This window comes from Spinacia oleracea, chromosome 5 (assembly GCF_020520425.1).
Source record: "Spinacia oleracea cultivar Varoflay chromosome 5, BTI_SOV_V1, whole genome shotgun sequence".
Lineage (NCBI taxonomy): Eukaryota > Viridiplantae > Streptophyta > Magnoliopsida > Caryophyllales > Amaranthaceae > Spinacia > Spinacia oleracea.
The window spans coordinates 33,903,408-33,975,496 of NC_079491.1; the positions used below are offsets into that span (position 1 = coordinate 33,903,408).

A 72,089-nucleotide genomic window follows, 5' to 3' on the forward strand; every position below is an offset into this window, starting at 1 on the left:
TGTATATTTTGGCATGGCACCTTTTAACTCAATTTTTAAGTTTGGAACTTAAGGCTCTTACTATGTTGGTTAGATTTTAAGTGAACTAAAATCCTTAATCATGCAACATAATCAAGCTTTTGATCTCATGCATTTTAAGACATATTTAAAACAATAAATAACTTAAAACATGCATAAGATATTTGTGATCTAGTATGGCCCGACTTCATCTTGAAGCTTTGACTTCAAAGTCCGTCTTGAAAATCTCCGTGGGAGGCACCATTTTCTTCAAATAGGATAAGCTATAACTAATTACAACTATTTGATGGTTCGCAGACCATATTTGAATTGAAAAATAACTTTGGTACTTTAGACCAATTACATTCAAATTAATGGTACGCAGACCATATTTTCTATCCTATTTGGGCCATACTAGTCACTTCATAACCTGCAAAACAGTACATATACAATATATACCATTCACCCATTCATTATCATGAATGGCCCACATAGCTGGTTAGTAAAACACATTATGCATCACGTAAACATTTGCAGCAATTAATCAAGGGCACCAATAATCTACCAATTATTCAGTCCTTATTAATTCTAATCAAGTTGTTTTAACCTTAAGGATTTGTAGACCTAATCAAGAGTTTATGACTAAAAAGCGCTCCCACTTAAACCAATAAATTCATATGCTTTACCAATTTTAAACATAAAAATGTATTTCTAGTCTAACCGGAAACATACAAATTTAATTAAAATTTAAAGCTCATATAAATTTATAATTGAATCCAAAAAGTTTAATTTAATTTCAGTCGCATTTAAATTAATTCATGATTTTAATTTTAGTAAAATAATTAGAATAAATAACATTTATTATAATTATAATATTCAAAATTAAAATCCAAGAAAATAATTTAAATTATTAATTTTAAAATTAATTAAAATTACGTGAACTGAAATTTTCAAATTAAACATTCAAAACGATCTAATCGTAACGCAAACACCCTACGCGTAGCACGCCCATGGGCCGCACGCACACAGCCATTGCTGGCCATGTGCGCGCAGCCCATGCGCTCGTCGCATAGCTGCTGCATCCCTATCGCAAGCCTCCGCACGCATTGGTGCTCGCTGCGCGCGCCAGCGCTCATCGCACGCGGGCTATCGCTCGCAGTGCGCGCGCGACATCGCTCGCTGGGCGCGCGACATCGCTCGCTGGGCGCGCGAGCCACCGCTCGCTGGGCGCGCGACATCGCTCGCTGGGCGGGCGACATCGCTCGCTGTGCGCGCGAGCAATGCTAGGCGCAGCGCTCGTGGCACGCGAGCTTGCGCTCGCTGCGCGCGAGGCTGCGCGCTCTTGTGCGAGGCAGCGCGCGTTGTGGCGCAGCTCGCTTGCTGCCCACACGCGACTGCCTTGGCTCGCCCTACGCCCATGCCCATTCGTCCATTGGTCGTGGCACACGACACAAGGCAGGGCTGCTGCCTTGTGCTCGTGCACTACGCCCTTGCTCATTGCATTCGTGCCGCATGGGCGACGAGCTCCCTTGCTCGTCGTCGCATGCCCGCATTATACAACACCCCTTAAGGGTAACACGAAGCGTCCATTGCTTCGTGCGTGCAAGTTATATGAACGAATCGCATAAAAATTTAAAATTTATATTTAAAATTAATGACAAATTAATAAATAATATTAATTTCATAATTTTAGGGCGAAAAAATCGAAAATTTATTATCCAATTGATTTCCGATTGTTATGGATTCAAGTCTAGGTCATAAAAATTTAAAATTTATCGTAAATTTACAATTTTTATGGTGGTTTTTAATCATAGGTTTCTAATTAAATTACAATTAATTATGAAAATCAAATTAATTCTAAATTATTCTAATTTTCAACAAATTAATCATAATTACAAATTAGATTGCATAATTAACAAGACTAGGCATTCAAACTTGTTAAACATATGCAGTAGGTCAATCAAAAATTCAAGATTTATCAACAAGAATCGCAAATATTTAATTTAACATCTTAAATTTACGAAATTTTGCATTCGAAAAACTAAAACCTTCGAAAAGTCATAGTTAGGCTTCGATTTTGAGAATTCTGGGTTCGGCAGAAAAATTTTAGAATGCGTTTTACATGCGGAATTGACACAAAAATCACTCAATTCGGATGAGTAACGAAGAAACTGCCGAAAAACTGCGTACGTATAATTAAATAAACGCAATTTGCAATTAATTAACAATTACGAAAATTAATCACCCCTTTTAATTCTTGCAAATTTGTAATATTTAACCATGTTCATGCAATTTAGATTATGAAAATAATAAGGGGCTCGTGATACCACTGTTAGGTTATGATACATATGACAATTCAAAAATCATGCGGAAAAACCATAAACCCAGGAAAACATATTATTTACACATAATCATTTAGCATAGATTAGATGCATACTCTTTGTTGCGTGCCTTCCCTAGCTGCGCCCGAACCGAACAAGAACAAGTCTTTAGGACTCCAAGTGTCGTCCCTCCGTAGATAGTCCACAGCACGTCCGGATCCGCCTTAAGATTGACCAACTAGAATCGCCCTTAAGGTACTATTATTTTCGGCACTTTATAGGCAAATGTGTGACTGAATTTTTCTCTCAAAAACTCACTTTGAATACTTTGAAACTTGTGTTATAAATTGTGAGCCCTAGCCTCATATTTATAGCGGTATGGAAAGGGAATCGAAATCCTATTCAGATACAAATTAATTAAACCTAGAATCCTATAAGAACTCTAATTTAATTAATTTATCAAATAGAATTAGGAATTTAATCATTAACCGAACTCTGCATGTTTTAGGAAACGTGCACGAACACAAACACTTGCACACACACGCACGGCAGCCACGATGGGCCCCATGCGTGCGCGCGAGCAGCAGCCCACTCAGCACCCGCGCGCGCTGCGCGCTGTGCGCGCTGCGCGCTGCGCGCAGCCTGCTGGGCCTGGCCTTGCGCTGGGCCTGGCGTGGCTGTTTGTGCGGCGCGCTTGGCTTGCTGGGCGATAGCCTGGCTTCGTGCTGGGCCTCGTCCGGCAGGCCTCGTCCGATGCTTATTCGTACGATGCGCTTCCGATTAAATTTTCCGATTCCGGAATTCATTTCCGATACGAACAATATTTAATATTTCCGATTCCGGAATTAATTTCCGTTTCGAACAAATATTTAATATTTTCGTTTCCGGAATTATTTTTCGATTCCGGTAATATTTCCGATTCTGACAATATTTCCGTTTCCGGCAATATTTCCGATTCTGGCAATATTTCCATTTCCGATAATATTTTCCGACACGTACCATGTTTCCGTTTCCGGCAACATCTACGACTTGGATAATATTTATATTTCCGATACGATCCATATTTCCGTTTCCGGCAATATCATCGTTTCCGGAGTATTCATTCCTTGCCTGTGACGATCTTAGCTCCCACTGAAACCAAGATCCGTCGGTTCCGAATATTCATAGATGGAGTATTTAATGCTATTAAATACTTGATCCGTTTACGTACTATTTGTGTGACCCTACGGGTTCAGTCAAGAGTAAGTTGTGGATTAATATCATTAATTCCACTTGAACTAAAGCGGCCTCTAGCTAGGCATTCAGCTCACTTGATCTCACTGAATTATTAACTTGTTAATTAATACTGAACCGCATTTATTAGACTTAACATAGAATGCATACTTGGACCAAGGGCATTATTTCCTTCACTTGTCGTTGTCTCAAGGGCATTATTTCCTTCGCTTTGGTGGTGTTTAGGCTCCTTTGCCTGGCGTGGCTGTTTGTGCGGCGCGCTTGGCTTGCTGGGCGATGGCCTGGCTTCGTGCTGGGCCTCGTCCGGCAGGCCTCGTCCGATGCTTATTCGTACGATGCGCTTCCGATTAAATTTTCTGATTCCGGAATTCATTTCCGATACGAACAATATTTAATATTTCCGATTCCGGAATTAATTTCCGTTTCGAACAAATATTTAATATTTCCGTTTCCGGAATTATTTTCCGATTCCGGTAATATTTCCGATTCTGACAATATTTCCGTTTCCGGCAATATTTCCGATTTTGGCAATATTTCCATTTCCGATAATATTTTCCGACACGTACCATGTTTCCGTTTCCGGCAACATCTACGACTTGGATAATATTTATATTTCCGATACGATCCATATTTCCGTTTCCGGCAATATCATCGTTTCCGGAGTATTCATTCCTTGCCTGTGACGATCTTAGCTCCCACTGAAACCAAGATCCGTCGGTTCCGAATATTCATAGATGGAGTATTTAATGCTATTAAATACTTGATCCGTTTACGTACTATTTGTGTGACCCTACGGGTTCAGTCAAGAGTAACCTGTGGATTAATATCATTAATTCCACTTGAACTAAAGCGGCCTCTAGCTAGGCATTCAGCTCACTTGATCTCACTGAATTATTAACTTGTTAATTAATACTGAACCGCATTTATTAGACTTAACATAGAATGCATACTTGGACCAAGGGCATTATTTCCTTCAGTCTCCCACTTGTCCTTAGGGACAAGTGTGCATTTCCTAATTCCTTTGTCGCTCGATGCTTGCTCTTGAACATAAGGTAAGAGTTGTCATCCTTATTATGTCCAGAGGTGTTCCTCGGTTTCAGAGTTCAACTGATCAAATAAACAGATAATCATAGCCTATGATTCATCCGAGCACGGCCATGCATTTCACAGTTTCTAGCTCTCCGAGTGGCCTTGTACAACTTTTAAGCATCTCATCCCGATTTATGGGAGGACAATCCCAATCTTGCGATCTTGAGATTAGACTTCGTTTGATAGGTGATTACCTGAGCGTTGCCTTTATAGCCTCCTTTTACGGTGCGACGGTTGGTCAACGTCAAAGCAACCAGTTCTCAAACAAGTAATCTTCAAATCACTCAGGTATTGAGGATTTAGTGTCTAATAATTTAATGAAATTTACTTATGACAGACTTTCATCTCTTACAGTAAAGTTTCATAGGTCTCGTCCGATACTAGTCTTCCCAAAGTAAGTATCTATGCAAATGATTATGACATTGCCATGTCCACATAGTTCAAGAAACAGAACTACTAGTCATCTTGCATTCTAATCGTCTAACGTTTTCTATGCGTCCAATTTTATAGAAAACTCCGATTAGGGACCATTTTCAACCTTTGACATTCAAGTTCACTTGATAGACATTTCTTAGTCACAGGACTGGTCCTGACAGTCTATCTTGAATATATCGTCAAATTGAAGGGACTCATCATTTAATAAACCACAAATTAAATGGAAAAATGAATTCTTTTCATTTATTGTGAATGATTAACCAATAATGTTTTACAAAGATTTAAACTCTAAAACTTTAAAACATTAAACAGAGATATCAAAGCCATTCTCCAATATGCTTGATTCCCATAGCTGCAGTGTGCGAGTTGTGCTTCGCCTGCGGCAGAGGTTTAGTTAATGGATCTGATATGTTGTCATCAGTTCCAATTTTGCTTATCTCGACTTCTTTTCTTTCAACGAACTCTCGTAGAAGGTGAAATCTACGAAGTACATGCTTGACTCTCTGGTGGTGTCTAGGCTCTTTTGCCTGTGTAATAGCTCCGTTATTATCACAATACAGGGCTATTGGTCCTTTAATGGAGGGGACTACACCAAGTTCTCCTATGAACTTCCTTAGCCATATAGCTTCCTTTGCTGCTTCATGTGCAGCAATGTACTCCGCTTCAGTTGTAGAATCCGCAATGGTGCTTTGCTTAGCACGTTTCCAGCTTACTGCTCCTCCGTTGAGGCAGAAGACAAACCCAGACTGTGATCTGAAATCATCTTTGTCGGTTTGGAAACTTGCGTCCGTATAGCCTTTAACAATTAATTCATCATCTCCACCATAGACCAGGAAGTCATCTTTGCGCCTTTTCAGGTACTTCAGAATATTCTTGGCAGCAGTCCAATGCGCCTCTCCTGGGTCTGACTGGTATCTGCTCGTAGCACTGAGTGCGTACGCAACATCCGGGCGTGTACATATCATAGCATACATTATTGAACCAATCAATGATGCATATGGAATCCCATTCATTCGTCTACGCTCATCAAGTGTTTTTGGGCACTGAGTCTTGCTTAGAGTCATTCCATGAGACATGGGTAGGTAGCCTCGCTTGGAGTCCGCCATCTTGAACCTATCAAGCACCTTATTGATATAAGTGCTTTGACTAAGTCCAATCATCTTTTTAGATCTATCTCTGTAAATCTTGATGCCCAATATGTACTGTGCTTCTCCTAGATCCTTCATCGAAAAACATTTCCCAAGCCAAATCTTGACAGAGTTCAACATAGGAATGTCATTTCCGATAAGCAATATGTCGTCGACATATAATACTAGGAAAGCAATGTTGCTCCCACTGACCTTCTTGTATACACAAGATTCGTCCGCGTTCTTGATGAAACCAAAGTCACTGACTGCTTTATCAAAACGTATATTCCAGCTCCTGGATGCCTGCTTCAATCCGTAGATTGACTTCTTTAGCTTGCATACCTTTTTAGCATTCTTTGGATCCTCAAAACCTTCAGGCTGTGTCATAAACACAGTTTCTGTTAAAACGCCGTTTAAGAAAGCAGTTTTGACATCCATCTGCCATATTTCGTAATCGTAATATGCAGCGATTGCTAACATTATTCGAATAGACTTTAGCATTGCAACTGGTGAAAAGGTTTCATCGTAATCCACACAGTGGACTTGCCTGTAACCTTTTGCAACCAATCTAGCTTTGAAAACTTCAAGTTTCCCATCCTTGTCCTTTTTCAGTTTGAAAACCCATTTGCTTCCAATGGCTTGGTAGCCATCTGGCAAATCGACCAAATCCCATACTTGGTTTTCAGACATGGAGTCTAATTCAGATTGCATGGCTTCTTGCCATTGCTTGGAGCTAGGGCTCGTCATAGCTTGCTTGTAAGTCGCAGGTTCATCACTTTCAAGTAATAGAACGTCATAGCTCTCGTTCGTCAAAATACCTAAGTACCTTTCCGGTTGAGATCTATATCTTTGCGATCTACGCGGGGTAACATTTCTAGATTGACCATGAGTCTCACCAGATTCTTCTAAAGATCTCTGAGTTTCATCCTGAATGTCATCTTGAGCATTCTCTAGAGTTTGTTGTTCGACTCGAATTTCTTCGAGGTCTACTTTTCTCCCACTTGTCATTTTGGAAATGTGATCCTTCTCCAAAAAGACACCATCTCGAGCAACAAACACTTTGTTCTCAGATGTATTGTAGAAGTAATACCCCTTTGTTTCCTTTGGATAGCCCACAAGGATACATTTGTCAGATTTCGGATGAAGTTTGTCTGAAATTAATCGTTTGACGTATACTTCACATCCCCAAATCTTAAGAAAAGACACATTTGGAGGCTTTCCAAACCATAATTCGTATGGAGTCTTTTCGACAGCTTTAGACGGAGCTCTATTTATAGTGAGTGCAGCTGTATTTAGTGCATGTCCCCAAAATTCTAATGGAAGTTCGGCCTGACCCATCATTGACCTGACCATGTCTAGCAAGGTTCTGTTCCTCCGTTCTGACACACCGTTCCATTGTGGTGTTCCAGGAGGAGTCAATTCTGATAGAATTCCACATTCTTTCAGATGGTCATCAAATTCATAGCTCAGATATTCACCGCCTCTATCAGACCGCAGTGCCTTAATCTTCTTGCCTAATTGATTCTCTACTTCACTCTGAAATTCCTTGAATTTGTCAAAGGATTCAGACTTATGCTTCATTAGGTAGACATAACATACCTACTGAAGTCATCAGTGAAAGTGATAAAGTAGCTGAAACCACCTCTAGCATTTGTACTCATTGGTCCACATACATCTGTATGGATTAAACCCAATAGTTCATTTGCTCTTTCTCCAACTTTAGAGAAAGGTTGCTTTGTCATTTTGCCAAGTAAACATGATTCGCATTTACCATAATCCTCTAAGTCAAATGGTTCTAGAATTCCTTCTCTTTGAAGTCTTTCTAAGCGTTTCAAGTTTATATGGCCTAATCGACAATGCCACAGATAGGTGAGATCTGAATCATCCTTTTTGGCCTTTTTGGTATTTATGTTATATACTTGTTTGTCGTGATCTAATAAATAAAGTCCATTGACTAATCTAGCAGATCCATAAAACATCTCTTTAAAATAAAACGAACAACTATTGTCTTTTATTATAAAGGAAAATCCCTTAGCATCTAAGCAAGAAACTGAAATGATGTTTTTAGTAAGACTTGGAACATGGAAACATTCTTCCAGTTCCAAAACTAGCCCGGAGGGCAACGACAAATAGTAAGTTCCTACAGCTAATGCAGCAATCCGTGCTCCATTTCCCACTCGTAGGTCGACTTCACCCTTGCTTAACTTTCTACTTCTTCTTAGTCCCTGTGGATTGGAACATAAGTGTGAGCCACAACCTGTATCTAATACCCAAGAAGTTGAATTAGCAAGTATACAGTCTATAACGAAAATACCTGAAGATGGAACGACTGTTCCGTTCTTCTGATCTTCCTTTAGCTTCAAGCAATCTCTCTTCCAATGCCCCTTCTTCTTGCAGTAGAAGCATTCGGATTCAGAAGTGGGTTGACTGACCTTTCTCTTTGCAGATTTGGCGCCAGTTTGCTTAGCTGGGCTGGCTTTGTTGCCACCTTTCTTAGCATTCCTCTTCTTTCCAGATTTCTTGAACTTGCCCCCACGCACCATAAGCACATCCTGCTTATCACTTTTGAGCGTCTTTTCAGCGGTCTTCAGCATACCGTGAAGCTCAGTGAGCGTTTTGTCCAGACTATTCATACTGTAGTTCAGTTTGAACTGATCATACCCGCTATGAAAAGAATGGAGGATGGTGTCTATAGCCATTTCCTGAGAAAATTGCTGATCCAGCCGACTCATATTCTCAATGAGTCCAATCATTTTGAGAACATGTGGACTTACGGGCTCGCCTTTCTTAAGCTTGGTCTCAAGAATTTGCCTATGAGTCTCGAATCTTTCGACTCGAGCCAGATCTTGGAACATGTTCTTCAACTCACTGATGATTGTGAAAGCATCTGAGTTGATGAACGTTTTCTGCAGATCCGCACTCATGGTGGCGAGCATTAGACATTTCACATCCTTGTTGGCATCAATCCAACGATTGAGGGCTGCCTGAGTGACCCCGTCGCCTGCAGCTTCGGGCATCGCCTCATCTAGGACATACTCCTTTTCTTCCTGCATAAGAACTATTTGCAAGTTCCTTTGCCAGTCAAGGAAGTTTTTCCCGTTCAACTTCTCCTTTTCGAGAATTGATCGAATGTTGAATGAATTGTTGTTTGCCATATTAAAAACTACAATTGAAAAGAATAAACAAATAAATAACCATTCACAGTTTCTCTTAATAAACTTAAATTCTAGCATACATGCATAATTCAATGTTTATTAAGCATTTTATTCAAATTATGTGTTCCGGCAGGTGTGAATAAAATGATTCCAAGATCCTAAAATCATTGAAGAACTAAGCACAGTTTGTCGACTTAATCCTAGAACATCTTAGGTAAGCAAAAGCCTTTTGCTAATAGTCTAGAAACTATTCTTGGTTGATAGGTACGTCTAAGAACTTATTAGGTAAACCTATCGAATTTGCCACGACATAAAAGGACTCCTTACTTATATCGTTGAGTTTCACCAAAACTAACATGTACTCACAATTATTTGTGTACCTTGCCCCTTTAGGACCAATAAGTAACACCTCGCTGAGCGAAAACTATTACTAGATTGATGTAAAGGATATCCAAGCAAGTGTATATTTTGGCATGGCACCTTTTAACTCAATTTTTAAGTTTGGAACTTAAGGCTCTTACTATGTTGGTTAGATTTTAAGTGAACTAAAATCCTTAATCATGCAACATAATCAAGCTTTTGATCTCATGCATTTTAAGACATATTTAAAACAATAAATAACTTAAAACATGCATAAGATATTTGTGATCTAGTATGGCCCGACTTCATCTTGAAGCTTTGACTTCAAAGTCCGTCTTGAAAATCTCCGTGGGAGGCACCATTTTCTTCAAATAGGATAAGCTATAACTAATTACAACTATTTGATGGTTCGCAGACCATATTTGAATTGAAAAATAACTTTGGTACTTTAGACCAATTACATTCAAATTAATGGTACGCAGACCATATTTTCTATCCTATTTGGGCCATACTAGTCACTTCATAACCTGCAAAACAGTACATATACAATATATACCATTCACCCATTCATTATCATGAATGGCCCACATAGCTGGTTAGTAAAACACATTATGCATCACGTAAACATTTGCAGCAATTAATCAAGGGCACCAATAATCTACCAATTATTCAGTCCTTATTAATTCTAATCAAGTTGTTTTAACCTTAAGGATTTGTAGACCTAATCAAGAGTTTATGACTAAAAAGCGCTCCCACTTAAACCAATAAATTCATATGCTTTACCAATTTTAAACATAAAAATGTATTTCTAGTCTAACCGGAAACATACAAATTTAATTAAAATTTAAAGCTCATATAAATTTATAATTGAATCCAAAAAGTTTAATTTAATTTCAGTCGCATTTAAATTAATTCATGATTTTAATTTTAGTAAAATAATTAGAATAAATAACATTTATTATAATTATAATATTCAAAATTAAAATCCAAGAAAATAATTTAAATTATTAATTTTAAAATTAATTAAAATTACGTGAACTGAAATTTTCAAATTAAACATTCAAAACGATCTAATCGTAACGCAAACACCCTACGCGTAGCACGCCCATGGGCCGCACGCACACAGCCATTGCTGGCCATGTGCGCGCAGCCCATGCGCTCGTCGCATAGCTGCTGCATCCCTATCGCAAGCCTCCGCACGCATTGGTGCTCGCTGCGCGCGCCAGCGCTCATCGCACGCGGGCTATCGCTCGCAGTGCGCGCGCGACATCGCTCGCTGGGCGCGCGACATCGCTCGCTGGGCGCGCGACATCGCTCGCTGGGCGCGCGAGCCATCGCTCGCTGGGCGCGCGACATCGCTCGCTGGGCGCGCGACATCGCTCGCTGGGCGCGCGAGCCATCGGTCGCTGGGCGCGCGACATCGCTCGCTAGGGCGGGCGACATCGCTCGCTGTGCGCGCGAGCAATTCTAGGCGCAGCGCTCGTGGCACGCGAGCTTGCGCTCGCTGCGCGCGAGGCTGCGCGCTCTTGTGCGAGGCAGCGCGCGTTGTGGCGCAGCTCGCTTGCTGCCCACACGCGACTGCCTTGGCTCGCCCTACGCCCATGCCCATTCGTCCATTGGTCGTGGCACACGACACAAGGCAGGGCTGCTGCCTTGTGCTCGTGCACTACGCCCTTGCTCATTGCATTCGTGCCGCATGGGCGACGAGCTCCCTTGCTCGTCGTCGCATGCCCGCATTATACAACACCCCTTAATGGTAACACGAAGCGTCCATTGCTTCGTGCGTGCAAGTTATATGAACGAATCGCATAAAAATTTAAAATTTATATTTAAAATTAATGACAAATTAATAAATAATATTAATTTCATAATTTTAGGGCGAAAAAATCGAAAATTTATTATCCAATTGATTTCCGATTGTTATGGATTCAAGTCTAGGTCATAAAAATTTAAAATTTATCGTAAATTTACAATTTTTATGGTGGTTTTTAATCATAGGTTTCTAATTAAATTACAATTAATTATGAAAATCAAATTAATTCTAAATTATTCTAATTTTCAACAAATTAATCATAATTACAAATTAGATTGCATAATTAACAAGACTAGGCATTCAAACTTGTTAAACATATGCAGTAGGTCAATCAAAAATTCAAGATTTATCAACAAGAATCGCAAATATTTAATTTAACATCTTAAATTTACGAAATTTTGCATTCGAAAAACTAAAACCTTCGAAAAGTCATAGTTAGGCTTCGAATTTGAGAATTCTGAGTTCGGCAGAAAAAAACTACTTTTGTCAAAATTTTAGAATGCCTTTTACATGCGGAATTGACACAAAAATCACTCAATTCGGATGAGTAACGAAGAAACTGCCGAAAAACTGCGTACGTATAATTAAATAAACGCAATTTGCAATTAATTAACAATTACGAAAATTAATCACCCCTTTTAATTCTTGCAAATTTGTAATATTTAACCATGTTCATGCAATTTAGATTATGAAAATAATAAGTGGCTCGTGATACCACTGTTAGGTTATGATACATATGACAATTCATAAATCATGCGGAAAAACCATAAAGCCAGGAAAACATATTATTTACACATAATCATTTAGCATAGATTAGATGCATACTCTTTGTTGCGTGCCTTCCCTAGCTGCGCCCGAACCGAACAAGAACAAGTCTTTAGGACTCCAAGTGTCGTCCCTCCGTAGATAGTCCACAGCACGTCCGGATCCGCCTTAAGATTGACCAACTAGAATCGCCCTTAAGGTACTATTATTTTCGGCACTTTATAGGCAAATGTGTGACTGAATTTTTCTCTCAAAAACTCACTTTGAATACTTTGAAACTTGTGTTATAAATTGTGAGCCCTAGCCTCATATTTATAGCGGTATGGAAAGGGAATCGAAATCCTATTCAGATACAAATTAATTAAACCTAGAATCCTACAAGAACTCTAATTTAATTAATTTATCAAATAGAATTAGGAATTTAATCATTAACCGAACTCTGCATGTTTTAGGAAACGTGCACGAACACAAACACTTGCACACACACGCACGGCAGCCACGATGGGCCCCATGCGTGCGCGCGAGCAGCAGCCCACTCAGCGCCCGCGCGCGCTGCGCGCTGCGCGTGCTGTGCGCGCTGTGCGTGCTGTGCGCGCTGTGCGCGCTGTGCGCTGCGCGCAGCCTGCTGGGCCTGGCCTTGCGCTGGGCCTGGCGTGGCTGTTTGTGCGGCGCGCTTGGCTTGCTGGGCGATGGCCTGGCTTCGTGCTGGGCCTCGTCCGGCAGGCCTCGTCCGATGCTTATTCGTACGATGCGCTTCCGATTAAATTTTCCGATTCCGGAATTCATTTCCGATACGAACAATATTTAATATTTCCGATTCCGGAATTAATTTCCGTTTCGAACAAATATTTAATATTTCCGTTTCCGGAATTATTTTCCGATTCCGGTAATATTTCCGATTCTGACAATATTTCCGTTTCCGGCAATATTTCCGATTCTGGCAATATTTCCATTTCCGATAATATTTTCCGACACGTACCATGTTTCCGTTTCCGGCAACATCTACGACTTGGATAATATTTATATTTCCGATACGATCCATATTTCCGTTTCCGGCAATATCATCGTTTCCGGAGTATTCATTCCTTGCCTGTGACGATCTTAGCTCCCACTGAAACCAAGATCCGTCGGTTCCGAATATTCATAGATGGAGTATTTAATGCTATTAAATACTTGATCCGTTTACGTACTATTTGTGTGACCCTACGGGTTCAGTCAAGAGTAAGCTGTGGATTAATATCATTAATTCCACTTGAACTAAAGCGGCCTCTAGCTAGACATTCAGCTCACTTGATCTCACTGAATTATTAACTTGTTAATTAATACTGAACCGCATTTATTAGACTTAACATAGAATGCATACTTGGACCAAGGGCATTATTTCCTTCACTCGGCGTGGGCCGCAAGGCCTGCGCGCGGGCGTGCGGTGCTTGTGCGCCACTTGTGTGTGTTACTCGGAATCCTAAGGCTACCGGGATTCGTAATATGATTAAATCTGATCCTAATAGATAAAGTTTGTTTAATTAGAGTCCTAGTAGGATTATAATTAAATAGATTTGTATTCTAATAGGATTATAATTTCTTTCCATAAACTCTATAAATAGGTGCCTAGGGACACATATTTACATCGAGAATTGAAGTATTCAAAGGTAAGATTTTCAAGCAAAAATCAGCCACAAACACTTGCCTATTAGCCGAAAATCCTAGTACCTTAAGGGCGATTCTAGTTGGTCAAGCTTAAGGCGGATCCAGACGTGATGTGGACTATCTACGGAGGGACGACACTTGGAGTCCTAAAGACTTATTCTTGTTCGGTTCGGGCGCAGCTAGGGAGGGCACGCTACAAAGTGTATGCATCTGAATTATGCTAAATGATTATGTGTAAATAATATGTTTCCTGGCTTTATGGTTTTTCCGCACGATTTATGTTTATTCATATGTATTATAACCTAACAGTGGTATCACGAGCCTCTTATTATTTTCATAATCTAAATTGCATGAACATGGTTAAATTTTACAAATTTGCAAAGAATTAAAGGGGTGATTAATTTTCGTAATTAATTGCAAATTGCGTTTATTTAATTATATGTACGCAGTTTTTCGGCAGTTTCTTCGTTACTCATCCAAATCGAGTGATTTTTGTGTCAATTCCGCATGTAAAAGGTATTCTAAAATTTTGACAAAAATAGGGTTTTTTGGCCGAACCCAGAATTCCCAAATTCGAAGCCTAACTATGACTTTTCGGAGGTTTTAGTTTTTCGAACGCAAAAGTTTGTAAATTTAAGATGTTAAATTAAGTATTTGCGATTATTGTTGATAAATCTTGAGTTTTTTATTGACCTACAATATATGTTTAACAATTATGAATGCCTAGACTTGTTAATTATACAACCTAATTTGTAATTATGATTAATTTGTTGAAATTCGAATAATTTAGAATTGATTTGTTTTTCATAATTAATTAATAATTTAATTAGGTATCCATGATTAAAATCCACCATAAAAATTGTTAATTTATGTTAAATTTTAAATTTTTATGACCTAAATTTGAATCCATGTTAATCGGAAATTAATTGATTAATAAATTTTCGATTTTTTGCCCTAAAATTATGAAATTAATATGATTTATTAATTTTTCATTAATTTTGAATTAAAAATTTTAAATTTTTATATAACACGCCCATAAATCTTGCACGCACAAAGCAATGGACGCTACGTGTTACCCTTAAGGGGTGTTGTATAGTGCGGGCATGCGACGACGAGCAAGGGAGCTCGTCGCCCGTGCGGTACAATGCAACGAGCAAGGGCCATGGTGCAGGAGCACAAGGCAGCACACTGCCTTGTGTCGAGTGCCGTGTGCAGCGTGGGCGAGTAGGCAAGGGCGATGGGCCAAGGCACAAGCCAGCGAGCAGACGCGTGTGGGCAGCAAGCGTGTTGCGCCACAACGCGCGCTGCCGCGCCCAGCGAAGCAAGCAGGCGCGACGAGTGAGCGGGCTGCGCGCAGCGTGGCTTGTGCTTGTTGCGTTGCGTGTGGCCTGCTTGCGTGGTGCTGTACGATCGGTCGAGGGGCGTTAAGCCTCGTGCACTCGACGGGGCTTGGGCGCAAGCCCAAGTGCTCGTCGTGTTACGATTGAGTCGTTTTGAATTTTAATTTGAAATTTTCAGTTCGGAAATAATTTTAATTAATTTTAATAATTTAAATTGTTTTCTCGGATTTTAATTTTGAATACTATAATTATTATAAATTTTATTTATACTAATTATTTTACTAAAATTAAACCTTGAATTAATTTAAATTCATTTATTTCAACTGAAAAATAAATTAAATGAAATGGATTCAATTATAAATTTATATGAGCTTTAAATTTTAATTAAATTTGTATGTTTCCGGTTAGACTAGAAATACATTTTTATGTTTAAAATTAGTAAAGCATATGAATTTATTGGTTTAAGTGGGAGCAATTTTAGTCATAAACTCTTGATTAGGTCTACAAATCCTTTAAGGTTAAACAACTTGATTAGAATTAATAAGGACTGAGTAATTGGTTAGATTATTGGTGCCCTTGATTAATTGCTGCAAATATTTATGTGATGCATACAATGTGTTTTTACTAACCAATTATGTGGGCCATTCATGATAATGAATGGGTGAATGGTATATATTGTATATGTACTGTTTTGCAGGTTATGAAGTGACTAGTATGGCCCAAATAGGATAGAAAATATGGTCTGCGTACCATTAATTTGAATGTAATTGGTCTAAAGCACCAAATTTGTTTTTCAATTCAAATATGGTCTGCGTACCATCAAATAGTTGTAATTAGTTTAATTATAGCTTATCCTATTTGAAGAAAATGGCGCCTCCCACGGTGAAATTCAAGACGAAGTTTCCAAATCCATTTTCAAGACGGACTTTGAAGTTGAAGCTTCAAGATGAAGTCGGGCCATACTAGATCACAGTTATCTTATGTATTCTTTAAGTTATTTATTGCTTTTAAATATGTCTTAAATATGCATGAGATTGTGGCTTGATTATGTTGCATGATTAAGGATTTTAGTTCACTTAAAATCTAACCAACATAGTAAGAGCCTTAAGTTCCAAACTTAAAAATTGAGTTAAAAGGTGCCATGCCAAAATAACACTTACTTGGATATCCTTTACATCGATCTTAGTAATAGTTTTCCGCCATAGCGAGGTGTTACTTATCGATACTAAAGGGGTAAGGTACACAAATAATTGTGAGTACATGTTAGTTTTGGTGAAACTCAACGATATAAGTAAGGAGTCCTTTTATGTCGTGGCAAAATCGATAGGTTTACCTAATAAGTTCTTAGACGTACCTATCAACCAAGAATAGTTTCTAGACTATTAGCAAAAGGCTTTTGCTTACCTAAAAGATTTTAGAATTGAGTCTAAATACATAATGTGCTTAATTCTTCAATGGGTTTTAGGATCTTGGAATCATTTTATTCACACCTGCCGGAACACATAACTTGAAAAAAATTCTTAATGAACATTAAATTTTGCATGTATGCTAGAATTTAAGTTGATTAAGAGAAGCTGTGAATGATTATTTATTTGTTTATTCTTTTTCAATTGTATTTTAACTATGGCAAACAACAATCAAAACATCATCATGGGTTCTGAGCTTATGGTCAAGCTGAACCTAACAAATTTTCTTGAATGGGAAGCTAAGCTAGTTGAAATAGTCAGACTCAATGGACTTGAATGTACTATTACATCCCATGCCAAGCTACTATGCCAGAGACATGACCCCTGAAAGATTTGCCGCCTAGGATGCGGATCTCAAAAAGGTTATGAGTCTCATGCTGAACAATATCCCTGATGAATGGGCTAAAAGGTTTGTAGCTTACGAACCTTTTACGCTCATCAAGAATCTGAGGGATATCTGTCGTGGAAGCACAGAGGACAGGGACCTGAACGTCCATGAGTTGATTGAATCAATGTCTGGTCTAAAGGTTAGTTCTCCCAACAGGTGTTATAGGATGGAAGTCCAAGAAACACATGTTCAGCTCCTTCGCACCAAACAAAGGGTAGGTGTCCCACTAAGGTTCCATGTGGATCTTATGCTTTCATATTTTGATCGCCTAAGTCTGCTAGGAACACCAATAAGCGAAAGGATGGCAGTTTCTATCTTGCTCAATTCACTGCACAGTGGGTTTGGTCGCTTCAAGAAACTATACCTAAGTGAACCAAGAGAAGAAACAGTTGCAGAATTTGTTCACCTTGTCGGAAAGGCTGAGATAATACTGGACTATGAAGCCAAAGATTTACTCAAGGCTAAAGGGAGACCGTTCAAGAAAGGTGGAAAGTCCAAAGGCAATGCTAAATCAAAGCAGGACAAGTCCACACCAAGCTGTCTTTATTGTGATGGAATAGGCCATTACAAAAGAGAATGTCCAAAGCTAAAGGAAGATCAGAAGAACGGAACAATCGTTCCATCTTCAGGTATTTTCGTTATAGACTGTATACTTGCTAATTCAACTTCTTGGGTATTAGATACAGGTTGTGGCTCACACTTATGTTCCAATTCACAGGGATTAAGAAGAAGTAGAAAGTTAAGCAAGGGTGAAGTCGACCTACGAGTGGGAAATGGAGCACGGATTGCTGCATTAGCTGTAGAAACTTATTATTTGTTGTTGCCCTTTGGGCTTTTGGAACTGGAAGAGTGTTTCCATGTTCCAAGTCTTACTAAAAACATCATTTCTGTTTCTTGCTTAGATGCTAAGGGATTTTCCTTTTTAATAAAAGACAATAGTTGTTCGTTTTATTTTAAAGAGATGTTTTATGGATCTGGTAGATTAGTCAATGGAATTTATTTATTAGATCACGACAAACAAATTTAACACATAAATACCAAAAAGGCCAAAAAGGATGATTCAGATCTCACCTATCTGTGGCATTGTCGATTAGGCCATATTAACTTGAAACGCATGGAAAGACTTCAAAAGGAAAGAATTCTAGAATCATTTGACTTAGAGGATTATGGTAAGTGCGAATCATATTTACTTGGCAAAATGACAAGCAACCTTTCTCTAAAGTTGGAGAAAGAGCAACTGAACTATTGGGTTTAATCCATACAGATGTATATGGACCAATGAGTACAAATGCTAGGGGTGGTTTCAGCTACTTTATCACTTTCACTGATGACTTCAGTAGATATGGTTATGTCTACCTAATGAAGCATAAGTCTGAATCCTTTGACAAATTCAAGGAATTTCAGAGTGAAGTAGAGAATCAATTAGGCAAGAAGATTAAGGCACTGCGGTCTGATAGAGGTGGTGAATATCTGAGCTATGAATTTGATGACCATCTGAAAGAATGTGGAATTCTATCAGAATTGACTCCTCCTGGAACACCTCAATGGAATGGTGTGTCGGAACGGAGGAACAGAACCTTGCTAGACATGGTTAGATCAATGATGGGTCAGGCCGAACTTCCAATAGAATTTTGGGGACATGCACTAAATACAGCCGCACTCACTATAAATAGAGCTCCGTCTAAAGCTGTTGAAAAGACTCCATATGAGTTATGGTTTGGAAAGCCTCCAAAAGTGTCTTTTCTTAAGATTTGGGGATGTGAAGTATACGTCAAACAATTAATTTCAGACAAACTTCATCCGAAATCTGACAAATGTATCCTTGTGGGCTATCCAAAGGAAACAAAGGGGTATTACTTCTACAATACATCTGAGAACAAGGTTTTTGTTGCTCGAGATGATATCTTTTTGGAAAAGGATCACATTTCCAAAATGACAAGTGGGAGAAAAGTAGACCTCGAAGAAATTCGAGTCGAACAACAAACTCTAGAGAATGCTCAAGATGACATTCAGGTGGAAACTCGGAGATCTTTAGAAGTTTCTGGTGAGAATCATGGACAATCTAGAGATGTAACCCCGCGTAGATCGCAGAGATATAGATCTTAACCGGAAAGGTACTTAGGTATTTTGACAAACGAGAGCTATGGCGTTCTATTACTTGAAAGTGATGAACCTGCGACCTACAAGCAAGCTATGACGAGCCCTAGCTCCAAGCAATGGCATGAAGCCATGCAATCTGAATTAGACTCCATGTCTGAAAACCAAGTTTGGGATTTGGTCGATTAGCCAGATGGCTACCAAGCCATTGGAAGCAAATGGGTTTTCAAACTGAAAAAGGACAAGGATGGAAAACTTGAAGTTTTCAAAGCTAGATTGGTTGCAAAAGGTTACAGGCAAGTCCACGGTGTGGATTACGATGAAACCTTTTCACCAGTTGCAATGCTAAAGTCTATTCGGATAATGTTAGCAATCGCTGCATATTACGATTACGAAATATGGCAGATGGATGTCAAAACCGCTTTCTTAAACGACATTTTAACAGAAACTGTGTTTATGACACAGCCTGAGGGTTTTGAGGATCCAAAGAATGCTAAAAAGGTATGCAAGCTAAAGAAATCAATCTACGGATTGAAGCAGGCATCCAGGAGATGGAATATACGTTTTGATGAAGCAGTCAGTGACTTTGGTTTCATCAAGAACGCAGACGAATCTTGTGTATACAAGAAAGTCAGTGGGAGCAAAATTGCTTTTCTAGTATTATATGTCGACGACATATTGCTTATCGGAAATGACATTCCTATGTTGAACTCTGTCAAGATTTGGCTTGGGAAATGTTTTTTGATGAAGGATCTAGGAGAAGCACAGTACATATTGGGCATCAAGATTTACAGAGATAGATCTAAAAGGATGATTGGACTTAGTCAAAGCACTTATATCAATAAGGTGCTTGATAGGTTCAAGATGGCAGACTCCAAGCGAAGCTACCTACCCATGTCTCTTGGAATGACTCTAAGAAAGACTCAGTGCCCAAAAACACTTGATGAGCGTAGACGAATGAATGGGATTCCATATGCATCATTGATTGGTTCAATAATGTATGCTATGATATGTACACGCCCGGATGTTGCGTACGCACTCAGTGCTACGAGTAGATACCAGTCAGACCCAGGAGAGGCACATTGGACTGCTGGCAAGAATATTCTGATCGAAGTACCTGAAAAGGCACAAAGATGACTTCCTGGTCTATGGTGGAGATGATGAATTAATTGTTAAAGGCTATACGGATGCAAGTTTCCAAACCGACAAAGATGATTTCAGATCACAGTCTGGGTTTGTCTTCTGCCTCAACGGAGGTGCAGTAAGCTGGAAAAGTGCTAAGCAAAGCACAATTGCGGATTCTACAACTGAAGCGGAGTACATTGCTGCACATGAAGCAGCAAAGGAAGCTATATGGCTAAGGAAGTTCATAGCTGAACTTGGTGTAGTCCCCTCCATTAAAGGACCAATAGCTCTGTATTCTGATAATAACGGAGCTATTGCACAGGCAAAGGAGCCTAGACACCACCAAAGAGTCAAGCATGTACTTCGTAGATTTCACCTTCTACGAGAGTTCGTTGAAAAGTCGAGATAAGCAAGATTGGAACTGATGACAACATATCAGATCCATTGACTAAACCTCTACCGCAGGCGAAGCACAACTCGCACACTACAGCTATGGGAATCAAGCATATTGGAGAATGGCTTTGATGTCCTTGTTTAATGTTTTAAAGTTTTAGAGTTTAATACTTTGTAAAACATTATTGGTTAATCATTCACAATAAATGAATAGAATTCATTTTCCATTTAATTTATGGTTTATTAAATAATGAGTCCCTTCAATTTGACGAAATATTCAAGATAGACTGTCAGGACCAGTCCTGTGACTAAGAAATGTCTATCAAGTGAACTTGAATGTCAAAAGTTGAAAATGGTCCCTGGTCGGAGTTTTCTATAAAGATGGACGCATAGAAAACGTTAGACGACTAGAATACAAGATGACTAGTAGTTTTGTTTCTTGAACTATGTGGACATGGCAATGTCGTAATCATTTGCATAGATAGTTACTTTGGGAAGACTAGTATCGGACAGACCTATGAAACTTTACCGTAAGAGATGAAAATCTGTCATAAGTAAATTTCATTAAAATTATTAGACACTAAATCCTCAATACCTGAGTGATTTGAGATTACTTGTTTGAGAACTGGTTACTTTGACGTTGACCAACCGTCGCACCGTAAAAGGAGGCTATAAAGGCAACGCTCAGGTAATCACCTATCAAACGAAGTCTAATCTCAAGATCGCAAGATTGGGATTGTCCTCCCATAAATCGGGATGAGATGCTTAAAAGTTGTACAAGGCCACTCGGAGAGCTAGAAACTGTAAATTGCATGGCCGTGCTCAGATGAATCATAGGTTATGATTATCTGTTTATTTGATCAGTTGAACTCTGAAACCGAGAAACACCTCTGGACATAATAAGGATGACAACTCTTACCTTATGTTCAAGAGCAAGCATCGAGCGACAAAGGAATTAGGAAATACACACTTGTCCCTAAGGACAAGTGGGAGACTGAAGGAAATAATTCCCTTGGTCCAAGTATGCATATAATGTTAAGTCTAATAAATGCGGTTCAGTATTAATTAACAAGTTAATAATTCAGTGAGATCAAGTGAGCTGAATGCCTAGCTAGAGGCCGCTTCAGTTCAAGTGGAATTAATTATATTAATCCACAGCTTACTCTTGACTGAACCCGTAGGGTCACACAAATAGTACGTAAACGGATCAAGTATTTAATAGAATTAAATACTCCATCTATGGATATTCGGAATCGACGGATCTTGGTTTCAGTGGGAGCTGAGATCGTCAAAGGCAAGAAATGAATACTCCGGAAACGATGATATTGCCAGAAACGGAAATATGGATCGTATCGGAAATATAAATATTATCCAAGTCGTAGATGTTGCCGGAAACTGAAACATGGTACGTATCGGAAAATATTATTGGAAACGGAAATATTGTCGGAATCGGAAATATTGCCGGAAACGGAAATATTGTCAGAATCGGAAATATTATCGAAATCGGAAAATAATTCCGGAAACGGAAATATTGAATATTTGTTCGAAACGGAAATTAATTCCGGAATTGGAAATATTAAATATTGTTCGTATCGGAAATGAATTCCGGAATCGAGAATTTAATCGGAAGCATATCGTACGAATTAGAATCGGACGAGGCCTGCCAGACGAAGGCCCAACACGAAGCCGGGCCACCGCCCAGCAAGCCAAGCGCAACAACCACACGCCAAAGCAACGACCAGGCCCAGCGCAAAAGCCAGGCCCAGCCGAAGCTTGGGCGCGTGCACGGATAAGGCTGCGATAGTGGGCCTTGCGCTGTGCGCTCGGCGTGGGCCGCAAGGCCTGAGCGCGGGCGTGCGGTGCTTGTGCGCCACTCATGTGTGTTACTCGGAATCCTAAGGCTACCGGGATTCGTAATATGATTAAATCTAATCCTAATAGATAAAGTTTGTTTAATTAGAGTCCTAGTAGGATTATAATTAAATAGATTTGTATTCTAATAGGATTATAATTCCTTTCCATAAACTCTATAAATAGGTGCCTAGGGACACATATTTACATCGAGAATTGAAGTATTCAAAGGTAAGATTTTCAAGCAAAAATCAGCCACAAACACTTGCCTATTAGTCGAAAATCCTAGTACCTTAAGGGCGATTCTAGTTGGTCAAGCTTAAGGCGGATCCGGACGTGTTGTGGACTATCTACGGAGGGACGACACTTGGAGTCCTAAAGACTTGTTCTTGTTCGGTTCGGGCGCAGCTAGGTAGGGCACGCTACAAAGTGTATGCATCTGAATTATGCTAAATGATTATTTGTAAATAATATGTTTCCTGGCTTTATGGTTTTTCCGCATGATTTATGTTTATTCATATGTATCATAACCTAACACTAAGAACTTATTAGGTAAACCTATCGATTTTGCCACGACATAAAAGGACTCCTTACTTTAGGATCAATAAGTAACACCTCGCTGAGCGTAATCTATTACTAGATTGATGTAAAGGTTATCCAAGTAAGTGTTATTTTGGCATGGCACCTTTTAACTCAATTTTTAAGTTTGGAACTTAAGGCTCTTACTATGTTGGTTAAATTTTAAGTGAACTAAAATCCTTAATCATGCAACATAATCAAGCTTCGATCTCATTCATATATAAGACATATTTAAAAGCAATAAATAACTTAAAGCATGCATAAGATAAATGTGATCTAGTATGGCCCGACTTCATCTTGAAGCTTCAACTTCAAAGTCCGTCTTGAAAATGGATGGAAACTTCGTCTTGAATTTCACCGTGGGAGGCTCCATTTTCTTCAAACAGGATCAACTATAATTAAACTAATTACAACTATTTGATGGTACGCAGACCATTTTTGAATTGAAAAACAAACTTGGTGCATTAGACCAATTACATTCAAATTAATGGTACGCAGACCATATTTTCTATCCTATTTGGGTCATACTAGTCACTTCATAACCTGCAAAACAGTACATATAGAATATATATACCATTCACCCATTCATTATCATGAATGACCCACATAATTGGTTAGTAAAAACACATTGTATGCATCACATAAACATTTGCAGCAATTAATCAAGGACACCAATAATCTACCAATTATTCAGTCCTTATTAATTCTAATCAAGTTGTTTAACCTTAAAGGATTTGTAGACCTAATCAAGAGTTTATGACTAAAATTGCTCCCACTTAAACCAATAAATTCATATGATTTACTAATTTTAAACATAAAAATGTATTTCTAGTCTAACCGGAAACATACAAATTTAATTAAAATTTAAAGCTCATATAAATTTATAATTGAATCCATTTTATTTAATTTATTTTTCAGTTGAATTAAATGAATTTAAATTAATTCAAGGTTTAATCTTAGTAAAATAATTAGTATAAATAAAATTTATAATAATTATAATATTCAAAATTAAAATCCGAGAAAACAATTTAAATTATTAATTTTAAAATTAATTAAAATTATTTCCGAACTGAAAATCTGAAATTAAAATTCAAAACGATTCAATCGTAACACGACGAGCACTTGGGCTTGCGCCCAAGCCCTATCATGCGCACGACCAATCGCTGGCCCATGGCACATCGCAGCAGCAGCCACGCGCAAACGCAGCAAGCCAAGCCACGCTTGCGCGCAGCCTGCTTGCCCGCAAGCATCGCAGCAGCTACGGAAGGAGCGCTCGCTCGCTCACGCGCAAGCAAGCCCTCGAGGCATCGCATGTTGGTGCGCTGAGCAGCGATCGCTGGGGGACCCGGTTCTCGCCCTCGCGCGTGCGCCTCTCCATGTGCCACGCCATCGCCCTTCGCCCATCGCCCATAGCACACAGCACACACGCACAGGCTCCCTTGCCTCGTGCGCGCGCCATGCGCTAGGTTGCTCGCTGCATTCGTACCGCACGGGCGACGAGCTCCCTTGCTCGTCGTCGCGTGCCCGCACTATACAACACCCTTTAAGGGTAACACGTAGCTTCCTTTGCTTTGTGCGTGCAACATTTATGAGCGTTTTCATAAAAATTTAAAATTTTTAATTTAAAATTAACGACAAATTAATAAATCATATTAATTTCATAATTTTAGGGCGAAAAATCGAAAATTTATTAATTACTTAATTTCCGATTAACATGGATTCAAATTTAGGTCATAAAAATTTTAAATTTAACATAAATTAACAATTTTTATGGTGGATTTTAATCATGGATACCTAATTAAATTATTAATTAATTATGAAAAACAAATCAATTCTAAATTATTCGAATTTCAACAAATTAATCATAATTAAAAATTAGGTTGTATAATTAACAAGTCTAGGCATTCATAATTGTTAAACATATACGGTAAGTCAATCAAAAATTCAAGAGTTATCAACAAGAATCGCAAATATTCAATTTAACATCTTAAATTTACAAACTTTTGCGTTCGAAAAACTTAAACCTCCGAAAAGTCATAGTTAGGCTTCGAATTTGGGAATTCTGGGTTCGGTCGAAAAATACTACTTTTGTCAAAATTTTAGAATGCCTTTTACATGCAAAATTGACACAAAAATCACTCGATTTGGTTGAGTAACGAATATTCTGCCGAAAAACTGCGTACATATAATTAAATAAACGCAATTTGCAATTAAGTACGAAAACTAATCACCCCTTTAATTCCTTGCAAATTTGTAAAAATTAACCATGTTCATGCAATTTAGATTATGAAAATAATAAGAGGCTCGTGATACCACTGTAACACCCCGACAATTCCCTTTTTCTAAAACAACCCTTTTATAAATATAACTATAGAGAATTATCAAAGTATTATCGCCCGTGTGAAAGCGTAACGGCTTATTCAGAATTTTGCAGCGGAAAACATAAAACTAACCTTTAGGTTCATAAATAATCGATTACATATTAAGTCCAAAACCAATTAACGGAAATAAGGAAATACGAATAGTACGACAACTTTCAAATCCAAGTTAACAAACCAAATCACTTAATAAAACAAATATAACTACAAGCTCTCTAATCCCGATCCCAATGATGCATCATCTTCAAACCTGTAGATGGGAAACGCTTATTGATCCTTAGAGACTGCTCACCAAAGTTGGGTCATCACAGGATCAATAAGGCATAGCCATGATCAACACACACAAACAAAGCACGTAATCAGCAAAGCTGAGTACTACATACTAAAACAATAATAATCCTAACATGATACTATTAACGAACAACCCTAACATGATACTAATGAACATAAACAAGGGCAGACAAAACATGATAATTTGACGACCATACTTGACTAGACTAGGCTAGACTTACAACAATAATATTATTTTAGTTGGAATAGACAATGGACCGAGTTAACCGTCCGACAGCCTTCACTAAGGAAGACGAGGTACGGGCGCGACTCCGTAACCTCAGAGACCTGCGATATCAAGGAACATTTGAATAAAAATAGGACACGGTGATCAATCCGGTCCGAGATAAAGGCCATGGGCTACCACCATGAACCCCAACTCCTCCTGTTTGTCCGTCACTTTAGACGTGCATAGTCTAAAGCTATTGCTACTCAGTTTCACTTTACATGATTTACAAATTGAGACTCTGTTATGACTCAACAATCACATAAGGCATATAATCCACATTCGTTCACAATTGTTTTTATCTTGGAATTAAGTACGTGATCATAAAGGCATCAATCAAGACTCATTCCAATTTACCCAACCTTTCCTTTAACCATGATCAACCCTGTATATGGGTATAAAGTTTCAACTTACTAAACAAGGTCCTCGGCCCTCATAAAGTAGTGAAAAGCTAAAAAGGGAACAACAATCAACTGATCTGAATCAACATATACAAAGTAATCTAGTGTTCCCAATCAAACATGTTTGCATAAATCATCCATACTAACATGTTATAATTCTCTTAATGCAATATAGGTTCAATACGTCCATCCAACAGTATTAAACATGCAATTTCAACCTGACTAAGTTCGTCGATAATATCAACATCACCTAGTTCAACAATAATATCAACATAGCCAAGTTCAACAACAAATTCAACATGGTTTCAACAATTAGCACACATTCCAAGCACACAGGTATGTACGTACCTTGTGTAAACAAACTGATAGGCCACTTTAACACTTTCAAAAGTCGCCTAAAGAGAATTCTCCGCCTAAAACAACCAACAAGGATTCCCAATCAACTTCTAATCGCTCACAGCTATAATAACACATTCTAACTACATCCTAAACATATTTAGAACTTTTCTCCAATAACAAAACTTGAATATTTGATTTCCTAGTATAACGATTATTGAATTAATTATTGAAATTCGTTGAAAACTCTTTGCAAACATCGTACTTTAAATTTTCAGCAATATAACTAATTTCAAACTACTCCCAAAACTTTGAAATCATAAAAACAATAACCTTAATAACTTATAATCATCCTACCATGATTTAAAATCATTAAAACCTTAAAAATTCATACTTTAATAATTAAAACCATTATTTCAATCAAATTGCATAATCTGAAAATTAAATTATTAATTACGCAAAACTTAAAATCTAAAATTCATCATTAATTTGTAAAAACTATAATTTAATTCAAGTAAAACATGAATTATATTAATAAAACGTAATTAAAACATTAATTAGTTTTAAGGGTTTAAGAATTAACCAAGAGAGAGAGAATGAGTTTGCCGACGGGAAAGGGGCGGCGGCAGCAGGCAGGGAGGTGCGGCAACAGGATCTGGAAGGGCCACGAAGGCTAGACACCGCAGCTGTGGCGCCGGTGGGTGGTGATTGTGCTGGTTGCGTGCGAAAGGAGAAAGGGGAGAAGGAGCCGATGGTCGGTGCAGCAGCGTGACAGCAGGTGTGCGACTGCTGTGAGGACGGCGGCGGTAGGGGTTGCAGCGACACCGATGGAGTGGTGGCTGCGCAATAACAGAAACGTGAGTGAGGAGGAGGAAAGCAAAGTAATCATGAGAAGGAGAACGAAACATAAAGAAAAGAACGAAATAGAAAAGAAGAGGAAGGAGAGGGGGTTACCAGCGAGGGACGATGGTGGTCGTCGGTGGCTGGTGGCGGCATGGGCAACTACAATGGAGGCTTGAGTGTTTTTTTTTTCTTTCACGTGAAGGTTGAAGGAGAGAGAAGGGTTTTGTTTTCCTTGTTTTATTTTTCACGTGAAGTTGGAAAGTAAAGAGAATTATGGGTAATTTTGTTTGGGTTTATTTATTGGGCTTTGCAAACTTGGGCTAGGATTGGAATTGATGTTGTTTGAATCCAAAACCGGTTAGGATTGTTTTTGAAATTCAATCGCGTTTTCGCAATCCAAATTCTTTTCAACATAGAATTCTAAAATTATTTTAGATTGCATAAATCGTTAAAAATATTCAAAATGTAATAAAATAAATATACTTTAATTATATATTTATTTCTAAAATTCGTAAATTCTTATTTAAATATATTAACTATACGTTAAAATATATTAATAACATTTATAAATTTACGGGGGATTACAATCTACCCCTCTTAAAAGAAGTTTCGTCCCGAAACTTGACACTGAAATTCACACCTTTTTCAAAAGTTTTCAACTTATTCATACTAAAGAAGTACTTGTGCCACTCATGTGCACTTTTTTGCCAACTTAAAGTTGTTTGTGTTACTCATGAACACACTTTTCTTATGCAGATAATCTAATTACTTGCATAAACATGTATAAGTTGCTAAAAATAAGCATAAAATGCATAAAAATACCATAAAAATAGGTAAAAAGCGCGAATTTCTATCGCATTCTACCCCCTTAAAGAAAACGAGTTACGCCCTCGTAACTCATCTCAGGGAATAACTTTGGATATTTCCACTTCAACGAATTCAGTCCCCAATACAATATTTTCACTCAAAACATTCCAGCAAATGGACTTCTACACTTTTTCCACACAACGCCTCAACATGTGACATCGTAATGCTCGCATGGTAACTATTGATGCACGAAAATTCAATCAAATCTAAATGATCTCCCAACTTCTCTTTAAAGTCAATAGTACATGCTCTCAACATATCTCCCCTGGTTTGGTTAGTGCTCTCAGGCTAACCATCGGTTGCAGGGCGGAAAGCAGTATCATTTTCAATGTTGTCTCCAAGATTCAACTGGACCCTTTTCCTAAAATTTTAAACTTTTATGGTCGATAAGGATCTTACTTGTTTCCCTGAAAAGGTTATGTCTCCAAATATTCACAGATAACACAATAGCAGCTAGCTCTAGTTCATTCGTAGGGTATAAGGTTTCAATTGACACGACAACAGGTGCGGAGGTCAAACATTCCTTTAAAATCTGGAAAGCTTCTTCACATTTCTCACTCCACTTGAATTTGGTTTCCTTTTCAACAAGTTGGTCACTGGTTTTGCTTTCTTCGAAAAGTCTTTCACAACCTCCTATAATAGTCATCTAGGCTTAGAAAACTTCAAATATCGGACACGTTCTTTGGAGTAGGTCACTCACTCACAGCTTGAATCTTAGCAGGATCTACAGAAACTCCTTCTGTTCAACTTTCCTTGTTACTGAACCTCATTACGCTTTTCATGGGTGTATAACTTGTGGGCTTAACTCTTAGCTCTTACACCAATTCATGTATTCTTTTCATCTTTTCCAGACAACAAATGATTCTAACGATCCTGGACCACTCAAATCTTCTCTTAAATTTATTCCCTTACGTAACATAGTTCTCAATCAATTTAGTCCTTCACTTTTCCGTCGGTGTCACTTATACACATATGACTTCAAGATTTGTATACTTCATTTAATAAAACTAGATTCTTTCTAAGCGTCTCCAAGTAATCCTCAAGTGTTTGTCATGCTCCTCATTCCTTGAATAAATCAGGATATCATCAATAACATAATAACGAACTTAATTCGGAATTCGTGTAAAATCTTATTCATCAAACCATAATTATGGCAGGTGCATTGGTTAACCCAAAAGACATTACTCTAAACCCATAATGACAATAACGAATCCTAACGAGGTCTTAGGCCCTTATCAGCTATTCTCAATTGGTGGTACTTCAAACACAAATCAGTCTTCGAGAACACACTCGCCCAATTCAATTGGTCCAATATGTCATCTATCCTAGGCAAGGGATACTTGTTCTTGGTGGTGTTTATCTCCCTAAAATCGATGCATAATTCCATACTCTTATCTTTCTCCTTAACAAACAACACAGGAGCTCCCCACGGTGACGCACTAGGCCTAATATATTCCTTGACCAAACAACTCTTGCAACTTTGTTTTAATTAGCTCATTTCAGGAGGTGTCATGCTATACGGTGTTTCAGATATAGGCGTCGTTTAAGGATTTAACTCTATAATGAACTCAAGGGCTCTAGCAGGTGACATACTTGCAATTTCACTCGTAGACACACCAATGAATCCATTCGCAAGGGAACATACTCGATTTTCACTCCAACTTCTTTACTCACCTCTAACACACTACAGAAAAATAGTTCACACTCCCTATTCATCAATTTCCTCACTTGCATTACAGAAATAACTAAAGGTTCTTGGACTCCTCAAAACGTCTATATGAGGTCTACCTTCCAATAGGGTTCCTTAAAATTACTTTCTGAATTTCACAGTCTACCTCAGCCTTGTACAAACTTAGTTAATCCATCCCCGGACTTACATCTAGGTCCCTAAAATTAAACTTTTGTCAAATCAGAAGGGAGAACGCAATCTTTTGTCTTCAAAGGCAGGTACTTAAATAATCTTATACACCTTATGGTTACACTAGTAGACATAATAAAAGGTAAATCAATCATTCAAAATCTACTAACTTCAGACTCTTAGTAATAGATGACAAAACGAAAGAATAAGTTGCTCCCGAATCAAATAATGTTTTAACTAGCACGGAGTTAATAGAAAAAGTACCATGAACTACGTCTGCAGAACGTTCAGCTTCATTTCTATTCATCAAGAACGGCTTGCTCAGAGCCTTATTCTGGTTGTTGTTATCATTTGCAGGCTTATTATAGTTCTCTTGATTGTTTTGTGCCCCTCCAGGCTTTGAATTTTGACCTCCAGACTGGTTAAACCTCACTTGGTTCCCACCTCCATTACTATTTTGTTCCTTTCTGTGCTTAGTGAAGCACTCAAACTCTCTATGCCCCCTTTTCTGACAATAGTTGCAGGTCATTAATCCCCCTTTGCAGTTTCTACCAGTATTGTTGTTACTGCACATCTTACAGTGATGCACTTTCTCAGATTGGTTCCTATTGTGTGCCCCTGATTGTTCCTTCCTTGAAAATATTAATTTCCATTCCCATTCCTATTCTCATTCATATTCTCTTGAAATTCCCTTGGTTTTCCCCAGCATTAAACTCTTTTCTTTTCTCCCCAACAACATTTTTCTTGTCCCTTTTTGGACTACATGCCATAAATATGAGCAGATCTCCCATACACAATATCTAAAGACATAAAGGTTTCCCCACCTAATCCTAAGGTGGTCATGCTATAAGTCTGCATAGTATTCAGCAATGGTCATGCTCCCCATACTAAGGTTTATGAATTCCTAAGATTTTTGCTTTCTCATAAAAGGTAGGGTAAAACTTTCCCCCTAAGGCAGTAACAATTGAATCCTAATTAAATATCTCAGCAGCGCTAAGCCTAGCTCCAAGTACATGACAACTTGACCCACTCTCATGTTCTCAAGACAGTTCACAGCCCCAAACAATTTCTCAAACTCTCTAACCCAGTTCCCTAGGAAGGTAGGGTCAGCTAGCCCCTTAAAGTATGATGGCTTAACTTTGACTAACCTTTCAAACATGTCCCTAGCAGAATCAGGATGCTCAGTTCTCTCTTGGGTCAGCTTTTCCGCCAAGAGGCGAATAGCAACAACTAAGTCATTATTGTTGGTCATTTCATAACACGACCTGAAGTTAATATACTCTATCTTAGGTTCTAAACACTACTTACACGTCATTCTATATCAAGCAATATTTGATTTGACCATAGAGATCGCCTCAATAAACAATATTCACATAAAATCATTTACGAAGGTGCAACAATCATTTACGAAGGTGCAATAATCATTGCAAAATAATCCTCCTCAATCATTCGTGAACGATATTCACATAAAGGACATTCGATCGAGGGAAAACAAATCAAATTCAATCATCACAAATAATAATAATAATAATAATAATAATAATAATAATAATAATAATAATAATAATAATAATAATAATAATAATAATAATAATAATAATAATAATAATAATAATAATAATAATAATAATAATAAAAGAAATTATTCCTCTTCGCGTGCCCAAACTAAATCATTGACCACTTGGATAATTAAATATTTAACTTTAATTCCTCAAAACAAACTTGTATTCCTCAAAAGAAACTTTTATTCCTCAAAAGAATATTAATAACAATTCTAAACCATAATAACGTACTTGTCCCAAAATAAAATAAAAGCGCTATGCAATAAATTTAAACTACCGTTGGGCGACTTGTCCCACATTATTCCCAACATAAATAAATAATGAAACAATCTTAGAGGGAAACATTATCAATCTTGTTCTTTGATTCCTAATAGCTTTCTGGAGTAAAAGGGCTCGTATTTAAATTCATCATCATCCTCGATATTAAAATATTAGGCTAGTTTTCTCTGCCTTGTGGATCTTCGTAGTCTCTGAGTCATCCTCCTCTGGCTTAGTACGTATCACTACATTATAAATATCATCTCTAGTATGCCCTCTAGCACGGTCAAACTCACGAAGGGCTTCCTCATCCCTATCAGGGTCTCATGTTCTTAATATATGACGCATTGTGCGTTCAAAGCTGGTGTAACTATTAATGTCAGACTCATAATCCATTTCATTCTCATGATCACTTAGTACAATTGAGTTGCTCTTGAATCCTAGCAAGATATTTACATCTAAACACTACTTTCTCACAAAAATATCAGTGGTCTCTATATCGATCTTTCTCGAGAGATCCTATGTTGGTGTACTTGGAAAGAAATATTTTATTCCTAAAATGAACAATTCCAGGTCTCACTAATGACTTCCCAACCAAATCATAATCAAACATCGATAACACAATAGGTTTGGTGGAAGCAAACAATTTCTATTATGCACATATAATTGCAACATTTAAACAATAAACACATGCACGTACATAACAATTAATTTCTTATGCTAGAATTAACTAGCTACTAATGCACATGTAATTCTATCTTATATGCCCTTCTTAATTATACTTCCCATCTCTCGTAAACTAAAACATTAAAGTAATCTAAATAATAAAATAAAACGAGAATAATGATAGGAAAATAAGAAAATAAAATAATAAATAAACAAAAATATAAAATTAATAAAATAAAATAAATTAAGAAAATTAGTAGCGAATAAAATCGTAAATGAAGTTATTAATTCGAAATAAAGAATTTATATTTCCTAAAACAAAGACTTATAACCTCTTAAAGCAACTAAAAATTTCGAACTTCTTTAAAAATTGTACCAATTTTTTTGAATCATAAATAATAAGAAAAATAAAAATTTCGAAACTAATAAATAAGTTAATGTTATATACTTGCAAACAAGATAAAAGGAATCCGGCCCCCCCAAAAAAAAGTACCATTTTTTTTTAACACTATAATGCGTAGGAGCTCGATTTTAAGAAATGTATTTTAAATACTAGATAGTTAGATGCCTAAAATTTATTAAAGTAAAACCTTAGCTTCTAGATACCACTTTGTAACACCCCGACAATTCCCTTTTTCTAAAACAACCCTTTTATAAATATAACTATAGAGAATTATCAAAGTATTATCGCCCGTGTGAAAACATAACGGCTTATTCAGAATTTTGCAGCGGAAAACATAAAACTAACCTTTAGGTTCATAAATAATCGATTACATATTAAGTCCAAAACCAATTAACGGAAATAAGGAAATACGAATAGTACGACAACTTTCAAATCCAAGTTAACAAACCAAATCACTTAATAAAACAAATATAACTACAAGCTCTCTAATCCCGATCCCAATGATGCATCATCTTCAAACCTGTAGATGGGCAACGCTTATTGATCCTTAGAGACTGCTCACCAAAGTTGGGTCATCACAGGATCAATAAGGCATAGCCATGATCAACACACACAAACAAAGCACGTAATCAGCAAAGCTGAGTACTACATACTAAAACAATAATAATCCTAACATGATACTATTAACGAACAACCCTAACATGATACTAATGAACATAAACAAGGGCAGACAAAACATGATAATTTGACGACCATACTTGACTAGACTAGGCTAGACTTACAACAATAATATTATTTTAGTTGGAATAGACAATGGACCGAGTTGACCGTCCGACAGCCTTCACTAAGGAAGACGAGGTACGGGCGCGACTCCGTAACCTCAGAGACCTGCGATATCAAGGAACATTTGAATAAAAATAGGACACGGTGATCAATCCGGTCCGAGATAAAGGCCATGGGCTACCACCATGAACCCCAACTCCTGTTTGTCCGTCACTTTAGACGTGCACAGTCTAAAGCTATTGCTACTCAGTTTCACTTTACATGATTTACAAATTGAGACTCTGTTATGACTCAACAATCACATAAGGCATATAATCCACATTCGTTCACAATTGTTTTTATCTTGGAATTAAGTACGTGATCATAAAGGCATCAATCAAGACTCATTCCAATTTACCCAACCTTTCCTTTAACCATGATCAACCCTGTATATGGGTATAAAGTTTCAACTTACTAAACAAGGTCCTCGACCCTCATAAAGTAGTGAAAAGCTAAAAAGGGAACAACAATCAACTGATCTGAATCAACATATACAAAGTAATCTAGTGTTCCCAATCAAACATGTTTGCATAAATCATCCATACTAACATGTTATAATTCTCTTAATGCAATATAGGTTCAATACGTCCATCCAACAGTATTAAACATGCAATTTCAACCTGACTAAGTTCGTCGATAATATCAACATCACCTAGTTCAACAATAATATCAACATAGCCAAGTTCAACAACAAATTCAACATGGTTTCAACAATTAGCACACATTCCAAGCACACAGGTATGTACGTACCTTGTGTAAACAAACTGATAGGCCACTTTAACACTTTCAAAAGTCGCCTAAAGAGAATTCTCCGCCTAAAACAACCAACAAGGATTCCCAATCAACTTCTAATCGCTCACAGCTATAATAACACATTCTAACTACATCCTAAACATATTTAGAACTTTTCTCCAATAACAAAACTTGAATATTTGAATTCCTAGTATAACGATTATTGAATTAATTATTGAAATTCGTTGAAAACTCTTTGCAAACATCATACTTTAAATTTTCAGCAATATAACTAATTTCAAACTACTCCCAAAACTTTGAAATCATAAAAACAATAACCTTAATAACTTATAATCATCCTACCATGATTTAAAATCATTAAAACCTTAAAAATTCATACTTTAATAATTAAAACCATTATTTCAATCAAATTGCATAATCTGAAAATTAAATTATTAATTACGCAAAACTTAAAATCTAAAATTCATCATTAATTTGTAAAAACTATAATTTAATTCAAGTAAAACATGAATTATATTGATAAAACGTAATTAAAACATTAATTAGTTTTAAGGGTTTAAGAATTAACCAAGAGAGAGAGAATGAGTTTGCCTACGGGAAAGGGGCGGCGGCAGCAGGCAGGGAGGTGCGGCAACAGGATCTGGAAGGGCCACGAAGGCTAGACACCGCAGCTGTGGCGCCGGTGGGTGGTGATTGTGCTGGTTGCGTGCGAAAGGAGAAAGGGGAGAAGGAGCCGATGGTCGGTGCAGCAGCGTGACAGCAGGTGTCAACTGCTGTGAGGACGGCGGCGGTAGGGGTTGCAGCGACACCGATGGAGTGGTGGCTGCGCAATAACAGAAACGTGAGTGACGAGGAGGAAAGCGAAGTAATCATGAGAAGGAGAACGAAACAGAAAGAAAAGAACGAAATAGAAAAGAAGAGGAAGGAGAGGGGGTTACCAGCGAGGGACGACGGTGGTCGTCGGTGGCTGGTGGCGGCGTGGGCAACTACAATGGAGGCTTGAGTGTTTTTTTTTCTTTCACGTGAAGGTTGAAGGAGAGAGAAGGGTTTTGTTTTCCTTGTTTTATTTTTCACGTGAAGTTGGAAAGTAAAGAGAATTATGGGTAATTTTGTTTGGGTTTATTTATTGGGATTTGCAAACTTGGGCTAGGATTGGAATTGATGTTGTTTGAATCCAAAACCGGTTAGGATTGTTTTTGAAATTCAATCGCGTTTTCGCAATCCAAATTCTTTTCGACATAGAATTCTAAAATTATTTTAGATTGCATAAATCGTTAAAAATATTCAAAATGTAATAAAATAAATATACTTTAATTATATATTTATTTCTTAAATTCGTAAATTCTTATTTAAATATATTAACTATACGTTAAAATATATTAATAACATTTATAAATTTACGGGGGATTACAACCACTGTTAGGTTATGATACATATGAATAAACATAAATCATGCGGAAAAACCATAAAGCCAGGAAACATATTATTTACACATAATCATTTAGCATAATTCAGATGCATACACTTTGTAGCGTGCTCTCCCTAGCTGCGCCCGAACCGAACAAGAACAAGTCTTTAGGACTCCAAGTGTCGTCCCTCCGTAGATAGTCCACAGCACGTTTGGATCCGCCTTAAGCTTGACCAACTAGAATCGCCCTTAAGGTACTATAAATTTCGGCTAATAGGGCAAGTGTTTGTGGCTGATTTTTGCTTGAAAATCTTACCTTTGAATACTTCAATTGTCGTCCCTAGGCACCTATTTATAGAGTTATGGAAAAGAACTTGGAATCCTATTAGGATACTAATTTATTTAATTAGAATCTTATTAAAACTCTATTAAACAAATTCTATCTTTATTAGGATTAGGATTTAATCATAGAACAAATTCCATTAGCTTTAGGATTTGTATTGAAACACAAACGTTGCACGAGCATGAGCATCGCACAAACCCGCGCAAGCCTTGCGGCCCACACGAGCTGGCGCTGCTCGCAGCCTACGAGCATCAGCCCGCGCGCGCGTGTGCCATGCCTTGCTGGGCCTGGCGCGGTTTGGCAGCGTGTGTTTGGGCGCTCGGCTTGCTGGGCGTAGGCCTGGCTTCGTGCTGGGCCTTCGTCTAGCAAGTCTCGTCCGATGCTAATTCGTACGACGCGCTTCCGATTAAATTCCCGATTCCGGAATTCATTTCCGATACGAACAATATTTAATATTTCCGACTCCGGAATTAATTTCCGTTTCGAACAAATATTTAATATTTCCGTTTCCGGAATTATTTTCCGATTCCGATAATATTTTCGATTCTGACAATATTTCCGTTTCCGGTAATATTTCCGATTCCAGCAATATTTCCATTTCCGATAATATTTTCCGATACGTACCATGTTTCCGTTTCCGGCAACATCTACGACTTGGATAATATTTATATTTCCGATACGATCCATATTTCCGTTTCTGGCAATATCATCGTTTCCGGAGTATTCATTTTTTGCCTTTGACGATCTCAGCTCCCACTGAAACCAAGATCCGTCGATTTTGAATATCCATAGATGGAGTATTTAATTCCATTAAATACTTGATCCGTTTACGTACTATTTGTGTGACCCTACGGGTTCAGTCAAGAGTAAGCTGTGGGTTAATATCATTAATTCCACTTGAACTGAAGCGGCCTCTAGCTAGGCATTCAGCTCACTTGATCTCACTGAATTATTAACTTGTTAATTAATACTGAACCGCATTTATTAGACTTAACATTAAATGCATACTTGGACCAAGGGCATTATTTCCTTCATTTTTGTAAACACCTTAATTTATCTACATCTTCCTTAACCTTTCATATCACCATCAAGAGCTTTTATGTTCGGCTTATTTTGACTTATTTCATCCAAAATAAATTCAGATATATAAGTTCATACAAAATAACCTTTCTCAAAAAAATAGTGTTTACACAAAATAAGAGTTTGTTTATTTCAACTTGTTTTTAATTTAATTAAATAAGTCAATTAAGTACGAAAATAATTTTTCAAACAACTTAACACAAAATTAAGTTTTTGTTTTTAGAAAAAATAAGTTTAGACAAAATTTATTTCTTTATTTAAATAATTTAGGTTTGTTCTATTCACTTATTTGAAATTGTATGAACTTATTTAAGTTATAACTTGTATTTGGTTAGCCTTCGTCTTTCCTAAACTTATCTTATTTAAATTTATTTGAACTTACTATCTATAAATAAGGAGAACAAAATAGGCCCTAACTAGTTTCAGTCAAAATTAGACGAACCAAGCTAAGACTATTTTTTTTCTTTAGTATAAATAGATTTATACAAATTAAGTTCAGAAAAAATAAGTTAATACAATTTCATATAAGGTCAACTAAATTATAGTGTGTTCTACTCACCTAATTTTCACTTACACGAATTTAAGTGAGCATATATGAATTTATCAAGACTTATTATAGTTACAAATTATACTTGAGTAACCCTTATTTTTCCTGAAATCAGGTGGACCAAACAGTTGCTAACTCTAAACAAAATAAGTTTATTTTTTCTAATAAAATATGTTCATATTACAAATAAGTTTAGAAAATCAAATTAGATAATAATGCTAATAGGGATGTCAATGGGGCGGGGCGGATGCGGATGTAGGTCCCTCCATCCCCATCCCCACCTAAAGTTTTCATCCCCATCCCCGCCCCATCACCCATGGCGGGTACAAAATTCATCCCCATCCCCGCCCCAACGGGTGTAAGCTAAAATCCATCCCCGCCCCACCACCCAACTGGTTATCCATCCCCATCTTATCCCCGCTTCATACCCGCGCTAATACCCGCCTAATTTTTCTTATTTAGCAAACATTTGCCATATATACGGAGTAATGAAAGTTAACTATTGAAAAAATACATTATGACTAAAGTTAACATATATAATCGAAAATAATACTCGTCATAACAAAAAAATTCAAACAAAAAACTTAGTCTCACCTAAATTCATATTATCACCTAAAGATGCAAATAGATCCAAACTCACCCATCACTCATGGCTGGTATGAAGCGGGGCGAGTGGGGATGGGGCGGGGCGGGCGGGGATGGGGCGGGTTCAACACAAAATTCACACCCGCCCCATCACCCATGGCGGGTACGATTTTTATACCCATCCCCGCCCCATCACCCGCCAAACCTACCTCCATCCCCGCCTAATTGGGGCGGATGCGAGGCGGGTCTCCCGCAGAACTCGCCCCACTGACATCCCTAAACGCTAACACAAAATTAAATAGGTAGTAAGTTGAATAGAACTAACCTTATTTTAATGGAAGTTGTATCACTTTTGTTGTTTAAATGAAAAATTATTACGGAGTATTATTTATGAATTTTAATTATTTGTAATTTGAGAAAGGATTTTGGATTTTTTTTTTTTTTTTAAAATAAAGAAGTAGTACATATTATAATTCATTAACAAAATTTCAACCAAAAGTTAGATGATTTTGTCATCCTCTATTCCATTGAAAAAAACACCAATTCTTTTTATTTTTTGCATTTAATAATAAAACTTAAAACTTGCCTTATTTTTTTTTTCGATAATAAATAAAATTTTATTACAACTTACCTTATTATTTTTACCATTTTTTTTAACCGCCCACAAAAATTCCTTGATTCCAAAGAATTATACCAAACGGACACTTTTTGAATTTCCAAATACATTTTGATAAGGCACCATGTTTATTTCCTAAAATAAAAACGGTTATATTTTATGTAGGAAGTTTCTGCAAAATAAATATTTGGCGGAAAAACAACGATAAATAGAAAACCCAGCGTTGTTAGCCTTCCCATTTATTCTTTCTCTCTCCATTCCTGTCTATTTGCTCGTCGTCAAAGATTGTAAGATCTATCTTTATCCGGCGATCAATCCCTAATTTGGTGAGTATTTCTTCAATTGATCATCAATTCTAAACTGGGTTAATCTTATTTTTCCAAAACTTTCATCAGAATTTCCCCAATTTGAGTTGTGATGATTGATTAACTTACTTGTTCTTCATCTATCTTGAATTAATTCGACATTTCGGGCACAAGAATTCATATATTCTGAATTGTTTGGTTACTAATTCATGCACTACTTTTGGTACCTTTTAAATCCATTATTAATTAGGTGAGCTTTATGGCAGAATTGATTTTAATTTCTAAATGTTGTTCATGTTTTCGTATTTATTTATAAAAAGTTAGTGTTGCCTGTTGTTTTGTTGTAGCTGAAGGAGAAGAAGAAGCAGATCTTTCTCCCGACAACAGCTGAGGGTGGACATAATTGTGCTGAAGAGGAACTACTACGAGAGAAGCAAGTAAAGCGTTTGTATGTTGATACCTTTTCCTCCCTCTTATTTCTTTGTTTATTTTTATTACTGGTTTCCTTTGCAAGGCCAAAAACGATGGTGGAGTTAAAGCTATCATTTTTCAATCTCCGTATTAGAGAGTTAGTCTTTGATAATCCTAATTCCGTATTGGGATGCTAGGATTAACCTACAATATGACATTAAACAAGCTTTTGATAATCCGAACTCCCTATTAGAGAGCTAGGCACTTCTATTTAAGCATTATGCATGACTTAAACCCTAGCTCATTAGAATCATAGTTAACCAATGGTATACAAAAATTCGTGGAATATCCTCACAATGACTTTTATAGCAACCTGAACATCCTTGCTAGTCTTGGCTGACAGTGTCTGAAGCAGTTGTTTCGATTTTTATGGGCTACTTTGAAGAATTGTTATCTTAAAGTCACAAGTGATAAAAGAACTTTGAATCACTAAGTAGATTTCGAAACCCCTTCGTTTCTCTAGTATCAATTTGCATCACTCTATTTAATTCTTCTATGGTGTTCCCTGGATCAATCAAGATTTCTCTCTATCTTTTTTCTTTAATTATTGGCAGTTTTCTAAGAGTTCCTTTTTTGTAAAAATTGAATAATTTAGCATTTCATTTTCATGATCTTTGGCATGATTAGAGGAAATTCCAATTATTCAAGGTTTATTTGCTATTGTTAGTCCGACTTTGTTGTTCAAACTACTTCGTAGGTTCTATGTTCTTCCAGAAGTTTTATCAAATCAATTAAATTCATTTTTTTTTTCTTAAGTTCTAAAGTATGTTCTTCCAGAATTTTGATCAAATCAATTAAATTAGTTTGTTCCAGTTAATTTTTTTTTTTGTTTAATTGGCTTACGTGCCTTTGGAGTCCTTATCCTTGACCTATTGCATCATTTCTACTTTACATTGAGATGCCAACTAGGTTTAAAGAGAGCCGGGCACACATTAATTTGTTTTTTTTTGTTTCCTTCAATTGATCATCAATTATCAACTGGGTTGTTCTAATTTCCCCCATTTTTCATCAGAATTTCCCCAGTTTGGGTTTTGATGATGGATTAACTTGTTCTTCATCTATGTTAAATTGTTTCGATCCATCATTATCAGCTTCATTTTTCTTGTAATTTTTTTTTGGACTCATAGTTACGAAATTAGTGTTTCGAACTTCAACAATTTATGCACCAATTACCATTTTTTAAGACGTTTTTAACCCACGAAACTGTAATATAACTTAAATTTTTCTGGGTATGTTTGGTTTCGATGATTTGCATCTCACCTGATTTTGTGAGATTTTTGTTAAATTTGCAGGTTATTTACTCGGTTGCTGATTATAATTATCCGCCACAATCAAAGTTCTCAACTTTTATTTTGAATTATTGATGTTATTTTCATGGTAAGAGCTATATTATATTTGACAGTTAGTATTTATGTTCAATCTGCAATATCGTGCGATGATTTTTGCTTATATTTTTATGATTATAATCAGATATTAAATATATGAACGTGATTTAATTAAAAGAGATATGTGGAATGGGCTTATAAAATAACGCATGAATAACCAAATAATGATATGTAGAATTTTCTGGGAAATATGATGTGACTATGTGAGTAGAAAACGGCGAAAAATGTGTAGATGCTTTTAAGCTTTTTTGCTGGGCTGATGTGTTATCATTGAAATTATATGGGGTTCTTTTTGAAGCTGGGGACATAGCTTAATTCACAATTTATAGTTCAAGGGATGTATTGAAAGATTATATATGCATTTTGGAGGATACTTATGCTCATATAGAACCTAGTTATTTTGGTGAAAGTATGTTTTGAACACCTAAGGCTATGGAATTCATTAGTGTGGATTATTGATGACAAGCATGGTCCACTTTGTCTATCATATGATGAATAGAATATTTGTCACTGGCTTGTGAATAGACCTAACTTAAATTTTAACTCGTGTATTCAGTTCGGCAATTGATTTTGATTATTCCTTTAGTTATACTTTTTGTATTACTATGCAATGCTATTCTTTGAAATTATTGATACATGTTTATCTTGCATGTCAAAAAGATTAAATTTAGGGTTTCGTGTTAGTTATGACGTGACTCTCTTGTTGAACCGTTAAATGTCAAAAATCAATTAATTCTTCGTTTTGGGCTATGTTACTCAGACTCAGGTAGGGTGTCGGACACGGGTATGGAACTATGCATAAACAGTTAAATCTATTGGTTAAATTTCCCCTATCATTAAATGTTGCTTCTTGAGTTACAAATTTTGACAGCTTTTTCTGTCTTACAGTTATAGGAATCATCTTCTATTTTCCAAACATGAATGAAAGAGATTTGTTGTGTAGCAGCCAACGGGTTCTTGATTTTACAAATGGACAACAAGATCAAAATCATCTCCATTCCGAGCCCTGCATCCTTCTGGGAAGCACATCTAATTTCCCACGGTCACATATAAATCAGGTGCTGCCTCCATCTGGCAGTGTGAACAACTTCGATCTCCACCATATACCTGAGCATGTTGGTAGACCAGCTTTTTATGGGATGTCACAGTATAATCAGCCTAACCACCCTGCAGCAAATCATCCTAACTTCTTTAACGGGCACTTGGACCTTGCATCTGGGGCTAGGGTGTTTCCAGTTCCACTTAACCATGGATTTGTGGACCATTTACCATCTTCAAGCAACTATGGAGGCAATGTGGGTCCTTTTAATAATGATCATGGAAGGTGCAATTTGTCAGCAGAAGGTGTTAGGGAGTTATGTAAGAGGAAAAGTTCAGAGGGCATCCCAGGGAATGTTCAGCATTTTGGTGCTTCTGCAGGACCTAGTAGTTCTTCAGCTGCTCCTATGACTGGCAGTCATTATGATTCTGGGTCTGCTTCTATTGAATCATCACTTCCCTTGCCAGATTACAGAGGTAATGGCTCTTCCCCAACAATGGAGGTAGTATCAGGAGCAAGACATAGATCTGGTGCTGTTGGGGCTCATATGGATTCGGTTATGGTGCATAACTATAATAGTTTTATGCTTCAAGGAAATTACGGGGGACAATCCTTTCAGCCATCGAGTTCCTCATGGTTGGACCAACAGTCAATTAGTAATACAATTAGTAGTGCTGGGGGTTTAACGTGGAGTGGTCCTCCCATGGTGCCTTATTTTCAAGGTAATATTTTCATTTTTTGTGATTTGTCTCTTTTATCATGATATCTCACAAAGAGAAGAGGCACCCACGATTTATGATTTTCTTTCCAAAAACTATTGATTTTTCAGAGAGAATTCTGTTTTTATTTTATATTTTGAATGTTCAGAAGGTGTGTGCTTTTGAGTTGTTGCAAATTTAGTTATGTAGTTAAATTGTGATGATGTTGGGTAATCAGAATTTTGTTTGTATGTCCATCTAGGGAGCAATATTCATGGAGGTTCACCTGAGTTGGGAAATGGTAACCATGGCCCTGCAAATTTCTTGCACTCACCACCCGTTGTTCAACAACACCACAATCTACATCCACCACAGAATATTCAAGGTGTGAGAGGGTATGGTGCCGCTTGCTATCCTCCTTTTCTAGCTGCTCCAAGTAGAGTTCCACCAAGTGATGGAATGCATCATGATCTTTTGTCTATATCTCAAGAAAGCGCAGAACCAACAAATCGGCCAACAGGCATTAGAATATATCGCTCCCAAGGAAGAAGCCTTGTGCACGATGTAGCTTCCAGACGCCGTGATCTTCCTCGCTTCAGGACTCTGCCAGTAGATGTATGTCACTCTCCGTACTCTCACTGTTTTATTGCTTTGGGCTTGAATAGGTGTAGCAGAATTACATAACTTGGGTCGTGAGTTGAAACAGCTGCTTAAAAATACTACTTGTGTACACTTCTGATTGAAATCCAATGTAGATATCTGCTTTTATGTAGGATGCTAAAAGTCTGCTTTTACTTTATAATTACTCCTTTATTGCTCTGGGCATGAATAGGTAAAGGCAATTTAACATTATCTGGGTCTTCATTAGTTAAAGTAATACTAAAATGCTACATGAAGTTCAATTTAGATAAAAGCCTTTTTTTATTTTATTTAAATGTTAAATCTCTGCTTCACTGCGTGTAGAGGGTTGCGATTTTGGAATTCCCAAACTTTTATGAAGTAGACTATGACGTTGAGAGCATCATTGATCATCATAGGGATATGCGTTTGGACATCGACAACATGTCCTATGAGGTGAGTTATGAACTGAGAAATTAATTTCTAATTACTACCTATTTTTGCAGATTATATATTTATCGTTCGGATTGTTACAACCTCTAGCAGATGTCGTCATACCCTGGCAATGGTTATATGATATTTGGCTTCTTTTATTACAGGAGCTTCTTGCTTTGAGTGAACGGATTGGCACAGTAAATACTGGGCTCACGGAGAAAGACATCAGATGCCATCTCAAAACAAGAAGATACCATTCTACTTCAGCTACTATCAATTTAGAGGAGTTGCCATGTAGTGATACAAACAACGATTCATGTATTATATGCCAGGTAAAGTTACATGATGTTTTGCAAATGTTTTCACCCTGATCTTTGCTTATATGCATGGAAAAAGCCAAGAAAATGAAAATATCAATTGAAACCTAAGCCTGGTAAATGAAATTAAGCTTTGTAAGCAATATGTTTACTGTGGGTTTTGGTATTGCAGGATGAATATGAAGCCGATGAGAAGCTGGGAACCCTAGAATGCGGACATGAATACCATTTAGATTGCTTGAAGAAGTGGCTGCTCTTGAAGAATGTGTGCCCCATTTGTAAATCGGTTGCCTTGGTTTCGAAACCTGAAGATAAATGATGTTCAAAATCGGTATATTATGATGAAGGAAGCAAAAAGCTTCACGTGCTTATCATCAATAATCAATAACTATATATTAAAAGACACACCAGGAATGACATGTGTGTCTCCTGTTGTGTTCTTAGATTTTTTTTTTTCATTTAAAAAAAATGTATATTAAGGTAACTTCTAAAGGATTCTTGCATATATTTTGTTAAGAAAATATTGACATATTATTATATGATTTTTGCATATATTATGTTAAGAAATATTGACAGTGATTTTGAGCTAATATTTGTGGTTGTACCAATCACGAGTGCGTTCAAAAGAAATTGAGATTAAGGCTTGGTATATATATACGTAATTGCATAAACCGCACAGCAGAAATGGGTGCTTGCATCTGAGTTTGAAATAAACAAAACCTTCATGTTATGCCTGCAACTCTTTTTGATCAGGATTACGAGCCATTGATAAATGAAGAGGAATAAAATAATTGCAAAGTTCTTGAAGACAAGGTATTATATTATTGGGCCTTCATAAAGAATGACATGATTTGTTTGTATTGCTTACATTTTTCTTATGGATGATCTTTGCAGGAAAGGATTTTCCTTCAGCTCAGAAAAAGGTGGCAAAGCTGATCAAAGGAAAGATTCTTGTTGGCGATGCTTTGCGTAATGATCTCAAGATTAGTTTCCCTCCGGTGTGACTCCGCGATTGTACAAGTATTGTTTCTTGATTTCATTTGCTTCCGTCTGAAATATGATCACTTTGATTAATCTTCTCTTAATAGGCACTGTTGCCTTCATCCAAAGAAAGATTTGGGTGACACTTCAAAATACCAACCATTTCTAAAGTATGCTCTTGCTTCAGAATTACTCTTATCCTTTTTTAGGGTTTTCCTTTCATTTAAGTCAAACTCCTGTACTTGAATCTGATCCATTGAAGTGCATGACAAGTAGTACCTGTGAGACTGTGATTTTGATTTGCTCTAGACATTTCCTTTTCTTGAACGGAGCAGAAAAATGTCGTACAAAGGCACTTTGGCATCTTGCTGTTGAGTTTCTTGGTGTAGAGATCCAGAATGGAGAGCATTGCCCGTGAGTATCTTTACCTGATGCATCATGCATCCAATACTTATTTTATACTTTTTCCCTTGATTGTAGCGATTAGGAACTAGGGAGTCGACACTCAATAGATATAGTTTCTTGAGATGTGTGCTGCATGTTGTGCTTCTACGTCACGGTTAGAATCTTTTCCTGTATTACTGTGTGGGAACTTGGATTATGGTCTTTATTTACATAAGATCCTGACCACCTGAATTATTTTTTTTAGAATTTCAGTTGAGTCGGTTCTTACAGCTGAAATGGGCTACGAGTTTTGCTAAAATTTTGATTGATATGATTCTTGAAGAATTTTCGAATGGGACTTTTAGGCTGTAATTATTAGGTTCTTAAGTCCATCAGTCTGTGAGCTGTCTATTAAGTGAAGCTATCAAACATTGAAACTACTATAACTTCAGTAGAAGTTAGAACATACAAAATGTGCTTTTGCATAGGTCAGGTTGGCTCTTCAGAGTTCTGACCACGAGGGCTCTTCCGAAGTTCCTTGGTGAAAAAGGTGTGGTTTTAAGTTATCCACCTTTTCATGGCGGTGGAGAATATGGGAGGGAAGAATCTGTCGACATATAGGCCTATTGACTTGTTAGTTGTTACCCTAACAAGGCCAACAACTCTGCAAGTCGTGTGAGTTTTTGATGATTGGAGTTTTATTTCCCAGTCACATGTCTTTGTCTCCCTTTCACCCATTGGGTTTCCGTTAACGTTTGTTCTAGGCCTGATATATGTCAAACCTAGTGCATAGGGATAAGTCAGATAACAGCATTGATAGGCTTGAGGAAACTGGAAGGGATTGATGGTTCATGGTTCTGAATTTGGCTAGTGCGAAACCAGACTGCCAACTTAAGGCTTTGTAGCCTTGAGATTCAACCATTCTGCCAAGTAATAAAGGTTTAAGAAAAAATGATGATTGTTTGTGTAGCAATTTTGCGAATGTAACAACTACAAAATATTAGAATGTGCATAGGTCTTAACATGTAACCCCTGTTATCTGTCCTTGGAAAATAAGAACTAGCATGTAAAAGCTGGGAATGATGCTAGAAGATGACTTGCTTTTAAAGGAAGTTATTTTCATGGTTGTTATGCTGAATGAAAGATGAGCCAGTTGAGTAGAATGTGCTGTCACATCAGAGTTTTCTTCTTTAAAAACTCATGTATCAGATATATGGCAGTAATTTGAACAGTGTGTGTGTATGAGGGAATATGGAGAAAAGGGACTAGGGAGAGTGAAGAGTGAAGAGTCCCTTTTTCCCTTGTTTAGATGTGGAAATGGTGAACTTACCAGGGAATTCGATGGATCCATTTTTCTTCCATATTTGGGTAGAATATGCATCAGCAGAGTGCGGATAATACTGAATTGGTTAATACTAATGAGTGATGTAAGACTATTAAATTTCATGCATAGAAAACTTGTTACTACACATTCTGGTGGAATTTTAAATTCTAAAAATTCATTGATGAACTCAATGTATATTACTTGCACTTCTTTTTATCTGTGCTGGGGGGATTTTTAGGTGAGTGATAAAACCTACTCTCTTAATTGTGAGGCACTCTGGAAAGTATGAAAGGTTATAATTGAAATCGTTTTCCAACATTCCAAAATCCTCGGGGTGGCAATTTGGGTCAATAGGTCAGGTTTGGGTTTGGGTTTGGTTTCGGGTCGATTTTGGTTTGTGTCAAAAACATATCAGAAATATTGTAAAACTTAATATTAATTACTACAAAATACGATAAATGAGTCAAATTGGGTCGTTTTCAGGTCATTCGGGTTCGGATTTCTCTCCGTAATTTCGACTCGGGTTATCGGTCGGGTGGCAAAATCTGCAATCAGAAAAAGTGATCAATTGTCAAGCACATTTGTGCTAGCTTGAACGTTTTGGAAGTTGATTGTTTTTTTCAGCTTGCTTCGAGCAATCATGATATAATTATTTTTGCTATGACTTCATTGTTTTCGAATTACATTTGCAAAAGAGTGTAAAGGAGTATTTGGATCAGTAGATGAAAAAAAGTGAAGACGTCAAAAGTAAAGTCAAGGTTACCCGTTGCTCAAATTATACGATTGTCTCTTCCTGAAATTGATGAAATCGAGATTCCAAGGCAAAAAATAATAAAATAAAACAATCAGAATAGACTACAAACTTGATCAATCAGACCAAATCAGGTGAAGAACACAAGGCTTAATTGTCTCACTTGTTTTCTCTTAGTCGAAATGTTATCCATTTAGTTTAACATTGACAAGGGGAGGGCGGTCCAACAGTGGGCCACAAAAATTTGGGGCCCTAAATTGCTAGTTAAATCCCAACACATTACAGTTATATCTTTTTAGCTTCTTTGTTAAACAATAAAACAACCAATCTTCTCCTTTTTGCTTTTCACTTTATTCTAATTTTCCTTACTAAAAAAAATCACCCTTTTATCAAACATTTTCTTTCTTTTCTTAAACTAACCCTCATAAAATGTTAAATATATTATTAATTTGACATTATATTTTGTATAAGAAAAAAAAATAATAATATAATAGTTATGTGTTTTATATTAAATAACGGTCCCTACAAATTTATAGGGGCTCAATATCTATATTTAGCACAGGGCCACCGAATAGCCGAAGACGGCCTTGGTTGTGGTGTTGTTTGGCTTGCAAAAATGTGGGAAGTCAAACTTCCTAGAAACTTCCAGTTCTCACAAAATGGAAGAGTTGCTTACCTAATTACTTCCCATATTCAACCAAACAATATTTCTTACTTCCTAGATAATGTGAATACATGGGAAAATCTTATTCCTATGAACTTTTACTTCTTATAGTCAACCAAACGTTATCATAGATGGAAATGGATCCCTATTCTTACTATTTACTCGTAGAATGGTAGGACAAGTGTACTGATCTTAAGGGGCGACTCAGCATTGTTCGATTTAGTTTTCATTTTGTAAGATCATAGGCATTATGCAGTGAAGGAAAAAGCTAGGATGGTTTTTCAAATAACTTAAAATTAGTGATTCTAATAGCGGGGGATGGATTATTGGAGGATTCTGTTTGTGGAATAGGTTTCATAAGGAATATAAAATCAGAGGCGGTGTTAGTAAGGGTACAGTGGTTCAATTGAACTCTTATTAGCTAAAAATAAAATCTGGCAGATTTAAAAAAACAGATAAACGGTCAAGTAATAGTAAATGCGCATTATGAGACAACTAAAAGGGCGCAGTAGTGGTTTTTGCTTTATTAACCAAACCAAAGGTCAGGGGATCGACTCCCTTCTTCCGTTTTTTTTGTTTTTTTCCCTGGTTTTCTAAAACAGGAACGGTAACTCTAACTCTCTTTCTTACTTACTGTAAACCCACGACTCTAACAGGCAGAGAAATACCCAAAATCTCCGATTCCTAAAAATATGAAAGCTCGTCGAGTTTAATTATAACTTTTTTCAATGTTATGGTAGTAGTATATGTGCCCCCTAAATTATTTGTTGTAATTTGAATTTTGGATTATGATTTTATTATATGCGTCCGAGGATTCCGAACCCTTAATGAGAAAATCCTAACACCGCCACTGTATAAAACTGATACAGGAAGGCAACCTTCCTACATTCTGGCTTCTGTTAGAGTTCTCAATGAATTTCTAGAAGAGAGAGAGAATAAGGGAGGAGAAAGAAAGAGGAATTGTATTATGTCTTGAATGATTATTACAAGCAGATCCAAGTACAGCTCAATTGAAATAGAGGTCAACAGAAATCTGTTAGAAGCTTGTGTAACAACCTTTCCCGCCAAAACTAGTTAGTTACAAAGTCTAGAGAAACAGCCTTAACACACCACCCTTGTTTAAAAAAGAAGGGTCAATTCTGGACAATACAATCAGAGTTAGGGGAACCTTTGTTCAAATGTTTTGCATTTTCCTAGCTAGCCTCATGAATAGGACATTCCTCCCATTGGATTTGAGCCATATGGAATTGAACAACCCTCATGTCCAAGATTACTCCTGGTTTGATCATGGCATCTTCATTTTGTCCTTTGTAACCAACCTAGAATATGAGCAACCATGGATACAACTCCTTTAACTTCTTCAGTTGAGATACATATATCAAAGTTCAAAGTTCAAAGTTCAATTCACTCACAAAATTCGAAACAACATTAAGATATTGGCCGCAAAATGAAATCAACCTTAATTTTGAGATTTCTATTTCAGATCTATGGTTTACGGTATTCAATAAAAATTACATCATATCCAAAACCATATAACCCGTATATGTTTCACGATTGTTCTTTGTTCTTTGCCTGTGTTGTACCTCTATTTTACAAAATCAAAATCAAATCATCACAATTGATAAATAACACAAAAGTCCTAATTCTTTGTGTTTTAACTTAACTGAGTTGCCAAATAAAAAATACCTAATTGATTTGAGCAACATGTGAAATTATGGATTAATCATTGAAAAAGTAACAATTTCAAGTGGTGATTCTTATATCTGATTATATAGCACATAAACAAGAATTATGAAGGAATAGACGAAATAGACAACACTAGTACAAAATGTAGGCAAGTTTAATGACATATAAGAAAATAAAAGACGAAATTAACTCTTATAAAATATACTTCATTCCCCCTGAACTACTGTCTTAACTTTGAAATTTGTGGAAAATATGACGTTGGATAGGACAGAGTGGAGGGAGAGAATATACATTGATGACTTCAGTTGATTTATAAAGTTTTCATGTTTTTGTTTCTTTCTATTTTTATTTTTATTTTATTTTTAAAATTCTTTTAAATTATATTTCTTTAATTTACATGCTATATATTTTGAAATATACTTATTTTACTTATTCATTTATTTTAAACTTTACTTATTTTTTATTATCTCTTACAATATTTGTTCTATAATATATATACATTTTTCTCTTATCTTACTTTGATTAATTCCAATTTCTCTTCCTTGTTTTTCTTATTACTTCTTGCTCCTTTTTAGTTTGATTGGTGAAAATGACGATCTCTTACGACGATTCATGTTAGCCGATCCCAAATAATTTTGGGACTAAGGTTTTGTTGTTGTTGTATTAGTTGACTTGAAATTCATTCTAATTTGTGATACGCATTCTGAGAATGGATAAGTTTTGCATATTTTTAATTTCCGGAATTGTTTATTACATGGATCAAAAAATACTACCAGCTGAGGATACCGATAAGGAGGAAATCAATAGACATATAGTTGTGTTTCTAAGTTGTGGTGAAAAACTTGCACTTCCCCAGCTCCATCGAATCTGTATGAATTTCAATTCGGTTGTATGTTGCGTGCGATGTGTATCTTGAAGACAGACACCAAACTTCTGCCATCTCTTGTTGAATTATGCACCCCGCAAGAAGCCCCTTTCAGTAATAAGTGTATCATCCCTCGTTCCATGACATCCTTCACGCCACCCTCATTTAATTATTATTCATTAATCATTATTGTTGTATTGTTACTTGTACTCCTCTCTCATAAAACCTTCACTACGTAGTGCTAGCTGTTGATTAGTGATCGATTATCCCCAGTGGGTCTATACTGCTGGTCTTCACTTGAACATAATACTTCCATCATTTAGTGCTTTCAGATATTCCAACCATCTTCTTTTTGTTTTGATATTCCAATATAAATTGATTCATGCACTATCCAAAACAAGTTAACAAATTAATGGACAACAACAACACTCAGTTTCAAAGTAATTGTCACATTTCTCACACTAACACCAATTACTCCTCTTAACTAAGCTACATTGCTTTACTAAGTCACAACTTGGACTCCTTTCTCCTCTCAGAATTACTTTTCTCCAATAACTTCATTTTTATCCTGTTTTTCACAGACATGAGATATCAACCACCACAAAATTAAGCGCATCCAGAATACAAACATCTGACACTCTTATCACATAAGTTTTTGTATTCACAGTATATATTCGTAGACACTATCAACATTCACCTTTTGTATCTTTGACCCAGTAAGTTCCTAAACCTGTGATGATTTTCCCTCCATTGACAGTGCGGCGCTACCAATTGGCGGAGCAGGAGGCCCGTAGTATTGTGTTTGCACACTACGAGCTCGATTCCTTCGTAGCAGATAAGCAACTAACACTATGATTAGGACCAATAGTAGTAGTGGCAGCGAAATCACAATCACAAACCCCATCTATGCCTGTTTTCTTTTCTTTCTTCTTTCTTCTTTACCTGATCCTGCAACTCTGCAAGTGCACATTTGAAATATATATTTAGACTTGAGATAATTCATATGCTTAATTGACTCCATTTTACTCTCTATGTATGTCGGCGCTAGTTGTATCACTCAACTATGCTATGGATTCAATATTTTAAGGCGACATTTTGTAAAATAAAAGTATGTCACAAGCAAGCAACTCATTCATCTCTATTCTCTAGATCAAATGATACATAAAGGTTCCACCTGCAACTGCCAACTTTAAGGTTTGCAAGTTCTCAAACTACTTGAGTTTCCACAACAATAATATCGAGAAAACTGTGTGCTTCATACAAGTGATACAACGTAACTAAGAGAGAAGCAAAAAAAAAAAAAAATGCATTATGCAATATATTTTGGGAGAGAGGATGATATGCAACTTCAAATACTTTCTCTTAGGGACTAAAAATGAACACTGGACGTGTAGGAGATATATTTGCCACTGTAGTCTTCTGTTTCAAGAAGGGATAATGAATTTATTTCAAGTCTAATTTGGTTCAGACTATCCTTATTCATGCATATTTATCTAGGTATATTTATTTTCTTGGAAAAACTTTATAATAAATTTGATTAGTAGTAATCAACTTAAAAAATAGGATGCCAACTCTCCAAAGGATATGAAGATATTTAGATAATGACACATTGAAAACGTTCGTTACTAGCAAGAGAAAACAAACAAGCAACAGTTGGAGTGGAACAAAATCCACCACTTGACAACCGTGATGACAACTTAATTCTCAGCAACAACTCCAGATGAACAAAATCCACCAATTCACAGCTGCGGTAACAACTTAATCCTAAGCAACACCTCGGAAGGAACAAAATCTAACACTTGATAACTGTGATATCAACTTAATTCTCATGTTCACCTCATACTGAATTTTGTAAGGGAGTACATGTACATACACAGATACACCTCATATTCAAACATGGAGTAGATTTCGTAATAGACCTCGTATGGAATAAGCTTGACCGCAAACAAGGTAAAATCAAGGAATAGATTATACAATAGATCCATCTCATCACCAACAAGCTAGCTTGGTTCTGTAAAATGATTGCTCATTTTCTCTTTTATAGGCAAACATGAAAATAAATTTATGAATAAAATTGCTTGTTATGGATTTGATATTATCAACAACCAAATGCAATCAACAAAACAAAGCGACCAGCTTGGGAGGAATAAAAAAATCTCCTAGTGACGTGTTCTTTGTTTAAGGAAAACAAGTGCCATGCAACTTTGTTTCTCTTGATATATTCACCATTGGAAAGAAGTCGAATCATGTAACTCAGGGTAGCACACAGAAAGCTCCTACATACGGAGTACTACCTATGATGACAATTCATATTATTCATTTCGAGTTAACCGTCACAAATACTATTTTAAGATATACCTAAAATATTGTCACGTACAATATACTACCATTATTTCATAATATTATTACGTTGTGTTTTATATACTTTTATACATTTACAATTCTTAACTCCACAATATTTACCCCTTTCCCTCATCCTCTCTTACTCTATCAATATTTCATCACATTAAGAAACGAAATTAGTACTGTTTGATAGAAATTTGAGGACGCACGCGGAAGTTTTGATGAACCCGAATAATATAACAAAATTGTATTTGTATCATTGATTACATTAATAAGAAATGTACAATAATATTTGCGAGAGCTCATGTATCTCACTAATCTCTTTGGTAGAACCCTTGTTTCTACCCCTCATATATTTTGTGGGAACTCTATTGATTGGGCTCACTCTAAACTTATGCACATACAACCTATTTATAGTTGTTGTATTATGGTTTCTAAATTTTTCTACTCCCGTAGATCATCTAGATTTTTCTGAGGATAATTCGACGTTTTAGATCTAGTCTAGCTCCTAAATATTTCCTAAGTTTATTCTAGATTATTATATTTCTAGATTTTTCTACATAATACATTTCACTATTTTTACAAGTGTATTATCTAGATTTTTCTAGATTAATATTTTAACACTGTTTAAGATGCACACAGATTAATTACACTGTTCGGAATTCCCAATCATAGACCTAGTTGGTACTTCACTACTCATATACGGAGTAAGTTATATGCAAATATGAAAGGATGATATATTGATACAATGAATGAAGACATTAATAAGTAATAAAATTTCAGTCGCGACAACTTTGGGACAAATTCCGGGCCGATCAAACGAAAACGGAAACCTTACGCGATTCCTAGACAGAAATAGAAACAACAAGAATATCTACAACCAATTCCCCCACCTCAAAACCAAATTTATAAAACTCAAGAAAGACTTTGGATCAAAAGTAAAATGAAAAACAGTTAGATGTAATAATTTTGATTAGCGAAGAAACACCTGAATCAATCTTGATTTATATAAAAATACAGTTAAAAGGGCATGGATTAATTGACCAGAAAAAACAGTTTATCGGTTAGAATTTATACCTGAAGAATTTGGTGGAGAGAGGGCAGGGGATCGCTCAACAGGGCTGATAGACAGAGCCACGCGGAATACTGTGAGAGATAAACGAGGCAAAATTGTATCCACTAATTACGAATTATTATCACACGCCTCAACTTTTTCCTATTTATACACCATGGACAAACTCCAACAACTTTATACATGTAATTAGTGTTTCGTAAATCACAAACTTTTCAGAAAGGCCAATCTACGATAATATATTGTGTGGCGGCCTAAAAAAAGAAGGTTATCCGCACCTGTTTTGTTCTTTTAGTTACCCTTATTGATATTATAACTTATAAATTTTCTTTATTGTATTTATAAGTTACTCCCTCCGTATTTTTTTAAGAGATACACTTGGTCGGGCACGGCTATTAAGAATAATAATTGAATGAAACAAAATAATAAATCAAGTGGGGTTGGATAGATATTTTAATAATTAAATACGTGGGGACCATGTCATTTTGGTGGGTGGAGGGTGGGGTGGGTTTATGAAAATATTTGTTTAATAGGATTGTGGGTGATATGGTATATTAGATGTATTATTTAATTAGATGGTGGAGTTGATAAGTTACTAAAAATGGCAAGTGTATCTCTTCAATAAATACGGCCGGAAAAGGCAAGTATATCTCTTAAAAAAATACGGAGGGAGTACCTTACTTTCAAGGTTATTAGCTCAAAGGGTAGAGCAATGTACAATATTGTACATGGTGTGGGGTCAAGCTCCACGTAGCCTACTACCTACATTACATTTGTGTTTTGATGTATATTTTCATATGTGGTGTTGTATTGATCATTGTTATAACTTGTAACAAGCATATCACTTTTGATTAGGGTCACTTCATTGTTTATTGTTAGGGTCGCATTTTTCAATCGTTAGGGACACATTTATCCTAGAGTAAGGTAACTTTAGTCCTCGAATAAGGTCACTTATATCTTTGGTCTGGTTCACTTTTATATTTGGATGTACAGTAAAATACCGTAGATCGGGGACACACAAAAGTTTTTGTTCGTAAATTAGATCACGGACATACGAGCTGTGACGATATGTGCATAATTAATTGTGCATCCAAATAATATTATGTTATACTCTTGTATTTTTCATGAGTTACATATATTTTCGGTCGTATTTTTCATAAGTTATATTTTGTGTATCGCTATTCGATGTACGCGTATGTTAAAAACGTCCGCAGATTCTAACATAAAAATACGATTTTACCCTTATAAAAAGTCACCCCCACCTCTTTCACTTTTCACCCCAAGTTTTCACATCAAGTTTTTACTCTCAAATTTTCGGGAGCCCACTATAAATTATGGTGCAGGCGTGTGCACGTAGAGAATGGTGCACCGGGATCAAAACGACCAGCAATTAAACACGAAACACGCGTTTTCATTAAATCCGAAGATAAATAGAACATCTTTCTTTGAACAAAAGAACATCATAGATTCAGTTCTGTTTTTCGCAATTTTTTTGATGTTCAGTTCTTTTCACTCCTTTTTGCAGGTATTTATTCTTCTTGGGTTCATATGTTTGAATTCAATGTGTGAAGAGGAGAGAGAAAGTGCTAACAATGTCTCTGTAAATTTGTTTTAGAGAGAGAAAAAATGGAAAATTCTCAAATATTCCATGATTTTTCTGCTTCAACATCAAATTCAATTGGTTCTTTTTCTTCAATTTTGAATTCTTCAGCTAATAATCGGATTTATGAAGGTATTTTTACAATTTTAATAATGATTTGCATTTTTTGGATTTTGATGATTTCGATTTCGTAATAATCGTGTGTTTTGATGATTTTGATGATTGCAATTACTTTTGATTAATAGGATGATGATAGAGGTACACAAGGTGTGCAAGAGCATCTTGCACACCACCACTTATAATATGCCACCTCAATTTTAAAAGATTCTATCTCTTTTGAAAATTTCAAACTGAAATTTGAAATGTGTTTTGAAATTTTAATTTTGAATTTCAAATTTGTTTTAAGTTCCCAACACAATCAACAATTGATTATCTTTAATTCCCCATAAAAGCATTAAATGCATTCTCCATAAAGGAAACGAGTAACCAAAAAATTATCTAATATTTTGATCTTTTCATGACTAAAATGATCCCGTAAAATGGTTTTGATCCGCAATTAAAAATTTGGTTACTTATCCTCCTGAGAAGAATCGAACACAGGTTTGCGCAGTTAGAGTAGATGTTGTAGTGACCATTCTAGCAAGGGGTATCAACACGTAAGTCATTGCAAACATAAATCTTTTGATCATTTTACCGAGTTTGAGAATTCTAAATATGATTTATGTAAAGGTGAAATGATCCTTTATAATCGTAGATAATATTATAACACATTCATGTGTTCTAGCTATTTTTTCTAATCTTGATAGTGGGTCATAATTTTGTATTATAACAAGAAGTAAACAACTTACTCAGTAGATGTTTATGAAAATGTTAAGAGTTACACATCTATTTTACTTGAGTTTATTTTTATTTAAATTTAATTTCTTCAAAAGTTATATAATCTTGTGTAATCTTAGCCAAACTTAGTCATTAAAGGCTAACTCTTCAAAGTTTGATCTAAACAATTCATTTACAACGTACAGAGTTATATTTTTGGATAACGCTACTATTTTACAGGTTTAGACATACGGTAATAAAAAATTTCATTTGGAGATTGGTAAACATTTTCTGGTATCTTTAAGTTTTATTGTAAGCTTTTGTGTAATCAGAAAAATATGTAGTATATAATTTTTAAAAAATAAATTATATTTTTAACAACCAACTCTTTTTTGATAATGAGGTAAATTAATTATCAGATAGTCCCCATAAAGATAACGATTTACCAAAAAATCATAGTTAAAGTTGAAAAAAATATTCAATATTAAGTTTGATGTTTTATTTACTAAAATGATCCCATAATTTGGTTTGTCACATTTAAAATTTTGGTTATTTTTCTCTAGTCAAGAATCAAGCACGAGTTCTCGCAGTTAGATCGAGTAGATGTTATAGCAGTGTAGTAGTGACCCCCTTAGCAAGAGGGATCAGCACATATGTCATTTCAAACGAAACTTTTTAATATAATTTTACGGAGTTTGAGAATTCCGAATAAGATTTCTTTAAAGGTGAAATCATCCTTTTTAATCGTAGATAATAATACAATATTCGTTCCTAATTCAATAAGGGGTTATTGGCAAAAAAGTGTTTTTTTATTATATTTTTACTAGGAAGTACTCCGTATGTTTTTTCAATGAAAATTAAATTTTATAAGTATGTATTTTAATATGTGGGATCATTATATGTATTATGAAATCTAAAAATTCGCTGCTTATAAAACCTTATCTATATTCTCAAAATCTCAAATATATTATATATTTTCTGGCACAAATGGATGTGCTGATACCCCTTGCCAAACTGGTTACACCGAAGTTTATATGATCATCTTTACACTGCCCCTAGACCTGCGTTCGATTCTTTATATGTGGATCTTTTTTTTTCCTTTGGGTGTAGACACCTACTTTTGTCCCCATTCCCGAAAGGGGAGGTTCGATGATGAGAACATAAATCTCCACTTGGCAACGCATCTCCTATAAAATAAACGAATCTCAATCACTCTTTCATTTCAGCCAAAACTGCTATTTATAGAAACCTGTTAAGAATAGTAACCGCCGTAAAAGGTAGTTGTTAAAAGTGGCAAAGTCATAAAAGATAGAAACCTGTCAGAATTAGGTGTTGCATTCCAACATAAATCCTAAAAGAGATAGAATTTGTATTCCTGGTATAATTCGAAAATAAGAGTTACATATTAATTAAATTCCTAACGAACCTAGAGTTCGTAACGGGCCCAGACGCATTCCGTCATAAAATTAATACGCACTAAAAGACTCGGATAAATCTCACAAGCTCCGTATTCTAAGAGTCCAAATCTGACAAAGAAACTCGACCCAGATCCCATTTTCAACGCCTGGATCTGGGCGCCGAAATCTTCGGCGCCCAGCCCTGGGCGCTGAAAATGCCTGGGGCCGTTTTATTTTCGGATTCTTTTTGGATCCGTATCTTAAAATCTATATTTCCACACACCCTTTTCCTATAAATACAGCCTCAAAACCGACGTGAAAGGGACACACAATTGCATAACCTGAGTATTGACTCTAGTCTTAAGCCTAAGCCTCACGCTGCGAAATTGATCCAGCGTTCTGTCGCAATCGACCCAAAAGTCGAACAGAACGCATCCTGCCCCTTGTAGCTTGATGAATTAAGCCTAAATACTGGAACATTGCTTAGAAACCCGAGATTCGTTAAATAAAAGGAGAAATAGCAAAGCCAAGTGGTTAGTTTTCTGAGAACCACAACGCACCTCTCAAGGGTGCGTTGTAATGTGTCCCTCATATGATTTAATCGCTTTCATCACCCTTTTATAAAATTGTCAAACTATTAACTTGATTGATCTATCACGCCTAATAAGATAATACCTTGGACAATTGAATTATCATGCTAGGTACCTTAAATCAATCTAAATAAGATAATCACGATCGATTTAGTATTATGTGTTGCATATTGCTAAAATCAATTCAGAATAGTTTAATAGTTTAACGCATGTCCCTTCAATTATTTATGCTGGGGTAGTAAGGATAACCTGCCTCTGGAGTATTATCGATGAGCACTCCTCTCGGTAGCTACAGTCCCCCGAACTCTCAATCTCTGCCCTACGGGTGTACGTTGAGCGATCCCCACACCAGGGATCACAAGGGAACCTATGGCCGTCGTGGTCGAACATAATTGCACTCCCTTTATGTCACGATAAACGGGTTTTGTCAGTTTTTCTCATTGTCGTTAAAAACTGAATGGCGACTCCTATATTACTAGTCGATTGGGTGTAAACTCACAGGAAATCCAATTACACTTGATCTGACGACGTCACGCCCACGAGGGACGAGGTCATGCATTAGCCTCGTGCTTTTTCGACCCCCTCACAGTGGCGACTCCGCTGGGGACGTTAATGAAATACTCGTGCTCGTAGGTAATCAAAATAGCCGAAGGGTGAAACGATCCTACCCCGCGTTTATTTCCCTATCAAGTTGGGACGACCTGAAAATCAGCATATTAATGTGAACGGACAGAACCGCATAACGAATCTTGGCTCCCTTGGCGTGTTTCATCTCGGGAGTTGGGAATAAGGATACACATCGCCACTCGGGGGGTGCAAACGCTTCGAATGTTGTCCACACGGCACTTTCGCTAGTAGTACACCTGTCCCAAACCCAATCGCTCGCCCATTAGGTCCCTCTCATTGGTGCATGCCCCCTTGGCTTACATCGTGATTGGCCTCTTGGGACGAAATTCGCTCGTGAATGCACTACCTCGACCGGGGCACGTGTTGGATCGACGATAGAAGCGGTACCAAGCCGGCGCAAATATTACCCATAGAAGCCTATCATAAACTACGTGACATATTATTTTGCTTCATGTTGTAATGTTAGTTACGTGTAACGAATTACGTGATTGTGTGTGACAAATGATGCTAGAAAACCAACGACCCTAAAAATTGTCCAAACATTCATAAACAACAATTGGCCAAAGAGTTATACCAAAATACGTGTTCCGCAACCCCGGGCGATCGCCACAAAAATAAGCGACGCCCAGGACGGCCTGTAACGGATTCCACAACGCTGCACAACGCGTAAAGGACGTTATTAGGCAAGCACGCAAAATTAAGTCGTATATACGAAAAAAAGGGATACACGAACAGAATACGAGTACCAGTCAGGGACGCATTTTCAGCGCCCCTGGCTGGGCGCCAATCATTTTCAACGCCCAGAGCTGGGCGCTGAAGTTGCTGCCTGGCCTTTTGGTCAGGCAGAGCAGCCCCGGTGCCCGCGCATAAAGTATACGTAGCAATAAAAAATTCGTTACAAATTTGCTACGAGGACGTATGAAAAAAGGCACTCGATTCTAAGAACGACTTATAAAATAAATAACTCCTTGTGTCGTTGTTAGGCTTCCTATAACGACAACGTTCGGCACCAAAACCGAGCATGCTAATTAAAATGACCTTGAATGTCACACGGGAAAATGTTTCGAAAATCCAAAGAATGACCAAAAGAAGAGCCAAAAGTATACCAACAAAAGCGAGAATAGAAAACCAATAGGAAGAGTCAGAATTCTAGACTAAGTAATGCTTAACTTTGGGCCTAAACTTTAGCTTGTCTTATGCATAGGGTTGGTTCTGCCACTTGGCGTCGATCTGAAAATCAAAGGTTAGTGCGTCTCGAAGCTACATCACCAACACAAGGTTTAGTAACTCCAAGCCCCATCCGTCATTCCCCCTTTCAAGGATCTCCGCTTCTCCAACCTCGATGCGCACCCTCAAACACGTCCATGGAAGAATTACGAGACCAGATGGTCCAAATGACCCAACTTATGAATCAATTGAAAATGGAAAACGAATCCTTAGCAGCTACGCAAGCCAAAAATAACCTCGATAACAAGAAGAAGATCGAAAAGATGGTTCTGCAGCAAACCATGGGGAGCAAGTATTTCTCCCTCGATCCTAAACCTTTTCCCGGCAAACTACCGGAAAAGTTCAGTTCATCTGACTTACCAAAGTTCAAAGCCACGGACAATCCCCATGATCATCTCTTGAGCTTTGTGAATGCCATGAACTTGAAAGGTGTGGACAAGTCCATGTATTTGCCTGCCTTTCCTTTGTCCTTGGAACCTATGCCACTCAAATGGTACTACCACCAGGACCCTAAGCTCTTCCCCACTTGGGAGGACTTTGTCAATATCTTCGTCAAGCAATACTCGTCAAACATGGATTTTCAAGTCACCGTGCGCGATTTGGAAGTCCTCTTCCAAAAGAAAAATGAAGGTTTCACGACCTATTTTGCTGGATGGAGAGACCAAGCGGCCCAACAAATCAATAGGCCTCCTGAAACTGAATTGGTCCAAAAATTCATTGACAGCCTAGACCCAGCTTATAAACAACACCTTAGGTACTTGGGCCTTGATACCTTCAAAAGGGTTTATGATGTAGGAATACAGATCGAGGACGACCTCGCAAAAACAGTACAAAGCAAGCCTGCATGCAAAAGTAACACCTACAACAGGGGCCACATGCCTCAAGCCCAAGAGGTCCATGCCGTAGAACAAACCCCAACCCGAAGGAGCCCTGGAAGGTGGACCCGAGATCGAAAGTTTGCCCCACTCGGGTCGACTCTGGTACAAGCCTTCCAAAGACTAACCAATCAAGGAAATCTAAGACCCATAGGCCCCACACCCGACCCTTCATTCAAAAATAAATATTGGGTCGAGGGCACCTATTGTAAATTCCATCAGGGAAATGGGCACGATACTGAAAACTGCTGGAATCTAAAAAACACGATCCAGGATATGATAGAGGGTGAAGTAATACCTCTCCCTAACGTTGGCAAACCCAACAACAACAAGAGCCCACTCGGTTCTTGTCACATCTCTCTCGATCAACCAGAAAATAAGAACTTTGACCCTACGGTGTATATTACGCCTCAAGGTGCACCACTCGCCATGGTCCCTATGGATCAAATCGAGAGAGAAGTGTGCGGTGTGTGGGATGATGATGCTGAAGATGTCTACCTGTCTCAAGTATCGGGCCAGGACCTCTTTACTGAAACTTGGCCCGGGCATGCCCCCATTGACACCACCCCTCAAGAGTCCGAAGTTGACAATCTCACTCAGTCCGGAAGGGTATACCAACAGGATATTCACCCACCTCCCGAGGACGACATCCCAGTCAGACAGACTCCTGAAAACGTACGGCACACCACCGTCGCAGAAGTCATCGAAAATCCTCTCTTGAAGCAACTAAAAAGAACTAAAGCCGAGATTACCATCTGGGATCTCATGTGCACTTCAAAGGAACATCGTGAAAAACTTATTCGCTCACTTGACCTCATCTGAGTCCCTACGGATATCACACCTGACTCGTTGGTTAACCACGTCACAAGAGATGTCGAGGAAAAAGCAATAATTTTTACTGACAAAGACTTACCTAAGGAAGGAGGCGCCCACAATAAGGCCCTCTATCTAGTGGTTGGATGCAAAGGACAAAACATCCCCCTAGCACTCGTAGATAACGGTTCAGCGGTAAATGTTTGCCCATTGCGAACTGCCCATTGCTTGGGGCTAGGAAGCGATGACTTCCAAACCTCCACACAAGGGGTACGAGCTAATGATAACTCTCGAAGGCCTGTGTTGGGAAAAATCAACCTCACAATACAAACCGGGCCCGTGGCACGTACCACGGAGTTTCAAATAATCGACATCAAGCCCACTTTCAACCTCCTCTTAGGACGCCCTTGGCTCCACGACTTAGGAGGTGTGGCTTCTACCTTGAACCAAATGGTTAAACTTAACCATAACGGGGTAATTCTAGAAATACGCGCCCCTCCTCTCGACGTCAGTTGTACTATGGTTGGAACGGCCGAAACTGCAGAAGACCTTTACGGTTTTCAAGTCGATGAAGCCATCCAAGTCATTGAGGACTATAATTTAGCATTTCTAGATCCGCGTGCATCCCGGGTCATCCCTAAAATATTGTTAGCTCAAGGCTATTTCACGGGAACTCCATTGGGAATAAGGAAGAAGAACTACATGTTTCATCCCCTACCCAACAAATCTACTCCCTTTGGCCTAGGCTATGAGCCCACGGAGGAAGATATTGCTGACCACTTGTCTAGGCTACGCCTTAAGCCAGCCAAGACAAAATAAACCACCCTTCTTCCCCCATATCAAAGAACCCTTAACGGTATGTTTGTCCGGGAAGGAGAAGAACACCCATGTTGTGACTTCCCTGAACCCTTCGTTCAGGATGGCCTGCTAAAACCCGGATTTGAAATTTTCCATGACTGTCATACTTTGGATGAGGCACCCCACCTCACCAAGACTGAAACGGCTGAAATATTGGACAACCAAGCTCTATGGACATTGTTTAACGAATCGAGGCCTATGGAGGACGAGACTGTGGTGACTACCCTAGCCCTACAAGATGAAAGTTTCGATCCAACTCGGTTAATCGCTCCTACATCAACACTAGAAGAGGCCGAGAACGGATGGGTGAAGACATGTCAGTGGGTCAACGCCAAGGGAATAGAGTTTAAGATGAGTACAGGCGAAGGACCAAGGTTCTATGAGACTAAACCCAAGGCTTGAGCCGTAGAGAGCACTTTAGCAAAACGCCTAGTAGTTCTTTAGATGATAGAAAGAATAAAACTCTAGATATGGTCCTAAAAACCCTTAGAATATTGATTAATTTTATTTCAGTGTGTTTTCCTTACTTTCCAAATTAATAAAGGCGTAAATTTTCTCCTAAAACATTATTCTAACACTAAATAAAGCACTAATTATACTTGCAAATATAAAAATCAAAAAATGTAAGGAAGCGGCCCACTTTAGGCCCAATAGCAAGGCCCACTCGGTCTTGAATCGTGACATCGAAACCAATTCCCAAAAGACCACAAAATAAACCACACCTTCATATTTTCAAGACATAAAGGTCAAACCCGTGCAACCCAAAGAAATCAAAAAAAAAAAAATCAAACAATGCAAATGTTGCTCAACAAAAAAAATTCATAAAACATGAACCCATCATCCCCACCATTAACAAACACGCACCTCAACCCACCCAAAAAGCCTACGCAAAGATCTTCATATCTTCTGCACCCTAACTCCATTTTCAAAGCCGTTTCGAGTTACGAATAGAAAAAAATTAATCCGGACGAAAATGCGTCTAACGCTAACAGTCCAAAAAGCTTCCGAAATAGTGTCAAAATTGATTTCTGGCGAATAAAAAGTAAAATGAAACAAAGAAAAAGAAATAAATGCAAGAACATGTGAAGGAAAAGAAGCAATGCGCCTAGAAATCTCCTAGGAATCATTTTCAGCGCCCAAAGCTGGGCGCCGAAATATTTAACGCGCCAGCCTGGGCGCTGAATCTCTCTGCTTGCCAAACTTTGCCCATAAGTGCTCGTCATTTTATACGCACATACACGGAAAAATAACGAACACTTGGGGGGGGGGGGGGGTACAACACGTATTCAGATATACGTAAAAAAACACATTAAAAGATTTTTGTGCAAACACATGTACTCAAAAATGTACTAAAAAAAAAACAATGTGCAAATACATGTACTCAAAAAATAAAACAAATTCTTGGCTCACGGCAAAGCAGCAGATTAAAATAATAATAAACTTCACTTATTCTACCGTTTCGAATAATATGTTTCCATCTCAGAACGTACTTATCAAATTCGGCATCCTAGAATTCATTCTAGCTAGAACTACGCGCGACCTGATTCTAAGTTAAAGTTATTTAACAAAGATACGTAGGCAATCCTGTTTATGGATTCGGTCCAATCAAATAAAAAATATAATGTGCATAAGTGTTGGAAATGAGCAAATAAAAAAAAAGAGAAGCAAAACGAAAACAAGAAAAATAAAATTACGCCTTTATTAATATTTAAAAATAATAAGTAGGAAAACAAAAAGTGCTAAGGAATGAAAAAACAAACACAACTGAAATAAATAAAGGGCACCTACACCATAACAAGAACTACACTACTCAAGTTCTTCCGGGTCATCAAACAAAGTTATGTAGAGGGCAATGTTCGCAAGGTCCACCTCCACAGGCATCTGCGCTGCCCCTATATCAATCTCCATAAGAACAGGCTCCTTGACACTAACTTCCAAGGATGCCAAGGCCTCAGAAACATTTTCAGTTTGAACAGTTATAGCCCGCTCAGCCTCAAGGGCACAAACAATGGTAGGGGAAGGATTATCAACATCAATTGGATTAGCCACTGGTTCTACTAGGGGCTGAACTTTCCTATCCCATACATTATTCCGGCGACGATCTCCGCGAGAGCTTGCATTTCTTTTGTGAACGGCAAGCCCCTTCGTGTTAGGCACCTTTTTAGGCCTAGAACTTGAACGGGGAGGAACTTCCTTTCGCTTTCGATCAGGACGAGCTTTTACAGTCTTAATACCATGGTCGCGAGGATTAGCAGTATCACGACTCTCATACTTAGCCCTACCTCGAGGTATCAAAAGCTCAGCCGACTCTTCATTTCGAGCCTTAGTTCTCACAGCCTTATCATCAAAACTCATCCACAACTTGTAGTTTTCGGAAAGACCCACAAAGCCATCTCTAGCCACAGTCCAACGTGGGAGGCCACCATAATACTTAGCCCACGCTTGAACCCGTGCTTCGGAAAAGACCGCTACTTTAGGTGGTACCGTATCGGAAAACGGGATAGTCTACCTTAAGCCGTACTGTCGCATGACCCGGTAAGGAAAGATGTAAACGGGCCGAGATAGCCCCAACAAAGAAATAAACTAATGCCTCAGAACCCCCCGTCTGTGAGGGGGTCGAAAAAGCACGAGGCTAATGCGTGACCTTGTCCCTCGTGGGTGTGACGGTTCTTTTTATTCAATCAAGTGTAATTGGATTTCCTGTGAGTATACACCCAATTGACTAGTAATATAGGAGTCGCCATTCAGTTTTTAACGACAATGAGAAAAACTGACAAAACCCGGTTATCGTGACATAAAGGGAGTGCAATTATGTTTGACCACGACGGCCGTAGGTTCCCTTGTGATCCCTGGTGTGGGGATCTCTCAATATACACCCGCAAGGTAGAGATTGAGGGTTCGGGGGACTGTAACTATCGAGAGGAGTAATTCGCTCGTCGATAACTCCAGAGGCGGGATATCCTTACTAGCTCAGCATAAATAATTGAAGGGACATGCTTTAATTATTAAACTAATCTGAGTTGATTTTAGCAATATGCAACATATAATACTAATTCGATCGTGATTATCTGATTTAAATAGCATTAAGGGACCTAGCATGATAATCTGATTTCCCAAAAATATTATATTTGTTAGGCGTGATAGAACAATCATATTAGGTTAGTTTAACAGTTCATAAAAAGGGCGAGGAAAACAGTTAAAGCATCGAAAAGGGACACATTACGACGCACCCTTGAGAGGTGCGTCACGGTTCTCAGAAAACTAACCACTTTGACTTTGCTATTTCTCCTTTTTATTTAACGAATCTCAATTATGGGACAGGATACGTTCTGTTCGATTTATGGATCGATTGCGACAGAACGCGTGAAGAGTTTCGCAGCGAGAGGCTTAGGCTAAGGGTTGGAGTAAATACTCCGAATATCATTATGTGTTGTTGTGTTGTTTCACGTCGAAACTAGGGGTCTATTTATAGGAAAAAGTGGCGTAGAAAGATAGTTTTTCAGGAATTTGAATACGGAATGGATTAGGAAAAGAATCCGTCCCAGGTATTTTCGGCGCCCAGCTCTGGGCGCTGGAATTTTCGGCGCCCAGGGCTGGGCGTTGAAAACAGGGTCTGGAAGAATTCTTTGGTCAGATTCGGATTCCTGAAATCCGTAGAGTTTGAGATTAATTCGAGTCTTTTAGCGCGTATCAATTTTATGACGGAATGCGTCTGGGCCCGTTACGAACTCTAGGCTCGTTAGGATTTTAATTAATACGTAACTCTTATTTCCGAATCCTATTAGGAATAGGATTCTCGCGGTTTTCTATCTCATTTAGGATTTATGTTGGAATGCAACACCTAATTCTGACAGGTCTCTATCTTTTTATTATTACTACTTTTAGCAACTACCCTTTTACGGCAGTTATTATTTTTAGCAGGTTTCCATAAATAGCAGGTTTCGGGTGAAATGAAATGGGGAATCGAGATTCGTTTATTTTATAGGAGATGCGTTGTCAAGTGGAGGTTTTATGCTTTCATCATCGAACCTTTCCCTTGCGGGAACGGGGACAAAAGTAGGTGTCTACAGTTAGCCCCCACTTTGACTGAGTCTTGGAGTAAGACGATGGTCAAAGTGTTAGACGGAGTGCGTCACACAAGCCATGGTGTATGTGACCTGTTTTGCGAGGGTCTCACGAGCCCCCGAGTGATAACATTTGACTTAAGGGTCAATACTTGAAGTGTCGACATATATACCTCACGTGTCATTGGGATTTGTCAACTGATAGTATAGAAACTCCCTCACTTTGTCATTGGAAGGATCTAAAGGTGCGTAGAAACTCCCTCACTTTGTCATTGGGAGTAACTACAGATGTTTTCGAAATTAAAGTTGTAAAGTGTAATTGGGCCTGGCCAAGCCCAATCACGAGGTAAAACGTTTTTAAAGATTCTCATTTTCAGGGCTAGCTAAACGAGAAAACCCCATTGTTTTTATAGGACGTAAAACGAAGGAAAATCCAACACATCGTTCTTTTTTGGAAAAACGAAAAACCAATCCTTTAATTTTTGGAAAAAGGGAAAACAAATCCTTTAATTTTCGGAAAAAGGGAAAATCCATCCTTTAATTTTCGGAAAAAGGGAAAACCGATCCTTTAATTTTCGGAAAAAGGGAAAACCGATAAAAGTTATCGCTGCAGCGACTAAGGACCTGCGCTGTTAGTGACGCAGACCCCGCCCGCTGAAGGTGGGCGAGCCTGTCCGCTGAGGGTGGACCCCCCGTCCGATAGAAGTGGACGAATCTGTTTTGATGTTTTTGAAAATAAGGACCTACGCGGTTTGTGACGTAGACCCCGCCGGCTGAAGATGGCGAACTTGTCCGCTGAGGGTGGACGCCCCGTCCGATAGAAGTGGACGAATCTGTTTTGAAATTTTATTTTGTTTTTTTTTTTTGAAAATAAGGACCTACGTGGTTTGCGCCGTAGACCCCGCCGGCTGAAGATGGCGAGCCTATTTTAAATTTGAAGACTTTATTTTTCGAAAACTGAGGACCTGCGCGGCTAATGACGCAGACCCCGCCCGCTGAGGGTGGGCGAGCCCATTTTGAATTTCTTATTTTGCCTATGTAGAAGGGCTTTTGTGATTACAACCTATTGGTGGGTCGTAATATTTCCTGATTAGATGTGTCCTATAAGTGGGTCCACACTGTGTATATTTTTGTTTAACAATATATATTTTTTTGAGATATCCAAACATGATATGGTGTGTGGCGCAGTCTGGGAATGTGATTTTGATTGCGCGCTCCTTGTTGGAGTCCATTTTTTTGCGAGCCCCCAAGCGTTGGGGCTCGTCGGTTGTTTTTTGCATCTTGTAATCATGTTTGGGGTCACGCTCGTATGTGCGAGCGACCTCCTATAGTAGTGTGCTATTTTAGCGAAGCCGTGGAGTGCGAGTTTCGGCGATTTTCGAGTCGAATGAGTATGGAAGGGCCCAATAGAAGTTAGGGCCTTTTTTGAGCTTGGGTTCATTTTTGGCTCCCAGGCCTGGGCGTTGAAATAATTCACGCCCAGGTGGGGCGTTGAAAGTGTTGTTTGGGCTGGTCTTTTGATGACACAGTTGTCCTCTTGTTCATTCGTTTATTTCACTTGGAAGTTCTATGTATTCTCCTTTCTTTTGTTTTTTCTTTGTTTTTAGAACGTGATGATTTTCTTGAGAAGCCGTAGCCGATTGGTGGACTACGGTGCTTGTCGCTTTGGGGCGATTATTTTAAGGAACTGTTGCTCTTAAGGCGTACAGTTATTGCGATAGTTGGGCGAGTCTATATGGCCCGAGGAACATACCTTGAGGTGTAAGACTTTGATCGCTCCTATATTTTTTGAACCTGTTCGTGAATGATGATATGTATGTGCGAACGAGCGTTCATAGAATGGCCGTTGTGTGCGGTCCATTAATCAGTTTGCTTGAATCATTTTTTTTTAGCAATGACTGATTTTGAATAGTTTGCTTAGAAGCTTGATAGGGGTCAGGTCCATTCATGAAGTGGGCTCAAACATCGTGCCCTTTCGATTGTTCAAACATTTGCTTCGAGATTTTTTTTTATTTTGCTATGGTTGTTTCGTAGCTTGGAGCTCCCAAGTATGCATGTTGGGATGCTTCCTTTTGGCGTACGATTTTTGTAGGTTCTTTCGAGAAAGATACCTTGGGGTTCCGCTCGTGTAGGTGCGAGCTATCCCTTCCGTGGTAGGTAATATTTTGCTACCTTTAATCCTTAATGTAGAAGTCGTGTGGCTTGCATGGGCGATAAGTAGTCTTTGCCTCTTTTACACGTGCTCTTGGTCGTGCCTACATTAGTGCAATATGCCTTACTCTCTTTTTTAGACTTGTACTGTGGGATGGTTAAACTTTATGGTGCGACGTAGGCTCGTGTGGCCTAACGGTGTGTCTTAGAACATTCCTCCAGGTGTTGGGATATCATTATTATTTTTTGCATTGGAGTACTTCATCACACCTTGTTCAGGTGCTCGAACAAGTGTAGCACCTTCTGCGTGGGTTTGCACTGCTTATTACTTCGTTCGGTGCGAGGATTCATAGGTGTTTCTTTCTTATTTTTATATCAGGGCAAGATTTAGCAAGCAGAGATATTCAGCGCCCAGGCTGGGGAGTTAAAGATATCGGCGCCCAGCTCTGGGCGTTGAAAATGATTTCAGGGCAGAACTTTTGACAGTTTCTTTTGATTTTTTTTTCTTCGCTTTTGCTTTGGAACGTTGTAGACTGTGTAACGGGCGCTTTATAGGGCGAGCGTTATGTGTAGTGGTTTGATCGGAGTTTTGGTGACTCGCGATTTTCAGTTACCCTTGTTAGTGGGGTGACTTTATATATTCTAAGTAGTGCTTAGAATTTGGGAGGGGTTGTAGCCATTCTAAGGTTCGTTTTACACGATTAAAGCTTAGGATTGTGCCCCTATGATGTATGTATAGCATTAGCGTCGAGAATTTGCGATAAAATTGTCATTTCGAGCATTTTTAGAGTGTTTTTCTCAAGCCCCCAATTGTAGCTACGGGATTGGCTTGGTGCTATAATGTTGTGCATGCGTCTTTATGCATTCATGGTGACATGGATCATGAATAGTTTGAACCAGGCTCGTTTAGTGCGAGGTACGTTCGAGTAGTGACTTGCTACTTCTCTTGTAAATGTCGTATTATGCGACATTGCCATGGTCAAGGTAGTCACATGTTGAAGTATGCCTTGACCAAAAGCTAGGTGCCTTTCTTTACCCATAATCATATTTAGAAATCTCTTGACTCACTTGCAACATTGAGATAAACGCATACTTAGCTTAAACCAACGACACTTTATTATGTTCGAAGAAGTCTTTGAAAATCATTTGAAAATTATTTAAAATCCGAGTCCTACTATGTACAGCCCGAGGTGTCCTAGGTAAGTTGACTTATAGAAAGGTTCGTACAGGATTATATGAGTGAATCAAAATACTGTTACGATTTTTGGAATGCTGTCTAAGGATTTGCTGGAAGCCAGGGTGCAGGTGTCAAGATATTACTTGTGCCCGTTTGGCATATGCTTTTAGGCTTTTCGGGCCATCTTTTCTAGAATTGCGGGAATATAAACCGTTTTCAAATTGACTTAGACTTACTTGGTGTATGTCTGCACAAAAGGTCAAGGTATACTTAGTTCTTTCCCTAGCTCTTTCATTTCACTTTTTAGCCCCCAGTTGCTGTTATGTCTTCCCATTAATGATGCTTTTAGATTTCGATTTTAGATGCCCGTGTCATATTCCTAAGTAGGGTGAGCCTTGGTTAAGTGCCAAGTCCTATTGACAATGTACCATTTTTTTTTCAAAGGGGATTAGCAAGCATTTGAATTACCATGAACGGGTGCCCTGAGTTCGAAGGAACGATGAGGCGATGCCGTAGAACAATCCTCTTTATTGCAAGCTTACTGCCCTTACTACTTGTTGGCGATCATAACTGTGTCTAGTGGTGAAAGAAGGTCTTTAAGCGAACAACTATGTCTAGTGGTGAAAGAAAGTCTTTAAGTGAGTTAGTTCGCTTTAGGGAGGGTCAAGTCGAGTACATTAGAGGTCATGGACGCTTGCGTTAGCCCCCATTCAATTGAGGCAGAGTGATCTTTTGAGTCTTGGCTAAGTGCCTAGGACCGTGAGTGCTCCTTCTGGCAAGGGTACGTGCCCTTATTATTTTTCGATGTGTGCTCATTAATTTTGGCATTTTGATGACTTGGATTCTTCCTTTGACTTAAATTTTTCTTTTGACTTGGATTGCAAGTAATTAAATTTCAATAAGGGACTTCTATTTTTATTCTTGTTTTTCTATGGGGTTTAATATTTTTGCAAATTGGTTGGACCGAATCATGGATTGCCTACGTATCCGCCTTAAATAAATTTAATTTGGAATCAGGTCTTGCGTAGTTCTTAGCCTAGAAAATGGTTTCTTAGAATGCCGATTTTAAACAAGTACGTTCTGAGGTGGAAAC

The 72,089-nt window shown here is 37.7% G+C and overlaps 1 protein-coding gene and 1 long non-coding RNA gene across 3 annotated transcripts; one reads left to right on the top strand and one right to left on the bottom strand.

The window, feature by feature from the left end:
* Nucleotides 1-39,630: 39,630 nt before the first annotated feature.
* On the top strand, nucleotides 39,631-45,321 carry LOC110777051 (probable E3 ubiquitin-protein ligase ZFP1). Of its 2 annotated transcripts, XM_021981660.2 has the most exons (9): nucleotides 39,708-39,789; nucleotides 39,943-40,018; nucleotides 40,116-40,216; nucleotides 41,532-41,616; nucleotides 42,513-43,385; nucleotides 43,624-43,976; nucleotides 44,325-44,435; nucleotides 44,579-44,746; nucleotides 44,904-45,321. In XM_021981660.2, the coding sequence occupies exons 5-9, from the start codon at nucleotides 42,542-42,544 to the stop codon at nucleotides 45,048-45,050; spliced, it is 1,623 nt and encodes a 540-aa protein (XP_021837352.1). In that variant the 5' UTR covers nucleotides 39,708-39,789; nucleotides 39,943-40,018; nucleotides 40,116-40,216; nucleotides 41,532-41,616; nucleotides 42,513-42,541; the 3' UTR covers nucleotides 45,051-45,321. The 2 variants fall into 2 exon arrangements, with proteins under 2 accessions (XP_021837351.1, XP_021837352.1); XM_021981659.2 differs by lacking the exon at nucleotides 39,943-40,018 and having other exon boundaries at nucleotides 39,631-39,789.
* Nucleotides 45,322-51,765: 6,444 nt separating this feature from the next.
* LOC110777053 (uncharacterized) lies at nucleotides 51,766-55,029 on the bottom strand. Its single transcript, XR_002530317.2, has 2 exons — nucleotides 54,807-55,029; nucleotides 51,766-52,342 (listed from the first exon to the last, which is right to left on the bottom strand). It is a non-coding gene; the product is annotated as an uncharacterized lncRNA (long non-coding RNA).
* Nucleotides 55,030-72,089: the final 17,060 nt, after the last annotated feature.

Bases quoted from the DNA above. Each gene is read 5' to 3' on its own strand.
- LOC110777051 (XM_021981659.2), top strand. From the start codon at position 42,542: ATGAATGAAAGAGATTTGTTGTGTAGCAGCCAACGGGTTCTTGATTTT. The intron at 43,386-43,623 runs GTAATATTTTCA...ATGTCCATCTAG, and splicing joins CATGGTGCCTTATTTTCAAG to GGAGCAATATTCATGGAGGT. The intron at 43,977-44,324 runs GTATGTCACTCT...CACTGCGTGTAG, and splicing joins TCAGGACTCTGCCAGTAGAT to AGGGTTGCGATTTTGGAATT.